The sequence below is a fragment of the Vitis riparia genome, chromosome 8 (genome assembly GCF_004353265.1).
Source record: "Vitis riparia cultivar Riparia Gloire de Montpellier isolate 1030 chromosome 8, EGFV_Vit.rip_1.0, whole genome shotgun sequence".
Classification (NCBI taxonomy): domain Eukaryota; kingdom Viridiplantae; phylum Streptophyta; class Magnoliopsida; order Vitales; family Vitaceae; genus Vitis; species Vitis riparia.
This window is the reverse complement of record NC_048438.1, coordinates 18313952-18382659: the sequence shown is the minus strand read 5'-3', so window position 1 is coordinate 18382659 and position 68708 is coordinate 18313952. Positions and strand designations below refer to the sequence as shown.

At 37.1% G+C, this 68708-nt stretch overlaps 11 protein-coding genes and 1 non-coding gene across 22 annotated transcripts in view; 5 read left to right on the top strand and 7 right to left on the bottom strand.

The window, feature by feature from the left end:
* Positions 1 to 1360, bottom strand: part of LOC117920120 (SRSF protein kinase 2) — a 7500-nt gene extending 6140 nt beyond the window's left edge. Inside the window, exons 1-2 of one of the 2 annotated variants that reach the window (XM_034837480.1) lie at positions 867 to 958; positions 566 to 653 (exon numbers count right to left, since the gene is read on the bottom strand). Coding sequence is in view for 1 of the 2 variants with exons in the window: in XM_034837479.1 (XP_034693370.1) it covers positions 867 to 1067 (201 nt within the window). In the remaining variant the exon portion in view is untranslated. Of the gene's footprint in view, positions 1 to 565; positions 654 to 866 lie in introns of both variants that reach the window. The other variant, XM_034837479.1, reaches the window with a different exon arrangement.
* A 312-nt stretch (positions 1361 to 1672) lies between these two features.
* On the top strand, positions 1673 to 5244 carry LOC117921251 (60S ribosomal protein L24). Its single transcript, XM_034839093.1, has 5 exons — positions 1673 to 1774; positions 2746 to 2821; positions 2982 to 3083; positions 4539 to 4687; positions 4896 to 5244. Exons 1-5 carry the CDS (start codon positions 1764 to 1766, stop codon positions 5053 to 5055), a joined length of 498 nt encoding a protein of 165 aa, XP_034694984.1. The 5' UTR covers positions 1673 to 1763; the 3' UTR covers positions 5056 to 5244.
* A 4433-nt stretch (positions 5245 to 9677) lies between these two features.
* Positions 9678 to 10389, top strand: LOC117920672 (uncharacterized mitochondrial protein AtMg00860-like). Its single transcript, XM_034838267.1, has one exon. The coding sequence runs from the start codon at positions 9709 to 9711 to the stop codon at positions 10387 to 10389; it is 681 nt and encodes a 226-aa protein (XP_034694158.1). The 5' UTR covers positions 9678 to 9708.
* Positions 10390 to 15427: 5038 nt separating this feature from the next.
* On the bottom strand, positions 15428 to 19823 carry LOC117920371 (putative homeobox-leucine zipper protein ATHB-51). 3 transcript variants are annotated; one of them, XM_034837849.1, is made up of 3 exons: positions 16680 to 19823; positions 15963 to 16300; positions 15428 to 15790 (listed from the first exon to the last, which is right to left on the bottom strand). In XM_034837849.1, exons 1-3 carry the CDS (start codon positions 16768 to 16770, stop codon positions 15551 to 15553), a joined length of 669 nt encoding a protein of 222 aa, XP_034693740.1. In that variant the 5' UTR covers positions 16771 to 19823; the 3' UTR covers positions 15428 to 15550. The 3 variants fall into 3 exon arrangements, with proteins under 3 accessions (XP_034693740.1, XP_034693741.1, XP_034693742.1); XM_034837850.1 differs by having other exon boundaries at positions 15963 to 16294; XM_034837851.1 differs by lacking the exon at positions 16680 to 19823 and adding an exon at positions 16439 to 16670 and having other exon boundaries at positions 15963 to 16294.
* A 1318-nt stretch (positions 19824 to 21141) lies between these two features.
* On the bottom strand, positions 21142 to 25928 carry LOC117920370 (F-box protein PP2-A15). Of its 2 annotated transcripts, XM_034837846.1 has the most exons (4): positions 25337 to 25928; positions 24698 to 24816; positions 22136 to 22210; positions 21142 to 21847 (listed from the first exon to the last, which is right to left on the bottom strand). In XM_034837846.1, the coding sequence occupies exons 1-4, from the start codon at positions 25646 to 25648 to the stop codon at positions 21379 to 21381; spliced, it is 975 nt and encodes a 324-aa protein (XP_034693737.1). In that variant the 5' UTR covers positions 25649 to 25928; the 3' UTR covers positions 21142 to 21378. The 2 variants fall into 2 exon arrangements, with proteins under 2 accessions (XP_034693737.1, XP_034693738.1); XM_034837847.1 differs by lacking the exon at positions 22136 to 22210 and having other exon boundaries at positions 25337 to 25924.
* Positions 25929 to 28986: 3058 nt separating this feature from the next.
* Positions 28987 to 31113, top strand: LOC117921276 (stress response protein NST1). The gene is made up of 2 exons (XM_034839129.1): positions 28987 to 29207; positions 29323 to 31113. The coding sequence occupies exon 2, from the start codon at positions 29435 to 29437 to the stop codon at positions 30914 to 30916; it is 1482 nt and encodes a 493-aa protein (XP_034695020.1). The 5' UTR covers positions 28987 to 29207; positions 29323 to 29434; the 3' UTR covers positions 30917 to 31113.
* An 82-nt stretch (positions 31114 to 31195) lies between these two features.
* Positions 31196 to 31268, bottom strand: TRNAR-UCU. Its single transcript has one exon. It is a non-coding gene; the product is annotated as a tRNA-Arg (tRNA).
* Positions 31269 to 32086: 818 nt separating this feature from the next.
* On the bottom strand, positions 32087 to 40266 carry LOC117920355 (pyruvate kinase 1, cytosolic). The gene is made up of 16 exons (XM_034837824.1): positions 40017 to 40266; positions 39703 to 39799; positions 39448 to 39545; positions 38791 to 38946; positions 37528 to 37605; positions 37065 to 37196; positions 36268 to 36348; positions 36024 to 36095; positions 35816 to 35905; positions 35271 to 35415; positions 34952 to 35040; positions 34165 to 34260; positions 33950 to 34017; positions 33646 to 33745; positions 32865 to 32924; positions 32087 to 32656 (listed from the first exon to the last, which is right to left on the bottom strand). Exons 1-16 carry the CDS (start codon positions 40083 to 40085, stop codon positions 32504 to 32506), a joined length of 1584 nt encoding a protein of 527 aa, XP_034693715.1. The 5' UTR covers positions 40086 to 40266; the 3' UTR covers positions 32087 to 32503.
* A 915-nt stretch (positions 40267 to 41181) lies between these two features.
* LOC117920902 lies at positions 41182 to 51108 on the top strand. 4 transcript variants are annotated; one of them, XR_004652272.1, is made up of 8 exons: positions 41184 to 42397; positions 42737 to 42881; positions 43038 to 43091; positions 43188 to 43279; positions 49284 to 49519; positions 49667 to 49870; positions 50192 to 50542; positions 50625 to 51108. XR_004652272.1 is itself a non-coding variant. In XM_034838594.1 (7 exons), exons 1-7 carry the CDS (start codon positions 41457 to 41459, stop codon positions 50211 to 50213), a joined length of 1698 nt encoding a protein of 565 aa, XP_034694485.1. In that variant the 5' UTR covers positions 41182 to 41456; the 3' UTR covers positions 50214 to 51108. The 4 variants fall into 4 exon arrangements, 3 of the variants coding, with proteins under 3 accessions (XP_034694485.1, XP_034694483.1, XP_034694484.1); XM_034838594.1 differs by having other exon boundaries at positions 41182 to 42397; positions 49667 to 49874; positions 50192 to 51108; XM_034838592.1 differs by having other exon boundaries at positions 50192 to 51108.
* A 274-nt stretch (positions 51109 to 51382) lies between these two features.
* LOC117920901 (leucine-rich repeat receptor-like protein kinase PXC1) lies at positions 51383 to 53999 on the bottom strand. Its single transcript, XM_034838591.1, has 2 exons — positions 52491 to 53999; positions 51383 to 52377 (listed from the first exon to the last, which is right to left on the bottom strand). The coding sequence occupies exons 1-2, from the start codon at positions 53860 to 53862 to the stop codon at positions 51698 to 51700; spliced, it is 2052 nt and encodes a 683-aa protein (XP_034694482.1). The 5' UTR covers positions 53863 to 53999; the 3' UTR covers positions 51383 to 51697.
* A 5186-nt stretch (positions 54000 to 59185) lies between these two features.
* Positions 59186 to 59596, top strand: LOC117920671 (auxin-responsive protein SAUR50-like). Its single transcript, XM_034838266.1, has one exon. It carries the CDS (start codon positions 59186 to 59188, stop codon positions 59594 to 59596), a length of 411 nt encoding a protein of 136 aa, XP_034694157.1.
* A 2202-nt stretch (positions 59597 to 61798) lies between these two features.
* The window catches only part of LOC117920949 (probable 3-deoxy-D-manno-octulosonic acid transferase, mitochondrial), an 11980-nt gene continuing 5070 nt past the window's right edge, over positions 61799 to 68708 (bottom strand). The window contains exons 7-13 of one of the 4 annotated variants that reach the window (XR_004652280.1): positions 68294 to 68410; positions 67164 to 67261; positions 66443 to 66533; positions 64632 to 64751; positions 64492 to 64562; positions 62585 to 62812; positions 62191 to 62280 (exon numbers count right to left, since the gene is read on the bottom strand). Coding sequence is in view for 3 of the 4 variants with exons in the window: in XM_034838663.1 (XP_034694554.1) it covers positions 62110 to 62280; positions 64492 to 64562; positions 64632 to 64751; positions 66443 to 66533; positions 67164 to 67261; positions 68294 to 68410 (668 nt within the window). In the remaining variant the exon portion in view is untranslated. The other 3 variants (XM_034838663.1, XM_034838664.1, XM_034838665.1) reach the window with 3 other exon arrangements.

Genomic DNA, 68708 nt, shown 5'->3' with positions numbered 1-68708 from the left:
GAGTTGTTATATTTCTCTTCTCATTAGTTTGCCTCCATTTCCTCTGGAATCAAATGGAGACTTAAGAAAAACAAAGACAGCAAAAGAAATTAGATTTAGATTTCCAGTTTCTTTTTCCTCATTCTTTTATTTATAAAAAAAAGTTTCTTTTTCCTGTTGTTACATGGAATAGAACATGAAACCTCCTCCTTTCTTTTCCCTTTTCCTTCATTATATCAGCAATCAAATAAAAGGTACAACAATTCAATTAACAGGCTTTCTCATTCAAATCTTCTCATACAAACAAGTCGAAAATTGAAGGTTAGTTCTAAAAAAAAAAAAACCAAAAATTACAAGCTGTTTGAACAATCATAAAGTATCCCAGGAACCTAATACATCTCTTTGCCACCTCGAGCGTGTTGCTTTGCATTTGTTCAGAATTAACCATTCATATCATAAAGGTTAAGTTCATTTCGTTTCACATTCCTCTGTTTCCTAAGTGACCATACTAAATAATCTAACACCCAGATAACAATAAATTTTCTAGAACAAACAAAACCAGCAAAAGGGTTTTTATGGGAAGTACATCGAATCACAATATGCACAGGAAACGAGAGGAAGGGATGGGGTGCTGGGTATCCCAAGCTGAGCCGGATACAATTGTTTGGCCATTTCTGAAAAACCAGAACAACACAACATCAAAATCACAATTCCATTGTATTCTCTGGTATTTTTCCTCCATTTCCTACCATTCAAACACACAGAATTATTCAAATACACTGGAAAGCTGTTAAAATTAATCACTCCCAATCACAACATTCATAGAAAATAATAATTATTTGTCATCCGTAAAATACACACAAAGAGAGAAATGGCGGGAGGCGTACGGAGTTTAAGGTGTCCCAAGCAAGCCAGACAGTTGAGAAATGGCCCCATCCGAGCTTGGTTTGAACGATGTACCGACCGTTCTTGAAGGTGTCGCCGATTCGAACAGCGTGGTAGCCTCCACGCCTATAGTCCTCGGTCCCTTCGTCTTCGGATGTGTAGTCACTACTCTCGCTCCGATCCTCCTCCTGCTTATCCCCCATTGACGAATCAACCGATTCCCCCTCCCTCCGTTGGATTCAGATTTCTAAGATTTTAGATTCAATTATTCCCCTCCAATTGAGAACAATGCTGGGGTTAGGGTTTTTAACCAAAATTGGGGATTTTTGGAATGCTCAGAGTTAAATAATGAAAATGAAATAAAAAATTATATAACTATATCTGTAAGAGGGAAGTATGGGAGTTGACACCACTAATCTTTCCTTCAAGGGTTTTCAAGGTGGCTTTCTAAAGGAACCAATCATGCCTTGTCAAGGAAGTCATTACCGTCACTGTATGTCTGTATCCAGTTAGTTTGTAGTTTGTACAATGAAAAAGTCATATATATATATATATTTTTTTTTAATTATATAATTTGCTTTTCAATTCTATCCACGCGTCTTTTAATGAATCAAATCTAATGTTATTAAGATTAGGATTTTTCTCTCATGAGACATGGATTGAAGAGACATGGATGGGCCACGTACACTAACCTATTTGATTTGGGCTTTTATGTTCCGCTCCAAGCCCAGTCCGGCCCATCTATTTCCACACAGTTCTGGTGGCAATATCGTAGTTATCTAGTAAAAACAGAGCGCTATTTAGTCCCGCGCTCATTTACTTGAGGGGTGTGTGGTTAGGGTTTGGGCTTCCTTTTCTAGGGTTTCCGAGGCGCAGCAGCAGCAACAGCAACAGCAGCCATGGTTCTCAAGTATCTTTCTCTCTCTAAACCTGTCTCATGCTTCGTTCTATGAAATCCGGATCTTTTAATTTTTTATTTTTCATGGTTTATTTTCTTTTTTATCTTCTCATTGGTTTATAGATTTCGTTAACTGTCAGATCTCATGGTTGATTTAGTCTTTGTTCTTCTACAGTCTTCTCATCGTCTTAACTAAATCCATGAGAGCTTGATTTGCACACATTTTAGGGTAGAAATTAACATTTATTGGGTAAAATATATATATACATTAGAACAAGTAGATTTACGAAATGAATTTTTGAAAAGAAAAAAAATAGTGCATTAATTTCTATATATATAGGGAATTAAACCCTAAAATGTGCAGATTTGTGAACCCTAAATTTAGGCAAATCACACATAATTGTCTAAATTTCTTTTGAGAAGGAATAGTTACAAAAACCGGTTTTGAAAACAGAGGGAAAGGAAGCGTGGTAGGGTTAACGCCAAGAAGTAGAGAATTGAAATCAACAAAACTAAATTTCCCACAAAAAGGGCCGACACCACCCTGCTGGTCTTCAATAAACCGCTCATTTAAATAACCCATACTTTGGATTATCACCAGTACCCAAATCAACAATTAATGAAAATTATTTTTGGCTTGATGATGAAAATGAACAATTACCAGGCTTAGGGGCTTGTGTGGGTTACACATGGATATACAATAATTTATGCAATATAATATTCAGCACAAGTGTATGGTATTTTTTTCTTCTAGTTTTTATTATCATTCTAATTTCATGTGCCATGCATGGAATTGTGTTGTATATTGTTCATACTAATCTGGAAAATGTTCTCCCAAGTTAATCATATGTTTTTCTTCCTGTGTTCTGTGCTGAAGGCCATATGTTTTCTTTTGTTTAAATAAAATTAATTTAGAATTAGTGTGTGTACCTTCATTCTGGATGTTAAATCAAGGAATTAATATCTAAATGTCGTTGTCTCAGAACTGAACTCTGCCGATTCAGTGGTGCCAAGATATACCCTGGGAAAGGAATCAGATTTGTTCGTTCAGATTCTCAGGTAATTTTATAGCTCATTAAAATTTATGTTCTGTATCAGATTATTGGCCAACTAAATTTCTACTGAATGTTAATCTTCTTTCTTCATTGCCTTGGTTGGGCTCAGGGGTTGACCTCTTGTACTTGTTTAATTGACATTAAATTACTCTCAATATATTTAGGTGTTTCTATTTGCCAATTCAAAATGCAAGAGGTACTTCCACAACCGGCTGAAGCCATCAAAGCTTACCTGGACAGCCATGTACAGGAAGCAACATAAGAAGGTAGCACTTGAAATACCATGTATTCAATTTTATGTGGTATATGTCAGTACTATGTGTGTGTGCATTTTCTGATTATAGGATTTTTGACCAACAAGCTACTGGATAGGCTACTAATGATGGTTACCAGACCACTATTTTAGCTTTTCTTGTTACTTTTGGGTGCTGTAGAAATTGTGCTTTTATTTTGGGGGCAATCATATTAAAGGGGTAGCCGAATCTGATAATGACCCCAAAGGTTATATATTTTGCATAATTGGGCTGAAAGTATAAAGCAAGTTTTAAAATTGTCCTCAAGGCTATATGGACAATTTACTATGTGGACAATTTATCACCCAAAGATACCCAACATATCCCTAATATGAATTTTAAAAAGGGATAACCTCCATTTCCTGCAAATGGGCTTAAGGTTCATGTAAAATGCATATTTGGACTTAAAAGGATAGAAGTTTGTGCAATCAGATAATAGATGTCATGTGAGCACTGCAATTATTTAATATATTAAAATTTATTGTTAAGTACTCATGATAATTTTTATATTAAGATTTCAAGAAAATTTTAAAAATAATAAATAAAATCTTTCTTAAAATCTATTTAATATTCATATAGGTTTTATTTTTTTTAAGTTGCAACTATATCTTAATTTATTTTTCATTAATTTAATGTTTGATTATTAGTATTTTTTATTTTCAAATTTTGATAATTTTCATTTTTGAAATTTAATTAAATAACAATTGTATAAGACATATGCAAATTTGTATATTATGAATTTATTTTTCTTCTTTTTCTTTGTTTGTTTTTCATACCAAAATTTATTCATACATGCACAAATGTCGATTTTTTTTTTCTTCACATTTTTACACATATATGACAATTATATTAAATGTACAAGATATTTTCACATTTTTATTAACATTCATAAAAATACTCAAATATATTCACAATTGGCAAACTTGTGTAGGCCTTGTATAGCTAATACAAATGTCTTATACATGTAGTATAATTGTATGTGTGTGAATATATAGAAAATTGTATTTGACATTTATGCATGTGTGTAAACAATGTTTCTAGTTATATAACAAACAAACAAAGAAAATGAAGAAAAACATGCAAATCTATTCATAATAGCCAGCCGTTTATAGTTGTACGCCTAGTACAAATGCCTTGTACTTGTGTGAAAATGTAAAAATAAAAAAATTACATTTGATGTTTATGCTTGTGTAAACAATGTTTTCAATGGGTTTAATGCCAAAAACAAACCAAAAAAATGAAGACATGCAAATAGATGTGTGAATGGTAAAACGTCCATAAATTTTCATGGACTTTGTAGCAATTATGCAAAATATATGGTATTTAAGACCATTATCAAATTGGTCACTTTCTGGAAAAGAATATCCACTATGGATTATGTTTGTTGGGAGTTATTTGTTTTGAGTCACTAATTGGGTTAATGCTCAGGATATTGCTCAAGAGGCTGTAAAGAAGAGGCGTCGTGCCACCAAAAAGCCCTACTCTAGGTCCATTGTGGGTGCTACATTGGAGGTTATCCAGAAGAGAAGAACTGAGAAAGCAGAAGTCAGAGATGCTGCCAGGGAGGCTGCTCTTCGGTGTGTTTTTGTTGCACTTGTGATTGCTAACCTGATAATTATGCTCCTTATACCTAATTGTTTGTCTCAATAGTAAACGGTTTATGCAATTAGAACACCCTGGATATTGTGTTGTATGATTCTTGAATGACGTGCTTTCCTTTTGCTTATGCTGTTATATGGAATATATTGCAATTTGTACCTGCTGATGAGATGATGTAAAATGCAGTGAAATTAAGGAAAGAATCAAGAAGACCAAGGATGAAAAGAAGGCAAAGAAGGCAGAAGTGATGGCTAAGGTGCAGAAGACGCAGGGCAAGGGTAACGTTCCCAAGGGTGCTGCTGCTCCAAAGGGCCCTAAAATTGGAGGTGGTGGTGGTAAGCGCTGATTTGGGGCTTGTTTGGTGCAGTGAGAGTGAGATCGGTAGGTTGGAAGAAGTTTTAATTTAAAGTTTTGTTGTAAGGATTGCTTGGCCTGGTTAGCCAGACTGTTATTCGCATCCCCTTTTCTATATTTAGCACTGTCGACTGAAGTTGAGCACGATTATATAGCTAAATGGATTTTTATTTCGTTTTCAGATGAAACTGTTTTAATTTATAAAAATGAGATATCAATGAAGTTTTGTAAAATGGATTCATGGGATTCAGTGATATGATCATGAGTTGTCATTGAGAAATAGAAATCATGGTTTCATGGAGTAAGTTGATAGGCCTCCTATACTTTATGTGTATAATAGAAAAGGGAAGAGGAATATACTGCCACCTGGCAGTTAGTTGTAACAGCTTTAGTGGAGGTTAGGTCACAGTTGAATACGGGTTGAGGGGAAGGTTTAAATAGGAAAGGAGGGGGAAATACAAAGGGGAAAAAGATTGTGGATCTGGTAGGGATTTGAGGACCAGTTGGGACTCTTGTTCTTGATATTCTTGAAATTCAATAATAATTCTCCATCTACTGCAACCATCATATGGGCTGGGCCACTTGATGGAAATGGCCCAACGAGTTGAAGACAAGAATTTAGCCATGAGAGCAGCCCGTGAACCAAATAGCCCAAATGGCCCAAAGAGCACCAAAATGTTGTCATTTGAAAATCGAGGTGAGCGGAAGATTGGGGAAAATTTTCAGAATAGGGCAGTGGCTGTCGGCGAGAAGACGATGAGCCAGCAACGTGAGATTCCGATAAAGAGATTGACGGAATCGGAGCTTCAAGCCCGTAGAGAGAAGGGGCTCTATTTTAAGTGTGAAGAAAAGTTCTCCCCTGGTCATCGCTGTAAGAAAGAATTACGGGTTTTATTGGTGCACGAAGATGAGGAGGAAGACAATAACCAGTTTTACGACAGAGCAACCGAAGAACCTGCACTCATCGAGCTGAAAGACACTGTGGAATTATCTCTAAATTCCGTGGTCGGTTTAACCAAGGATTAAAATATCGGTAATTACGGATATATCGGTATTTCGATTTTACGAATATATCGAAGATATATCAGTGGATATTTTGACATAAAATATCGGTAGACTTAAAATTGACCCAAACTTATAAAAATATAAAATAAAACTTTTAGAAATGAAATTAAAGTATAATAGATATTTTAAAGTTATTTTATTAAATAAATTAATGTATATATATAATATTGTAAGTGTCAATAAAAAATATAAATTTGATAAATGTATATTGATTATTAAATTATATTAAATATTATTTCATTATTATATTTTGATATTTGATTATAATATATTTCGATGGATATTTTAAAACAAAAAATCCGTAAACCTAAAATTGATCAAAACTTATAAAAATATAAAATAAAACTTTTAGAAATGAAGTTAAAAACATAATAGACATTTTAAAGTTATTTTTTTCAAATAAATTGATATATATATGTTAATAAAAAATATAAATTTGATAAGTGTATATTGATTATTTAATTATATAAAATATTATTTGATGATAATATTGTGATTATAATATGTTTAATTTTAAAATCTATTTAATATTAAAATTATGATATATTATAAAATAAATGATGATAAATATATAAATTTTTAATATATTAATAATATTAAAAACACCATGAATAAAATTATGATATTTTTTACTAATCAATTAAATGAAAATTTTCATTTAATTATTAAATAGTTATAATTAATTTATTATTTAAAGTGTTTTTTTAATATTTTATTTATATCCTAAGTTTTGATATATATTTATATAGTGCATAATATTTATCAAAGGGCATGTTTGCCCTAGTGGAAGTGGAGCTGCATTGGAAACCTTTTGTTGGGGGTTCGAATCCCCCCAACAGTAGGATAAAAAATGCTCAATTTTGAGCTTTGACAGTTGACCGCCTGCGTTGACCAAGGGTTGACCGGCGATATATCCTTACTATATGCACCCACCGACACACCTATTTCGGCGATATTTTCTTCCTTGGGTTTAACTACGCCAAAGAGTTGGATAACTTCTTATGGCATATGGAGCGATACTTCGAGGCTATCGCATTGATGGATGAGGCGGCTAAGGTAAGAATTGCAACCCTCTACCTTACTGACACAGCTACTCTATGGTGGCATCGAAGGTTTGTCGATATGGAGAAAGACATTTGCACCATAGAGACGTGGGAGGACTTCAAGAGGGAGATCAAGAGGCAGTTCTACCCCGAGGATGTGGCTTACCTGGCTAGGAAAAACATGAGGCGTCTCAAGCACACAGGCTCGATACGCGACTATGTCAAGGAATTCTCTTCGCTCATGCTTGAGATTCCTAATATGACTGAGGAGGAGTTATTATTTAACTTTATGGATAACCTACAAGGGTGGGCCGAGCAGGAATTAAGACGCCGAGGTGTTCAAGGCTTAGCCACTGCTATGGCAGCAGCAGAGTCTTTAACGGATTATAAGAGGGGAAACTCCACCAATAATGAGTCTTTGGAGGATAGCCACACCATGGGTGGGGGAGACGAGGTTCCAAAGGACCACAATGCTCCTAAAAATGGATCAGGCAAGACGTCTAACGTCCGAGAAGGAAGGGGTAAGGCGGAAAGGAAAGAATTCACGCCTAAAATCAAATGCTTCCTATGTGACGGTCCACATTGGGCACGAGATTGTCCAAAGAGGAAGGCGCTTAGTGCCATGATCGAGGAGAGGGAGCAGGAGGATGAAGCACATATGGGCTCAATGCAGCTACTAGGTGCCCTCCAATTCAACCCGAAGCCTAGTATGCCTAAGACCTCCTTACTAGCAGGGGTGCAAGTAAAGGAGGAAAAAGGGGAGCGAGCTAAGGTAGCCCGCACACACATGGAAGAGGTCACCAAGGGAAAGGTAAACTCAATGGGTAAGAGGAAGCAACACTCTAAGCATTGAAAGCGCACGGGTCTGCATTCATATGGAGCCTCACGGGAGAAGGAGGTGAAGAATATCCTGGCTGAACGGGTCACCAGGAGACAAGGGGTCCCTCCTGTGATAGAGTATCTAGTCCGATGGAAAGGACTACCTAAGAGGCAGGTAAGCTGGGAACATGCAGATGCCTTGAGAAAGTTTTGGAAACACATCGAGAGGTTTCAGAATGAGGCAACGACGAGGACGTCGACGGCATCGGTGGGGGAGAGTGTCACAGGATGCTTCAAATGACCCTCCCCATGGGCTTATATAAGATAAGAGAAGCTTCTGAAGACTCCTGGAGCCATCTACACTAAGCCATTGGTGGGAAGAGTGTGAAAAGTTCTAGAAATGCCTAGAGATGTCCACACATCTCTACACTATGGAGGAAGGCATGGGAGGAGTCCAAGGCTTTCTAGAGACTTCTAGGAATCTCTTGTATATTCTTGTACATAGGGTTGTACATAGAATAGGGTAGGATGTTCTAGAATATTCTTGATTTGTAAGGAACCCTCCAAGGTTCCAGAGAGTTCCCTTGGTGCCTATAAATAGGTGAGGGCCTCATTTGGCCAAGGCACCACCCAAATCACTTCCTAACCAAGCAAGTGAGCATCCAAGCACTTGTAAAGGTTTTCTTGAGTTAATAAGAGCTTCCATTCTTTAAGGAGTTGCCTACCAAGCTTCTTAAACTTTTGAGTTGCGAGTGTCTTAGCCTAGCAAGCTAAGCATTGAGGAGCAAGGCTGACTTTGGGGCTACCCACAATTTTTTATCCCTTGAATTGGTTCAACAATTAGCACTTCCATTAACTACAACAATGAGTTACGGGGTGATGATGGGAACCGGGATATCCATGAAAAGGAAAGGCATTTGTAGAGGAGTTTGTATTTCAATGCAGGGGCTCACCGTAGTGGAAGATTTTCTTCCACTTGAATTAGGCAACACTGATGTGATTCTAGGAATGCCTTGGTTGGGAACCTTAGGAGACGTGAAGGTAAACTGGAAGATGCTAACAATGAAGATCAAAATGGGGAAGGCAGTGATAGTGTTAAAGTGAGACCCGATCCTTAGTCGGACTGAGGTATCTCTTAAAGCAATGGCTAGAGCACTGCAGCACCATAGCCAAGGGGTTTGGGTGGAACTCTATCAGATTTCCACCACTTCGGATTTGAGTGAAGGAGTACAAGAGGTCCTGAAAATAGTTAAAGAAGTATTAGCTCAACATCAGCAAATTTTTGGGCCAATAACAGGGTTACCACCAAGTCGTGATATTGATCATGCCATTCAATTAATTTCGGGAGCATCTCCGATTAATGTCCGACCCTACCGGTATCCACATATTCTAAAGAATGAAATAGAGAGATTGGTGCAAGAGATGCTTGAGACAGGAATTGTTCGGCCTAGCTTAAGCCCATTTTCTAGTCCAATGTTGTTGGTGAAAAAAAAAATGGAGGATGGAGGTTTTGTATAGATAACCACGCCCTCAACAAAGTTACAGTCCTGGATCGGTTCCCCATTCCGGTGATTGATGAGTTACTTGATGAACTTCATGGCGCAACCATTTTTTCGAAACTAGATTTCAAATCGAGCTACCACCAGATTCGAGTCCGGTAACAAGACATCCCCAAAACGGCATTTCGCACCCATGAAGGTCACTACGAGTTCTTGGTGATGCCTTTTGGGCTAACCAATGCACCAGCGACTTTCCAATCGCTAATGAATCGTATATTTCGGCCACACCTTCGGAAATTTGTGCTCATATTTTTTTATGACATATTGGTCTACAACAAAGACTTGAAGGAGCATTGTGACCATTTGCAAAGTGTGCTGTCTATTCTGGCGAACCACCAACTGCACGTCAATGGAAAGAAATGTCTCTTTGCTAAACCACAATTGGAATACCTGGGCCATTTGGTTTCTGCCAAGGGGGTTGCTGATGATCCCAACAAGATTTCAGCCATGGTAGAGTGGCCCACACCCAAATCCCTTAAAGAATTACGAGGATTTCTCGGATTGACTGGATACTACCGTCGATTTATAGAGGGATATGGAGCTATTTCTTGGCCTCTCACTCAGCAACTCAAAAAATATGCTTTTAATTGGAACCTAGAGGCTGAGGTAGCCTTCCAAAAATTGAAAACAGCTATGACAACAATACCTGTTTTGGCTTTGCCCAACTTCAGTCAACTCTTCATTGTAGAGACGGATGCCTCGGGGTATGGTTTGGGTGCCGTTTTGATGCAAAGTCATAGACCAGTAGCTTATTTTAGCCAAGTCCTCACAGCAAGGGAACGGCAAAAGTCCATATATGAAAGAGAGTTAATGGCTATTGTTTTAGCAGTTCAGAAGTAGCGTCATTACCTGCTTGGTCGCCATTTTATTGTGCGAACGGATCAAAGTAGCTTGAAGTTTCTACTAGAGCAAAGAATAGTGAATGAGTCGTACCAAAAGTGGGTCGCAAAGCTGTTTGGGTATGATTTTGAAATTCAGTTTCTGCCAGGAATGGAGAATAAAGCAGTTGATGCCTTATCTCGCATCCCCATTTCTATGGAGTTAGCTGCCCTCATGGTTCCCAGTCGCATAGACACTTCGTTGATCAGTTCACAAGTTGAAGCTAACCCGCACCTTGCTAAGATTAAACAGAGGCTGCTGGATGATCCGGATGCTTATCCTAGGTATTCCTTGGACCATGGCATTCTCCTTTACAAGGGGCGCCTAGTCCTTTCCAAGGCCTCACCCTTTGTTCCAGCACTTCTTCAAGAGGGCCATGCTAGCGTGGTTGGAGGGCATTCCGGGTTCCTGCGGACTTACAAACGACTCACAAGAGATTTCTTTTGGGTTGGCATGAAAAATGATATCAAAGAATTTGTGGAGAAGTGTTTAGTATGTCAACAAAATAAGACCCTAACTTTGTCGCTTGCTAGGTTACTACAACCACTGCCTATTCCAGACAAAATATGGGACAATGTGACGATGGACTTTATTGAGGGGCTTCCTAAGTCTAAGGGTTATAACTCCATTTTAGTTGTTGTGGATCGATTGAGCAACTATGCTCACTTCTCACTGCTCAAGCATCCTTTCACAGCTCAAACGGTGGCTGCTATCTTTGTTCAGGATGTTGTCAAATTACATGGATTTCCCCATTCCATTATTAGTGATCGTGACAAAGTATTTCTTAGCCGATTTTGGACGGAGCTATTTCGGTTGCAGGGTACTTCTCTCTGCCATAATACCGCATATCATCCGCAAACGGATGGACAAACGGAAGTGGTCAACCGTTGTGTGGAGACATACCTTCGATGTTTTTCATATAACAAGCCTAAACGTTGGTCTACATGGCTTTCATGGGCAGAATACTGGTATAATGCCACATTCCACTCCTCCACTAATACAACACCGTTTCGAGCAGTTACGGGCGAGACCCACCACCGTTGATATGTTTTGGATCAGATTCCACCTCTGTTCTAGCAGTGGATCAGTTATTGCAAGAGCGTGATCTAATTTTAAATGAATTAAAGGATCATCTCTGTTGTGCCCAATCCAAAATGAAGTCATCTGCAGATGCTCATCGTCGTGCAATCTAATTTGAAGTTGGGGATTTTGTCTATATAAAGCTTCGTCCGTATCGTCTTCGTTCCCTTGCCAAGCGACCAAATGAGAAGCTCTCCCCACGATATTTTGGCCCTTACAAAGTAGTGCAGCAAATTGGTCCAGTGGCATACAGGTTAGAGTTTCCTTCTTCGACAACTATTCATCTAGTGTTTCATGTTTCCCAGCTCAAGCGGGCTCTTGGTTCAGCTGATTTGTGTCAACCACTTTCCTCTATTCTTGTTGAGGATTTGGAATGGCTTGTGGAGCCTAATCAGGTCTTAGATATTTGTCAATCTCCCAATAACAATCAGCTTGGTATTGAAGTACTTATTCAGTGGAAAGGACTTCCTCAATTTGAAACTTCATGGGAATCAGTTGACACAATTAAAGAGCACTTTCCTGACTTCCACCTTGAGGACAAGGTGTCTTTCATTGAGGGGAGTAATGATAGGCCTCCTATACGTTATGTGTATAATAGAAAAGAGAAGAGGAATATACTGCCACTTGGCAGTTAGTTGCAACAGCTTTAGTGGAGGTTAGGTCACAGTTGAATATGGGCTGAGGGGAAGGTTTAAATAGGAAAGGAGGGGGAAATACAGAGGGGAAAAAGATTGTGGATCTGGTAGGGATTTGAGGACGAGTTGGGACTCTTGTTCTTGATATTCTTGAAATTCAATAATAATTCTCCATTAGATACCTATCATAAGTCAAATCAGTCACTTGGATATCTTGCTGAAAGGGATGATGTCGTATTGAACAAATACGATGATATTGGTGGGTAGATTGATTTTAATTTACTTGGCTGAAACGGCTAAGAGAACTCGTGGAAGTGCTTTGGTGCCATTGAAGGTGTGCGCTTGACGCATGTTACAAATCTGGTAAGAGACAAGAGGTGGTAGCAACAAAGAAATCTGTATGATACAGGTACCATTTTGAAATTTTCTACCACCCGTGAAGACCCATGCGCAGTTGTTTCTATAGACTTTATTTTGGGCTTACTGTTATCGAAAAGCTTCTGATAAAGAAGGGGCTCAGAGACCAAGACACATGAAAGGCCCTTTTTGACTAGTCGTTTCCTTCAATCGGACAATATCCAATACTCGTACTACCGGTCCTGTCTCATCTATCAAGGGCAATTTTTCTGAGTTCACCAATTGTCTATGAAAATCATGATACTTCATATAAATAGTCGAATAAAACCAATCACGATCAAACCGTATGACTGTATTTTCATGAACACAAAAGTGACGTAAAAAGTAAAATCAGAATCTTCTTAATTCACTCACGTTGGAGCTGGATTTCAAATGTTAGAAGAAATCATGGTAATTGAGAAACAAAAATGAGAACAATCGAGTCGGGGTATGTAAGTCTCGTTCTCTCTTCAGGAAGATTTAAGCATTTGTGATTTGAAACTGGTGCAATATATTTGACATAACAACCCAACTAATTCATTATATAACTCACTCCGATTTATACAAATAATAGAGTTTTGAGCTCCACAAAATAGCATTCTTCTTTTTATCAAAATGTGTGTACCTAAAGATAAGTATCCATGTAAATGATTTGTGATTACTTGAACTCTCACCCTATCCCTTTAGGCTATGTTTGATTGAATGAATATAACATAAGATAGAATAAGAAAGAGATCATATCATGTCTTATATTTGGTTAGCGATGAAATAAAATAAGTTGTCTCATCATTTATCTTATTATATGTTCAATAAAATATAAAATAAGATAAATGGTAAAATATATTATCCACCTTTTTTTTTATCCATTCTCGATAAGATATATTAATTTCACGTTAAGATATGGGATATGCATATCTCATGTGTCATAAATTTATTTTTTATTATTTTTATATACTCATTTTACAAAATAATTTTTTATTATAAATTAAATTTATGATTGCAAAAAAAAAACTAAAAAACATTTATAAAATAATATTAATATATGACATATAAACTACCTTTATATATTAAATAACATAATATAAAAAAAAAATTATTTGCAAAGTTTAAATATTTTAATCATGAATATCATTAAATATAAGAGAAATTTCATTTTTCTAAATAGAAAATATTAGAATGTAATATAATTTTTATTTTAAACATTGAAAATAATATATATTTCATTTTTTATTCATTTCACAAATTAAATGTAAATATAATATAACATAATATATCCTATTAGATATACTACCTTAAAATATCATGCTCATACATATATATATATATATCTAAAAATATCATATCCTATTAAAAATGATATCCTCAAATATGTATTTCCTATTTAAATGAAATATGATAAACGTAGTTTTAATGTATTACTGACTCTTTCTCCTATGAAGACATTTGTTAATAATCTCGAAAATATTATAACATTCAACATAATTCACTTTGACAATGCTATTACTCATATAAGATCTCCTTCTACTATGTTATCATTTTATAGGTTTAGATATGTCATTATAATAATGTTTATTTAATCTGTCAATAAGATTAGTCCTATCACAATTAATTAACAAAAGTGGTACTAGTTTCTCCCACATTAGATTTCATATGGTAAAGCTCTCAACCAATTTGCTTCTTCACTTGTAGAAGGGTAAACGATAAATTCATTTTTCATGGTTAAGTTAGCAATTATTGTTTATTTTTTAGATTTTCATCCAACAGTAGAACCACCTATAATAAAACTATAGCTCAGATAAACAAAGAATTACCTAATAAGTATTTCGATGGATATTACTAGAGCTTTCAATCACAATAAGATACTTTTGATCAAATAAGCCATAAGTTTTATTTCAAGCATTTTACTTGGTCAATTTAATGAAGGTAGTTTTTACCTCTTTGTGTGGTACTCTATTTAACACATGACAAACAATTAAAATTGCTTCACCCTAAAAATTAAAGGAAACTCTTAAATCAATTAGTATGACATTAGATAAATCAATTGAAGTCAAAAGTAATTGGTTTTAACTCATTTGGCTTGGATTTATTTTGTTATTTCTATAAGGTTTACCATTCCTCCTACTAGGCTTCAATTGGGAATTTTTAGAAAAGTGAAGATAGAGCGAGCTATTATTTTAGAGACTAAATTTGCCTTAGTGTCATCTCTATTGCTCTCTTGTATGAGTGTATCTTAGCCCTTGCCTCATATTCTACTTTGAATCTTATATCACCTTTTTGGATTTATTATAAAAGATAATAGAGATGATTATTCAAACATTCTAACATTCTGAATTCTTCCTTCTCCATCTGAAAAGGAAGTAAAATTAAAACCAGCCAAAGGGGAGAAAAAAAAAAAAAAAAATTATGAGTCATGAATTATTGTCTTATGTCGACATTGTTGTCTGACCTCCTTTTTACTTCCCCTGGTCTTTAGAACCTTCAACTTAAATCATGTTGCGTGTACAGATCTACAGTACCACAGGCTTTCATCACTCTTTCTTGCTTTGTCGCGAGTTCTGCTTTTAGTCTACATCTATAAGACTCCAAGGCATTTTTCTTTCAAACACGTGGCCGACCCTCCATTCAGATTTCAGTTTACCTTTTGATTGGGACCAGGATCAGGGGTAAACAAGATCAATCCAAGATGTGGTTTTTAAGCTAGTTTATGTACCCTCCTTCCCTGTGTCCATCTCTAGAAAACACTAGGAGATGAAAAGTATTTTTGATGGTGAGAATCTATTGGAACATGTTAATTAGCTGGGTTAAAGAAAATCCCGGAAATTAGAGTAGCTTTTCTTCTCTCTCTAGATGTGTGTATGGAGTCTATGGACATATAGTTGCCATCATTCTGAAAGCAAAAGGCAGCCAAATTAAACCCCAACTGACAAATTCGGTTACAAAATAAGGTGCTCTCATGTAACAAACCTAAACTTTAAGTTACGATAAAATTATGAACAATTAGGCTAGCAGCTCTAGGTTGAAGGATAAGGCGGCAGAACACCCCAATAAGGGGGCGACACTGGGTTATATTCCTCCGCGGTGTACACATAGTTGCGGTCAGCAATTTGATGACTTAATCCTCGTGGCTTGTTGGAGCTACGAATCGTGATGGATGTGCTCTCCACAGTCTCTTCCCCGGAAACCTCTGTGTAGCCCATGGATACTTGCTTCCTAGTCGCCTGCTCCCTAAGGATACCTTTCAATCTTGAAACCTGCTCAACCATGCCCAATTTGGATTTGAAAGAAAATGATTAAATGCTTGTAAAACTCTACTCCAATTAATTTTTGGTGGGGGTTAGATATTCAGTTCATATAATAATATAATTTCTAGGGTTATATTATGCATGCATGGGATCGATGCATGTGTTTTGCGCTATTTCTAACCTCTTCTTGGAGCTTTTGCTTCTCCTTGGACATGAGATCGTACTCTTGTTTAAGGACATCATATAAGCGTTCCAGCTCCTTCGTCTTCCACCTAGCGCGCCTGTTCTGGAACCAAACTGCGATTTGTCGCGGCTGGAGCCCAAGCTCTCGTGCTAGCTTCATTTTTCTATCTGGTTCGAGCTTTATCTCCTCCTGGAAACTCCTCTCCAGTGACTCTAGCTGTTCATTTGTTAGTCGCTTCTTCTTTTCCTGGTTTCCAAAACTACTCTTGTCCATAGGCCGAACCATTGCATGGGCTGTCTCCGCTGATACTGGGTGCTTCACCTCCATCCCTGAAACTGAGCAAATGGTGTGTGTTCACAAGCTGTTTCTAGAAAGTATGCCTAGCTGATTATGATAAACTACAGTGATTATGCAAGGATTCCACAGTGGTGCTTAATAGTTAAACACTGTAGATTTAGCTGAATAGATTGCACCTTCTCCACCTCAAAGTACAACTTGACTCTTTCAAGAAAGCAGCTGCTCTGTTGAATTATTTATAAGATAAAATTGTTGGGAACAAGAAGTCATTTATAGGCGAAGGATGTAGCAACAGAGCCTGATTAAAATAAAGGCGTAGGAAAAGTTCACAAGGATTTTAATCAGAAATTATTCTTCTTTAAAAGTAGGGCATGAAAGACGTCAAAATCAAAGAACAGTGAGTATAAGGAGCTTTACCTGGATATGGGTCGTAGTTATAGTTGTAGAGGAAGGTGAAGGAACTCTCTGGGCGTGAAACAAAGGGTCTTAAGTTGCCATTCCAATCCATATCTGCTTCTTTTCTTTGTCTGTCTCCTCCCTATCTACGCCAATATATGGGCTTGGTCTGTGTTGAGAGCTGGTGATGGACCACAGAGAGGGACAGAGGGCTGAAACTGGGCTAACGAGGCGTGGCATCAGAGTTGTAAGGTTCTATACTCTTCTGGGGTGCCACAAAGTGAAATAAGCAACAGAGTGTAGTGACCTGTGAGACAAAGTGTGTGTGCGTGAGCGCGTAACAATGTGCTTGTGTGTGTGTGTCCGTATGTGTGAGAGAGAGAGAAAGAAAGGGAAAAGGAAAGGAATCAAAGGTCGCCATCTGGTCCCAAAAACCTGCTCCTCTACAACTGACAATATGCCTTCCCTTTCTCACGCGTCGTCCTGGCTATTCTCCAGCTCCTATAGTACCACAGCTCTCTGTCTTCTGCTGCTCCTGCCTCTCCCCTCTCAATATAGAGGAGGCCAAAACCCAACATAGGAAGCCATGTGGGCCTTCTTAAGGTGACATACAATGTACACACAACCTGCCACCTCCTTCTGCTGCACCCAGTAATGGACAAATTAAAGAAGAAGAAGCCCCTCATCCTACTGTTTCCCCCCTCCTCAATAACTTTGCACTGGCAGAGAAGAAAGCTGAACACCTCTCTCTCTCTCTCCCTCTCTCCCCTCCCTAGGTGGATAGTTGAATTGCATTCAATGACGCGGGTCAGGTCTAAGAGAGTGTGTCCATGATATATATATAAGGAGTTATCATTCCCAAAAAATAATTAATTACAGAAAAAAAAAAAAAAGGGCAAAAGGAAGGGGAGGGGGAATGGAAAACGGTAACAGGCCATATGGGAGGCCCCCGAGAGAAAGGGAGAGAAGGGAGAGAGGACCGTCGACTCCCCATGGAGTGATGATGGCGCTAATGAGACAAAGATGAGACAGAGCTCTTAGCTGCGCGCTTCCGTATTTCAGTCTTGCCTCACCTCTCTCCCCTAATCAATTTTGCTCTTTTCTTGCATTTAATTAACAGCTCATTTCTGCATTGACGCTAACTACACTTCCTAGTTGATTCTTGGAAATAGAAACTAGTTTAATTTCTGAATTTTGTGATTAAATTATTTACGCTTTCAGACTTCCTCTTAGTCTTAGTTGCCTTTGAATTTTCAATCTCTAGGGCTAAAACTTTTACCTAAGGGAAAAAGTACGGGATATTAGTAAATGACTGAAAAGGCTGTGACATGAACTTCTCAAATTATTTTTAACGCATTTTACATGGTGAATGAAATCAACTTCTAACTTATCCACCTTTTGTCTTCTCAAAACGATTTTTTTTTTTTTTTTTTTTTTACAAAGAAATAATGTTGCTTCTACCATTATCCAAGTAACCTAATGCCTACAAAATTCGTATGATGGATGGAAATATGATAGAAAGAGAAAGGGATGTGTAGTAATGAAGCCCCTGAGTAGTAGCTGGCCAGTAATTGGCGACGTTATTGGTTGCACTCTGCTAACACAGATTTCAAATTTAAAGTGTACGTAAGGCTTGGCCACGACAGATGACTTTTTTTATTTGGATTTGATGTGGGTTTGGGTGGCTGGCATCAGCAACAAAGCATCGACTGAAGAACCAATCCAATTCCAACCTAAACGCCCGGACTTTGATCATTTATTGCGAGATTCTTAAAACTCCCTCACGAACCCACTGATGTTTGATAAACAGGGAGATTAGGAGTTCTAATGTTTGATATGGGTGTGGGTTGGCTGTACTGACCGTACTGTACCACACGATGTAGCAATTAGGAAGGGTAACTTTTTAACCAACTGCTCAAACAGAGGTGAGAAAGCTGTAAAAGATAGGAGAATTGAAGCTTCAATGAATTTCAACCTCTGCATACACTATATCATACCCACATTTATCAGTTAAACTCTGCCTCCTTTCAGTTGAAATTTCTTTAGCAGTACCTCAAAACTACATACCACTCACACTATCTATCTCACTTAATTTAAGTGACTTGCATACACATTTTTTAGGCATAATCCTGAATATTTTTGTTCAATGAATTGCATACTCTTTTTTCAGTTTAATCATGAATCATGAAGTGGGGTCCTGATTGGAAATTTTAAGTTTGGAGGAAATACTGAGAAGAAATAAATGTAGCGTGAATAAATGGTATGAGCCAGTCCCCTAACGTAACATCTTGGGTGGTGCCGACTATGGGAAAAGATGGGAATCGCCTTATAGACTTATAGTTCACGGAAATTCATTATGTTTGGACCATTTATTACTTCCCACAAGCTAAGTTTTGGACCATTCTATTCCTGCCATACGGCGCCTGTTCTACATATTTTGAAAGCCATGCACTTATTTATTTATTTTTGAAGAAGGAAACAGGGCTGGTTGGGACCAGAAAGTTGAATAGTAAAGGGTTGTTGATGGGATAAAGAGTGGAATATGGCACGATATAGTAAGTAGCTAAAACCAAAACTCAAGCGAAAAGTTTGTTCAGAACTAGCCATTAGCACCACCAGCACACAGGACTCACAGATTCATTCACCAACCCACCAGGCACCAACTGTTAAATAAGGTTGCGCGCCCACACACATCCACCCACGCACTCATAAATACTTTTCCGTAAGTGCGCTCTAGTTCTATAAAGTTGCCCGGAAAGAAAATAAAGTAGAAAAGTGAGAGGAAATACAAAGTGAAAACAATGATTTTAAAATCATGTAATAAGACAGTTCATTTAAATAACCATCACTTACGTACGTATTAGAACATTGACTCATCCTTCTCAATATAATAATATATTGACAGGTGAGTGCGACCCTGATGCATTACGGTTGCGTGATACGTGGTCACGGATAGAGGCTAGGGAAGGTGTGCCTAGAGAGTCATATTGGCCGCTAGAAAAGCGAGACAATGTCAAGTGAACCGAGATCCCACTTACCTGTAAAGCAGCCAGAGATCCGTACATGTAAACCCAGCTTTGCGCGTAAAGAGAGCTTGTACCCTGAGGTAGAAAATTTGCGATGATTGATGGTAGCAGTGAATTGAGTCATATTCACAAGGTGTTTTATCTCCCAGAAATAAAGTGCAGTGGAGGGAGATGAGGGATCCAGTGCTGAGAAACCTGTAACGGTTTAAGATACAGAATTACAAATAATTAGCCAGTTCCAATCACTAAAAGTCAACTAGGGTCACATTGTAAGATATAATTCTCAAAGCAGGGGGTTGAGGTTTGAGAGGATGCCCTCTAGCGAAACCTCCTATTAGTTAATTACAGCTTGAGCAAGAGCATCCAGAGCACAGTTTGGATTCGGTTACTACCCACACATTTATAGAGCAGGGGCACATGCGGAGAGCCAGCAAAACCATCTTGAAGAAGTTAGAAAAACAGCACAATGAGAAGAAGGAAATAACAAATTTGAACCACATAAACCCCAGTGCTAGTGCCTCTCAAGGCAAAATATAAATAACAAATAAATAAAAACTCCATTCCCTGTGGAACCGTCCATGCGTGATTAGAGGGATGACCCGTCCGCATTCGCTGGCCCAAATACCACATGAGTAAAAGGCTGTGTTCATCCACTATCAAGACAGAGCACCTCATAAGCAGGAACACAAACAAGTACCACGTGAACATGTGTTCAATTGAGGTAGTGCCAACACGCGAATCTGCACGAACACCTATTAACCATATTCACCTTGCGAGGATAAAAATCCACGTGATGAGAACCAAATGAATAACCCTTAAAAAATATATATATATATATAGCTTAGATTGACACCACCACAAAAGACAGATCTTACATTATATTCTCCTTCTCACTAATTTGTATCTCTCGAAATCCCCATATCCCACACATCCCTTTGAATGCAAATGGTCCACAAAAGAAAACAAAGTCAGTCCATGGGTAGACTAGTGATGTGTGTAGCAGTTATAGAGAGACAAGCTCAAGGAAGGGGCACTGTTGGCAAATCTTGCTCCAGCAATAAACCTACAATAGTTCCTAATGTAATGAATCCTATGACACAGGCTTCTTTAATTATTGTTTCCGCACAGAGTTCTACAAGCACACAGTAGGTTTGCTCATGACTGAATTATTCAACAGGGCAAAAGATGGGAGGCAACCAAAAGAGAGTGAGCACAAACCCCTCATAGCCAATAACAAATCTCAAACACAGCACCTGGGTTAATAAGTAGCTAAAACACCCTATGGTCCATCACTTCTTTTCACTTCACCTAGAACAAAGAACCTCCGGCATCCTTGGCAACCCGGAGTTCACAAAAATGATACAACTGAAACCACAAATAAGGATGACTTCTACCTTATTTGCACCTCAGCTAATTTACAAAATGCCTAGGAGAAAGTACCTGAAAAAGCACCATTATGAAACCAAAACATACTCTCTTAATCTTTTCTGCATAGGTGTAAAATGAAAACGAACTTTAAATACATATAAGGGAAAATTACAGACCCATATAGGACACGTACCAACTCCCCAAAACCAATTACCAAGATATCCTCTAAAAACATGAAAAGCCTTCAGAAGTAAAAGCTTTTATGATAAACCCCAATAGGATCTCCTGGGATCACTGACAATACATGAACAACATGCCCTTTGAGTTCATGGCTTCTTCAAAACTCCTCTTCTTTTTCGCCCTCTCAAATCACTGGGGATAATAAATACAGAATCTACACAAATCCCACCTTTGGAATGTGTACAATCAATCTGTTTCATGGAAAACCTTACTTCAGTGGCAGGTTCTGAGTCAGTGACAATGAATTCTCCTACCTTATAATCTATCCAGCACCCACGCTTGTGGTTTCCATTTGCATCTTCACGTTCAGTCTCATCTAAACAGCACTCAAATGATGCTTGCTGACCATCTGAAGTAGACAACTGGAATCGAACTGGCTTTATATCCCAACCATGAGTGTGTTCGAAATTGGGCACACGTCGCCCCAGCCTTTTGGAAAATCTTCCTAGCTGAAGCCTGAAAGATAGAGTATAGACATCAGCTGGAAAATGGAACTTGACTACCCCATCTACTTCAAACCACCAGATTTGCTGCAAATAGGCCACAACATGGAACCTGCAAACAAAGAGAAACAAAAATCTTGATTCTTCAAAGATATCAATGAGTAAAAGGTAAAAGGTATATTGGTTCAATTAGCAGTCCTAACCTTCATTAATTAAATGTTCAAACAAAAGCTGGATCAACAACTATTTAATACTTAATCATCTCAAGAAACAATGAAACTAAGCATGTACAAGAAAACACAAATTGTATTTCAGCCATCCAAAGATGACTAACAAATCTAACATAACAAAAAAGAGTTCTTAACTGGTCTATGAATAGGAGAATGCTTATTTGTTTCACCTAGATAATCTGGTTAATCGAGGCACAAACATGTACAAGATTGCCATGTGAAGATGAGTCCGCTGATCCACTTGTCTATACCATAATTGAGCTTAGCATTAGTATTAGTATTTAACTAATTTTCATTTCATAATAGCGAGGAGCTTGAAAGAAAAGGAAATCAGAATATTATTTTGAGGTTTAATGACCAATTTAAGCAATTAGTTGCAATAAGATGACTCATTATAGAAGGAAGAGCAAAAGAAGAGTTAAAGGGACACAATATACAGCTCTAGATTCATCAAATCATAAGAATGGAGCACCCTCTCCACTGAATTATCATTAGATGTAGTGCACAGTACATACATAACATCGAACCAAGCAGAGTACATAGATAACAATAAATCAAGAAGAATCCAGCACTGTGTTTCATGGAGTGTGAGGGAAAAAAATGTATCCTCATTAAGACCCCTGCACTTTAAGGAAAGTGAGTCCATTCACATGAAATCACACCACCAACTTAAGTAACTCCTTGAAGAGTCCAGACCAAAACCCTTAAATATCCCTTTATTCATCACATTCCATGAATTTTCAAAAATAAATAAATAAAGAACCAAACATATATACATGTATTAAACACATATACACATATTACTCTCAAATCTGATTGATGGTGTCTCGTTTGTAAATCCTACGCCCCAACACAATCATTTCCAAATCAAAATTTGAATTCCTAATAACACCACTCCCATGACTATTGCAACATTTACCAGCCCCCAACTCCAAGTACCAAGAAAATAAAATAAAATCATTCCCACAAATTATCTTCTCCATTGGAGGGATTATATATATAAGCCTCAGACAGGATCACCATTCTAAGCAACACACCTCAAATGGACTAAATAGCTCTTTCCTAAGGATAGCCTGTCAATGAATAGGATATGATTAATGCTTTCTTATATCATATTGGAGTAAGTGGTTGACCATTAGGGTAACATGCAGCAAGCACTATGCAGAATAACAAACACAAACATGAGACTTGAACTCTACAAGGGTACCTCAACATGGCAGGTCCTTAGAAGCTAGAGGACACACAGTAGATAACATATACTCCAATATTATAATTTATAAGAAACATTCATGTCGATTATTTATCTAAATGTTTACACTAAGAATTGCATAACTTGGAAGATTAATCTCAGTAAGTATAACAAGGAGAGTTGCTACCAATACTGATTCTTTTATTACATCTGGTTTTCCTTTACAACCATATTCTCTATAAAATAGGTTCTGACATATTAACTAGTATAGATGTTTTAAAAGGCTAAAGGCAGACTTAAAAGCGTTTTGTCCAAATGAGGCAAGGTGCAAGCCTCAATTTAAACAAATAAATAATTAAAAAATATATATCAAAAATCACAAAAATACTCATAAAGTCACAAGAAAATTGAATAATAAAAAAAGGCATGAACCTCATAATGATAAAATGAATTATTTGACATTGTTAATAGTCTCTTATAAAGTTCCTTTTTCTCTATTCTAAATTTTAGCGCTCTCATGGTTTTATCAAATAATTTTCAATGGCAAGTCACTATCACTACTAGGACGCTCCAAGGAATATAATGATATCCAATTGCTATATTATCCTCCCTATCAATGTTAATGTCCACCCATTTTACCCCTTCATCCACCATCTGCAATGGTATTTTTTCTTATTCATCATTATTAATATAATGATTCCCCCAATTCCTTCTTCTCATGACTCAATCTTTCTTTCCCTTTCATTCAAACAGTTAATTGGAAGTCAACTAAACCCTTATTTCATAAAAGGTTTAACCAAGTTGGGACACAATACAAAACTCATGAAATTTATATCAAAAACCCACAAAGCATAGATGATAATAGAATCCATTAAAACTTATCGAAATTTGAAGCTTAAGTCTTATAAAACATATATCAAAAGCTCACAAAGGCCGAAAATCCTTTGGATATTTGAGACTATAGCCTGAAAGCTTTAAGTGTCGACAAGGGAGACTTAAGCCTCAATTACCCTAATTGAGGTTATAGCCACAAGGCAAATTTGCAAAGCCTTCCCTTTCGGTGAGCCTCAATAGCCTTTTAAAACACTAACTCTCTCCCTCATACTTTAAAGCTAGATTTGCATTCAAAAACCTTATAACTCCAAAGGAGAGCAAGTGGATTTCAATTTTGAATACCATCAATAACTCCAATCCTCTAAAGTTTCTGGTCTCCATCTTCCACCGTTTCATCAACTAAAGGAGACAAACAAAATAAACTTCCAAAAAGTGAGTAAAACACATTTATTAACCAATATAATTTCTCCTCTGCTTCAATAACAAACCATTAATACCAATTTTAGCTTCTTAAGTAATCAACACTACATCCTAACTGCCACATAAACCACCTGTTGACAAGTATTACACTACCCGAACAAGGAAAAATGTGGTAAAATCATTTAAGGAACAAATAGATTAACGTATTAAAACTTTCCAGTATATCCCATCAAGTCAGACTAATTCAAATAAAGCTTGTAACATCATATTAAGATTGCATGAAGCTGACCTAGATTCTTCTGTAGGTATCCAGTTCCAGTATCTTCTATCTTCTATCCCAGTTATCACCATCCCCTTTGCCGAGATAGCCATGCAAATCCTACCTGTATCCCTGTCCAGCCATACTTCCTGAAAAATCCCCCACGAGAAAACAAATACAAATTAAAGAACGCCAAATCCCAAAACCATAAACCCCATCAGTCCAAGGTCTTAAGCATAATTTCTGGAAAACCCTAGCTCCCAATTTTGCCTCAAATCAACAAACAAGTTAACCAAGAAAAGACCAACCTACCACCGCCAATCCAAAACCTTTTTTCAATCTTAGCCTAAACCGCACAAACAAAATGATCCCCCGCTTCATACCCACCGCCTCAAACCATACACCCACTAAGGGGGGAAAAAGTACTCATATACCAACCCTTCCTACACATTCCAAAACCCTAATTTCGATCTTGCTCCAAGAAAAGACCTAGCGTTCCCAGCCCCTGAGATATGCTGACCCAAAACCCTAATTATCAATCATACCCAAAATCCCACAAAATAACTCTAACTCAAACAAACACAAACCCAAGAACAAGCTATACCAAAACCCTAATTTCCAATATTTCTCAGAAATTGCAAACAGAAGTGAAATACTGAGATTAGATACCTTGTTGCCATTATCAAAAGGCACGGGACGAGATAGGAGGGCAAAGATGTCCTTCTTAGACAAATTCTGGTAGCGTTCAGGAGGCAATAGGTCAAGAAGATCCTGGTAATTAGAAGGCAACTTGGACTCCCACACGGAATCGGAGGATGCAGCGCCACGAAAGGCCCGGTTCAGGCGAGCGAGATTGCAAATTTCAGGAGGAGTGAGATAAAGAAAGACGCAAGCGACGCAACTCTCAGGTATGTCACCGAGACCAGGACCGATGGTGGAGCCGTTAGCGCCTTCGGTCAGGTTGGAGAGCGCTGCACCCATATTGTTTGGCCGTCAATTGACCACTGCAGCATGTGAAGACTCAAGCCATCTTCCCACCCACCACCACCAAGGAAACAGACAAGTCTGCGGTTGTGTTTGGCAATTAATGAGAAGAAGAAGAAGAGTGGAGAGCAGGGCTGATTGGAGGGGGGTATTGCGAAGTTTCTTTCATTTTCTGTGGAAAATATCTCTGCTTCGGAATTCGGATTATAGAAAATGAGGGAAAATGGTGGGCTGGGTTGAGGTGGAGGCGCGGGGGTTGTTCTTTATGAATGTGGGTCCAATTTCCGAACCCCAAACTTTTGCTCGGGCAAACGGCCCACGAGTGGCCACCGTCTCCTCAAGAGAACCAGTTTAACAAGTTTCATCATTCATGCCGTGTCCAGGTGTCCTCACTCACGTGACAACACGTGGACCGAAGCGCCCCTAATTCTCAAATTCCCCATTCCAAAAATAATAAAAACATTGTGAAGGAAAAAGGGAAAGCATCCATTTAGTGTAGAGTGACGGTAAAGTGACGCAAAGCTTCGTAATAAGATTATCGTTTGAGGGCGTAAATCCCCTTTTTATTTTAGTCTAATAAATCCACATTAAAATACTTTCCAACAAAATTTGTGTACGATCTTTTACAATTGTCACGTGCTTAAATTATTTATCAATTTTCTTATGGTTTTTCAAATATTTTTATAAAAAACATAAAATTCTAGCCTTCTGGGTGGCTCCAGATTATCATCCTTTTTCAAATTTTGCCAAGATTCAAAAGAATTAACAAATAAAATAAAAGGCCTTGAAAAAAGATTTAAAACTTTGGAAAGTCTTTTCAACTTCTCTTCTCTAAACATTTTAAAAATTAATTAAAATTATTTAAATACAAAGCTTCTTTAAGAGATGATTAATACTATTTCAAAGAGTTTTAAAATGCTTTAAAATTTTCAAAACATTTTTAGAGCTATCAAAATCTTAAAAGTTTCGATATTCAAATATCAATAGACTTCTTTAATTTAGTAACGAGTTAGTCGAACTCTTGATCAATTAACTGTGTATAAATTAAAGGGTTATATCATAAAAACATAATTCAAATACTCGATTAATGTAATTAAAGTTAACTTATTGATCCTTTGTACTTTTTAATGCTTAATAAAAATAAAATATTAAAAAACAAATAATTTAATGTTTAACCTTATTTAACAGTATTTATGATTAGGTAAACAAACAACACTTAATAAGTTAATATCCATGTCATGATGTATAAAATATTAGTATCTTACAATGGCATATGTCAAATGGCTCGAGTTAAAGCCGAAACAAATCAACATTAAAGTTAAAATGAAGTACACGACGATAAATCCATAACCATATTTTTTTTTAAATTTAAAATCAATCTCCACACATTTTAAAGAAGAAAGAGGAATTATTTTCCTAATTCCATAAATAAAATTATAATTTTTTGCATAAGTTTTCATAAAATTAAAATATAATATATACTCTAGTTTTACCTTTAAGATGCATTTGATTAATGGAATATGATAAAATACGATATCTTATAAACATGATATGTATATCCTATTATAATATAATATATTTAATGAGATATATTATAATATTTTTATATTTAAGTTGTGAAATGAATTAAAAATAATATGAAATATATATTATTTATAATATTTAAAATAAAAATTACATCCTATTCCAATATTTTTTATTTTAAAATGATTTTTCTCTTATATTTAACAATATTCATTATTAAAATATTTAAAATTTATAGATATTTTTTTATATTATATTATTCAATGTTTTAATCATAATTTTATTTTATAATAAAAAAATTATTTTTCAAAATAAGGACATAAAAAATTTGATAAAAATAAATAAATTTATGATATATAAATATATATATATCTCATATCATAACATGGAATTAATATAGATAATAAATAACATTTTTCACTATTTATCTTATCATTGGTTTAATTAAATATAAAATAAAAAAAAATTTATTTTATATCCTCACTAACCAAATTAAAATATAATATAATATTAATTTTTTAATCATATTTTATATTATATTTCACTAATCAAACATACTCTTATTAACAGGGTGCGGTCATTTCAATCTATTCGGTTTTAGGTATTAACTTAAAACTGAGTTGACCTAATTGGTTACCATGCATTTTTAAATTTTATCTTGCGCGTGTTTCTGCATTTGATATGCATATTGGAGGGCAAACGATCGGCGGGGTAGCTAGAGTTAGAATTTTTGGCTTGTAGGGTAGCAAGAGTTAGAAATTGTCAAAATAAAGGGTATGAATGTAATTTTAGTTTCATGGGTTTGTTTTGATTCATGTTTGTTGCGTTCTTCTTCCTTCTTTTTCTCTTGTTCGTTTCTATATGTATGCATGCAAGCTTAAAAACTCGTACAAATATTTTAATTATGATTGTTTAATTTGAGAATCATGAATATGAAGTTGTTTTTTTAAATGTATGATCGTCGTTTCAATTTATTAATTTCATCGATGTCTAAAATTATCGAAAATAATATATTTGTTTTTCTTTTTATTATAATTTCAATGATACTACACATTAACTATTTTTGTATATTAAAATTAATTTATACTTAATATTGAGATTGCGCCCTAACATGATTCACAAATAGAAACAAAACTAACCATGAGTATATTAGATGGCTAGATCGATGATAGAATGGCTCGTAAATTCGAAATAGTAAAAGTGAGAGTGTACGAGGGAGTTTCAACCGTCCCCAGAAGATGATAATTTACAAATCTAGACTTGACCCTGATCCCGTTGACACCATTAAAAGCATGGAGTATGGAGCTCAAGTGTAGGGAAGCTCAACCCTACACCTGTCAAGGCACGGCGCTTGGATAGGGTGATTCATATGGCAATGAGTGAGTGAGTGGAAAGTGGGATTTGCTTTTTAGGAAGCCTTTAGGCCTTTTCTTCTTTTGGGGTAGCAGCCCATACTTTGTAACCTTTGGGCAGTACTCTCAAGTCTCAACCACTGTGGGGCCCGTTAGGCCAAAACCCAACAAATATCGAGGGGATATGATGGTGGGTTAAAAAGCAGCCGAAGGGAGTCAACTCTGTTCCCAACTCTCACTAAAATATACCCCTGATTGGACGGCTTAGATTGATTATGATTAGTGATTTACAGTGCACCCTAGAACAGAGAGGGGGGAGGTGGTGGGGCCGGTGGTGGTGGTCAAAATTACAAACCAAAACAAATGGACAGTTTTGAGAATCCTGTGGGTTCACCATCCCAATCTGGTTCAGCCAAAACCATGGGCAGTTTTCTGTCAGCAGAAAACAAAACCAGCTGCTCAGCTCTCTGTATATACGCCGTCCGTGTCTGGCCATCCTATATCACTCAATGTGGTGCACCCATCGTATGCGCATCTCTGACATCTCTCTCATTCTGCCAAAGCTGGTGAACGCACTAATTCTCTGTGGGTTTTGAAGGAGATGCTTCAGGGCCTGGTGATGTGACAATTCGATTTGAATGTTTCAGCATTGGATGCTTTTTGGCAATTTTGGATTCTGGGTATGTAAGATTTGTTCCGGGAAACGAACACAAACGGTTCGTTTATTGGGTATGTTTTTTATAATCTGCTGTTATATTGATGTTTCTCTCTCATTTGTTTGCTTTGATCCCGTAGAGCGTGAAGAACAGGAGTAGATGATGACACTTTCCTCAACAGGGTCTTCAAGTTTCCGGTCTTTGATCATTGCAACAGGGGGTTTAAAGCAATATATAGAGATTTTTATTTGATGGAATCCAGTAGTTTGCCTGGTGGAATGTTTTCTAGTATGGGTACTGGTATGCTAGGCCTAGAAATGCCTCTACAGCAACCGCAACAACAGCAAAACCCTCAAAATCCTCACCACATACACCACCACCAACAGCACCCCCAAATGGTTGCTTTTGCCCACCCCGATCCTGATCACCACTCACAATCTCAGCAGCCTGTGAAACATGGATACCCATATGTCACTAAAGCCAAACAACAGCTAACACTGAGCGATGAGGATGAGCCTGGACTCACGGGTGACGACAGCACTGCCGACGGGAAAAGAAAGGTGTCTCCTTGGCATAGAATGAAATGGACTGATAATATGGTGAGGTTGTTGATAATGGCAGTTTTTTATATTGGCGATGAAGGTGGGTCCGAGGGGAGTGACCCCTCCGCCAAGAAGAAGACCGGTGGATTGTTGCAGAAGAAAGGGAAATGGAAATCGGTGTCAAGAGCTATGATGGAGAAGGGGTTTTACGTGTCTCCGCAGCAGTGTGAAGACAAGTTCAATGATCTGAACAAGAGGTATAAGAGGGTTAATGATATACTGGGTAAGGGGACGGCGTGCCGGGTTGTGGAGAATCAGAGTTTACTCGACACGATGGACCAGCTATCGCCCAAAATGAAGGACGAAGTTCGAAAATTACTCAATTCGAAGCACCTATTTTTCAGGGAAATGTGTGCTTATCACAATAGCTGCGGTGGTGGTGGGACTTCTGGTGCCCATCCCTCACCACCGGATACAGCGGTGGAGCCCCCTCAGAACCAGCAGCAACAGCAACAGCATCAGCATCAGCATCAGCATCAGCATCAGCAGCGGTGTTTGCATTCCTCAACCGAAATTGCCACAATAGGGCCTAATGCGAGTAGAGCAGAGACGGAGGCATCGAAGATGGTGAAAATGGGGAGCGGGGAAGAAGATGAAGATGACGACGACGACTATGAAGATGGAGACGATGATGATGATGAAGATGAGGTTGTAGAAGGGGGTGTAAGGAGTCAAAATGAGCATGGGCATGAAGATGACGATGACAATGAGGGAGGATATTCAAGAAAAAGGGCGAGAAAGGGGCTGTTCCCATCGCCATCGCCATCACCATTGATGAGGCAATTGAGCAGTGAGGTGATGAGCGTGCTGCAAGATGGAACAAAGAGCACATTGGAGAAGAAGCAATGGATGAGGAGCCGGATGATGCAATTGGAGGAGCAGAGGGTGAGCTACCAATGCAAAGCGTTTGAGCTGGAAAAGCAGCGGTTGAAGTGGGTGAAATTCAGCAGCAAGAAGGAGAGGGAAATGGAAAGGGAGAAGCTGGTGAACCAGCGAAAGAGGCTGGAAAACGAGAGAATGGCACTTCTACTTAGGCAGAAAGAGGTGGAGTTGCTTGAGATTCATCATCAACAACAGCAACAACAGCACTCTTCCAACAAGAGGGGTGAAATATCCTCTTTTGCTGGATGAATTGTATATAGGAGCGGGTGAAATACATAGCATGGTGGGTGGTTTTGTAGTTTTCTCTTACTCCAAAATTTTGTTTATGATTTTGGTGCTAGAGTATGTATCCATCCAATCTAGTTCATTCTCCTCTTCTGGGTTGTTTTGGTGAAGCATTAAACATAACCATTTGCAGGAAGCATTCATGCCAAATCTTGGGCGAAGGCTGGAACTGATAGCCTCTTCTTCAAGAAACCAATTTGAGGAACAAAGTAAAGGATAAATTAAAATCGATAACCGGCGCCACACGCCCGGTGGGACTCGAACCCACAGTCGCCTGATTAGAAGTCAGACGCCTTCTCCATTAGGCCACGAGCGCTGGCGATACGTTTTCTGCAATTTTTTTTATAATATTAGGAAATAGGGTTGGAGCTTCCTCGTTAAGTTGTCGGTCGCTACACTCATTACAGCAACGTTTCCATTTATTGGTAATATTTCCTTGCAGCGGGGGTGGATAAAGTTAATTGGATTAGGAACGATAAAGCCATTTCTCTTTGTTAATTGGATTAAAAAAAATTATAAGATTTTTCACCAGCCCACTCATGAGGGAAAATGTTTAGGCCTACCTAGATTGCTATTTTGCTTTTTGTTTCATTAAAAATCAAAGTAGAAGATAAAATTATAATTTTTAAAATATGATATCATTAATTATAAAATAAAATTCTGTACAGAATATAAGCAATAAGCTCTTTTAAACACTTAATTAACTTTTTATCCAAATAAGGTCTTAAGAGTGTTTCCTAATACTTTTAAAAAGCATTTTTAATTTTAAAAAATATATTGGAAGAAAAATGAAGTGTTTATTTTATAGGTAATTTTACGGTAAAAAAATACTTTAGAAAAAATATTTCCACTAAAAGAGTTACTTTTAGAGAACATTTTTAAAGAAAAATAAGAAGCTTGTAAAATTTAAAAACCAAGCTTAAAAAATTACTTAACAGGAGATTTAGAGCAAGAAAGGCTATAAACCGGTCAAGTGAGTACCCTGTTTTGCTGTGTTTACATACAAAGCAAACCAAACCATCAAATGTTCTTTTCCTCCACCAAATATGCTCCTGTGGAAATTCAGGGAAAAAAGAAAAAGAAAAATCAAATGCAGGTAATCATCAAATTGAATGGCATCCTGACCCACGAGTATGTAAGTAATTTCTAGATAAAATTCCAAACAGGAGCATTACAATTTTGAAGCACTGGAAACCAGTAACTCAGAAAACAGTACCATGACGGATGAAGCCCATTTCATGAGCAAGTCCAAAGATTCAACAAAAGTTGTAAGGTTTTATTGGCTCAATACCAAGAAGAGCCCATTTCAAGGGCATGAACCTGCAGATGACTTCAATGCTTTGACCAGACATGTCATGTACAAGTTTCCATGACTTTAGTTTTGGCTAAACAACACAAATTGCCCCAGCATATATTCTTACTAAATAAAATCATAAGCTCATCTCCAAAATCTCTTATAACTTAGGGTGATATTAACAAAGTTCATCACCATTTCCAAAAAATTTGGAGCCAAAAAAGAAAGAAAAACCAAAAATGTTTTACTATGCAATTCTAATCTTCAAGCTCTATAATCTTCACCACAGATGCATCCCCGACCTTCTGGCAAACAACAACTCGGTCATGTGACTTTATAACTCCTGAGGCCTTCCCATGATCAAGTGCAACCTTCAGAACTGACTCATTTGTTGCACTAGTAGACTCGGCCTGCCAAAATCAAAGCTGGTGAGCATCACATATGGGAATATAACAACACTAGAGAAATTTCAGTTGGTCAAAAATATTAACATTTATCATTATTGATATCACAATTTCCCCCCAAAAAACTGTTGTAATAGAGCTAACCTATCAACAAACCAATATACTATCTTAAAGAAGGGGATCAACAAAAATGTCACATAGAATATAAACTTACAGGATGCCTGGGATCAGCAAGCATGGGGAAAAGTCCTCTGACTATGAGCGATTGCCTTGCCTAACCATTCATTTCAGAAAAGAAAAAAAGATACAACAGATCAATCAGCTTGAATATCAAATCAAGGTAAGCCTATAATTTAATAAGAAAAAAAAAATGTGAACAGCCAAGCACAATGCTTTTTTCAATAGGCTGCAACTTTGTGGAAATTAATTAGAGAAAGTGACTTCGGCACAAATTTATTTTAAATGCAAAAACAGACTAAATACTGTTAGTTTGTGAGATGCTAGTGGTTTGAGGCGAAATAAAGGAATCCATCTGTAAAATTAGTTTGTGAACACTAATGCTGGTTGTTTGAAACCTAGGATTAGTTTGTAAATACTGTTAGAATGGATAGCATCTCATTGATTAGTTGTACATCATATTAACAAATACCAAGTACAATATTTTGATTTTCATTGTACATGAGAACCTTTTACAAAAGAATGCTCATGATAGGGCATAATAAAGAAAAGATAAAGGTTTAACTTTGTCCATGACCAAGTAACTGTTGAAAGCTTAGCATATCCAATGGTAATCCATTGTTTGTAAGAAATGAGACCTCATTAGATCTCAACTGGTTGAAAATTGAAAGAGCATTTCTCTCAAAAAGGAAAAAGGACTAATAGGATAAGCGAAAATTTATTCAATTTCCACACCTGGTAAATTCCTGAAAAAAAGAAAAGAAAAAAAAAGAAATGCAGTAAACAAGCTTATAAACAAACTAAAGTCAGGTGCATACCTCAAAGGCACCACTGAAACTCCACTTTAGTTGGTTTGTCTTGAGTCGAGGGATGACAACTGAAAGAACTGGCATTGTTGGCCTATATTTAGCAATCAATCTGCATATGCATGTAATCTAGTTAGAAGCCATTACAGAAGAGTGAATATGAGGAAGTTGCATTTTTTATTAAGAGAATATTAATTAATAAATGGATCCTCCAAGACTAAGCTTGCACACTGAAAGAAAATGGACTAGAAACAAATCATCGAGCTTTCTTGGATATCCAGTACATGCACATCCGTATTCAAACATCCATCTATACCTTGCAGCCCTTCCAGATGAAGTGAAGCAAATAATAACAGATGCCTTGACCTTAATTGCTGCCCGTACCTAGATAATAAGTGAATGATAGGCAATGAGAAACTCAGATTTAAATATACAATATCAATATGAAGAAAATGCAATTAGGACAAATCAATCTAACAACATAATCAATAAAGAAAATAATATTTCAGTGGAAACACTAAAAGAAAATACCGCAGAGGAAGCAATGGATTCCAAGTGGGTCATTGGCTCTCCAACATATTTGACAGTTTTCTTGAAGTAGAGATCTTGATTGAAAACCTTCTCTGCCTGCAAGTCATTTTGAAAAGAAGATCCCCACCCTTAGTAAGAGCTCAGTTATAATATTCCTTAAGAAAAAGTGAAATTATATGGAAAATATAGAACTGCAGCAGGGCATATTTTGTCATTGCTATATTTCAAGTTCCTGGGTATTTAAGATATCCATTCAAGTGGTAGGCCCGGAAAAGGCTGCTTATGATTCAATGCTGAAAACATTATCCTGTTAAAAAAAAAAAAAAATCCTATTTTGAGTATGTGCAATAACAAGTTAAAACAATCCTGAAATTTTAATTCTCACTTAAAATGGGGCTGATAATTAAGTGAAGCATTCTAACATATTGTGGAACACTGAATGCACTTTGTGCTAGTGGATTTAAAGATGGCCCATATGGGCATTCTAACTGAACCATTAAAAAAAAGACATCCATGCCCAAGCAGGAGAAAGCTACAGTAGATATATCAGATGTTCGCAGTTCCTACAAAATACTTAAAGATTTAACATGTTAAGATGACAAAAAGTTCACAATTCTTGAAATTCTACAACGTATAAGTTTTGTATCTTGCATTGAAAACAAGGCTTTTTTTCCCTTTCTTTTTTTCTTTTTTTTTTTTTATTTATTTAAAAAAACATCATTACAATTGAAAACAAAGTTGCTTAGTAAAAAATGCTCATCCATACGATAGCAAGGAAAAGACATACCTCGGCACATATTTTACCAACGATGGAAATAGTCTCAACAGGATACAATCCTCGCAAAGTCTCAGCCCCAAGAAGAATGGCATCACTTCCTGCACCCATTTCATTATTAGGGAAGAAAGGTCAGGGAGCTTCCATATCAAAGATGTATTGAAATCAAAACAGAGAAAAGGAGATTTAAAAAACAACATATATTCTCTACAATCAAGCCAAGAGAATCCCATAATTAGTAACAATATATTCTGTACAATCAGGAAACTTGAAAGGGGAACCAGTGAAATCAAAAGAATCCCAACCAGTAGTTTGCAGATAAGTGACATACCATCCAACACAGCATTTGCAACATCAGTGGCTTCAGCACGAGTGGGTCTAAGGTTGTCAGTCATACTGTCCACAACACGAGTAATAACTGCAGGCTTCCCAGCCATATTACACTTGTAAACAGCAGCCTTTTGAAATAAGAAAACCTGCAAAATTCACAGTGGACGATTACCAGAAGGTATTGCTGTATCACATAATAAAAGCCAGTAAATGAAATTCATCATTACCAGTCAACTTCCAACTATCTACACTCCACCACATGAATTTATTTGGTCATGAAGCACAATTTGAACATGTAAGTAATTATAGTAAAAATCAAGTTTAACCCTTTGTAGTAAATTATTCAGTGGCTCCATTTGTGTTCTTTAACTTAAAAAGTAATCAACAATTTCACTTCCCACACAGAAAATTAAAGGAATAAAAATGATTTTCTATTTCTAAAAACTTTTTGCATGTACAAGTGTCATCTTCTGTAAGCACCCAATTGGTCCTGCAAAACCCAACACATTTTAGAAGCTTGCTTTATTATAGGTTAAAAAAACTGACCTTCTCAGGTGGAAGATCTATTCCCAAGTTTCCACGTGAAAGGATTATACCATCAGCCTCTTGCAGGATCTCATCAAAATGGTTTAAACCCTAAAAAAGATGAGGAAAAATGTATTACATTAAAATCCTCATAGCACTGCTAGAAGAACTGGATTGCATTTGATAAGCTTAGTCAATCTCATTTGAGCTAATGACATATGTGGATCACCTCCACATTTTCAATCTTCGCAAAAATTTGAGTCTGATGGAGGTCACCCAACTTAGATAGATGGTCACGGGCCTGTGTTACATAAAAAGGAAGCCTTTCAGTCAAGTTATTTGATCAACCTATTTCGAAGCAAATAATGGAAGAGTGCGAAAAATAAGAAAAGAGATAATTATAGCCTGATAGAAAGCGATGAATTATGAAAAATGCTTCCTATTAAAAAAACAAAATAGAAAACAATTCTTACATGGCGAACATCCTCTGCATGCCTGGTATATGACAGTGAAAGGAAGTCAATTTTGTTTTTAACACCCCATGTACTTATAACCTGAAATCATAATTGATAAAGATAGCTGATAAGAAAGCCACAGCAGAAAGAAAAATATTATTGTGTGACGTGCGTGAGTGGGGGAGGGGGGTGGGCCCCATATGGGAGTGGGGATGGAGGTGTATGCAGTTAACAACATCCATTGTTCAGCTGAAATAGATTCAAATATATTTGATAGAATAAGGAATTTCATTTCATTATCATAACCATGAATTAATTCTTTCTTCACCAACATACATATAACTTTTAAAAGGGTCCCAATTTTGGGTTCATGAGTGATGTAAAGTTGATAGATGTGCTGCCATCATTAAGAGTCTGGGTGGATCTAACCTGTGGTTTTTTCTTTTATATTTTATAAACAATTTGAGTGACTGACAACATAAAGGCATCATTTACACTCCATTACTTAGTTCTTGTGCTCCATCTCTACCCTTCAAATGAGAGTGCCCATAAAGTTACTGTATCAAAGTACAGCACCAAAACAAGAAAAACAAATGAAGCTTCAATAGGACTACCAACCTGTATGATAACCAGTGGCAGTGAGCAAAAGCCATACAGCTAAGTCAACATCAGATAAATTACATACAAAGTGTTGTTTTTAAGTTGCTTTTCTTCTTTTATTTATATGATAATATTTTTTTTCTCTGCATAAAGCAGGGAACGGAAATGATACAAAGGAGGAAAAAAATAGCATCATAAAATGAGATGGTACTAACCTCCTTATCTTTATCAGATAGAGTAGGCAGATCAATATGAATTTGAGAAACATGCAAAGTGAACAACGACCCAGCCAAAGTTGCAGAATTTTTAATCATACAAACTACATCATCTCCTTTCACTTCAGATACCTGTCCAACACCGGTTAAAAATAATGGTCATGCCATCAATCATTATTCAATTCCCAGATTTCTTATAAAGTATTGTTCACAAGGTAAAAGATTAATAAAAAACTCCTAGTAGGGTAGAATATTAATACAAAACTTTTAGTAACCAGGTCTATTTATAATTTCTATTTAATCAAGCCATCTCAGCTGCAAGCACAACATTTTAAGCCCTCTCATTCCAAAGAAGAAAATTACAAATTTACAAAGAGAGGAAAAGGGGAAAAGAAAAAATAAAAAAGAAAAGAAAAACCAGGAAAACAAATGAAAAAAACTAGACCTATGGTCTTTTTCTTACCTCCAACCAAACAGAAGTAGTTTCACTTCCTGTAAATAGGTATTGACCAACAAAAATGGTGTCTCCCTTCTTTACTGCCTGCAAAACCAAATTGAAGGACTGGTTAAGTGAGGAAATCATTAAAAAAGAGCGTAAGTGCATAACCATGAAGCAAGACCTATTAGATTATGAGCCTGAAATGTTTCCAAAAAATTTTATCCAATCTATGATCAGTTCGGGGTTTCAGGAACAAAAGATAAGAGGACAATTTCAGGGCAGCAAAGAATGTCATGAAACCTCACTAGCATCTTTCTTCCAGTGTTGTTTTGTAAATTTTAGAGCATTTCATATGGGATTGTCCAGTAAAAACTTGTATTTTGATGCAGTTACAAGACAGAATGGATAATCAATCCTTTTTACCCATGTTTACACCTCTGCACATGCTGTGGAATCTAAAATACAATTCCAGAGCCATGACTCCAAACAAGGCAATTACACAACTTCTAGCAAACAAGGGCGCTTATTTATAAGTAGAATCTAGAACCTGAGGATTGATTTCCAACCCCCACAATAAGAGCATGACAGATTAGCAAAATGCATGGTGATAAAATATGTTTTCAATAATTATAGGGAGTTCCACAGAAGACACCTGACGTTAGGAACTACAAAACAAAAAATACTACATACAGACATTTTCCAACTCCAAACCAAGCTCTAGATTTTATGAGTTAACAATTTTAACCCTTCATGCCAAGTTGTTGATTACTTTAGAAGTTCAAATTTTCAAGTGGAATGAACAATTTTACATCCACCCACGTACAACTTTCCTAATCATTGCATACCATCAAATTTATTAAGGACCAAATTGGATTGACTTCTGAGAAACCATAAACAAATCAATAAAATCTTTTGTGCCCATTTGACTAATTTTATTGAAAAAGTTTGTGACTTACCATTTAATAAAATCAAAAAAATAAAAAACAGAGGAAAGGACTTAAAATGGAAGCCAAGAAAATGGTACTTTCATAGAAGTTCTAATTCAACATATATAAGAAGTTATTTCATGTTTAAAGAAATTTTTATGACATCAATATCCCTTTTTAAAAATTATGACTTAGGCTTCAACTGGATGCTAAATACAAAAACAAGAGCTTATCACAAATAGGCCCAAGTATCAATAAATAGGATAAATATTATTTTGTACAATAGCCAAATAATTTACAAACAAACAATGCAATGAATGAAAACAATATAATGTGATGCGAGTGATGAGTATCGTTAAACCTTCGCCAAGCCATTAAAATTGATTGGCAATAGCTCCGAGGAGGCTTCTTGATCTTGATAGGGTGTCAGAACAACAAAACCATCAGCCAGAAGTGAAATAGACTTCTCACATTTATTAACAACCTGCAATTCAGCTCCTACCGTGTCTAGCATAACCTGAAAACAGAAGAATAAAATTATACATTTGGTTATCCATTCCTTGTTTAAAATTAAAGTGAAAATAAACATACAATAGTCCAAAACCCCATGTTTCACTAGACCTCTATCTGGTTACCAAGAAAACCAAGATGAAAAAAGAAAGTAAATCTTAACCCTATCATATTCCATCGTTTGATTTTCAGCAAACTCAACTGATATCTTTTAGAAAATCAAGTTGAGTTAAAATCTTTTGTTTCTTCAGAAACCAAAAGAACCACAAAAAATGGTTTTGAAATTTCTTTTTTCTTTTCCCTCCTCCATTTTTCTGTCCTGAAAGCCAAAGCCATGGTTAGAATCATTAATCATAAAAAATATTTATGTTGGATAGACAAGGTGCGAAAAGTGAAACACATTCCAAAAATCTAGACCACACAAAAAATTGCATGCCAATGAACAAAATCTCTTATTAAAGCACATTTAATGAAAGAAAAAAAAAAAAGATAAAACCCAATCACATACAGCACACAGCTTCTTAGTACTCTTCACAGCCGCCTTCAAATTCTCTAAAGTCTCTTGGTGATAATCGGGGTCTCCCCATGAAAAATCAAAGCGAGCAACTACAAAACAATTCGTAGCAAAGCCTCAATACCTCCATAGTTGGAAGCAAAACCAAACCAAACCCTAGTCTGAACATTATTAAAAAAAAGGAAAGAAAAAACTCAACAATTTAATGCAAAAACAAGTTTAGGATCAGATATAAACAAAGAACCGTACCAGACATCCCAACTTTGAGGCAACCGGAGATAACCTCCACGGATCGAGACTTGGGCCCAAGGGTACCCACGATCTTTGTCATTGCGGGAAAGAAACTCTGCATAATCACAAAAGCGAATCTAATTAAGACAACTTTGGCGTCATAAGTCCGAAGCGATTTAACAGAAAATTTCTTTCCAAAATCATCCACAACACAGATTTCAAATGCTATTCAAAAAGCAGGACGAATAATATTCAACGTAGATCGGTTCATCGCCGTTGCAGATGATGAAAAATTGCCAATACGAAACAATATAAAACCACAAACAACTTACGGCCTTCGATGGCTCGAGGATGGAAGCCATACGGATGGGCTCCTCGAGAAGGAGGTGATTGGCATGCATCTTCAACGGCTAAGAATGGAAGGGAACAGCGGAGACGCAGATAGAGGTTTAGAGAGATAAAGTGCTTCGATCGGAAGCAGCGTGAATTGAGCGAAGGGTTTCAATTTTGAATATTTATCCTCTGCATATGCGCTTCTTCCCTACTTTTCTTCCAGTCCTGCACGCTGTTTTTTTGTCCTATAAACCTTGTTCTATAGTTTGTCAAATTCTCTTATTCACTTTTAAAATATCCCAAACTCAATCTCCTTTCTTTTTACAAAATTTCTTTTTCTCCTCCAATTCCTCAAATTTATCGCGACAAATTGAAAGCTATGGTCTACCTCGTATAAAAGAGGTACCTGCCTCTTTTATTAAAATAATTTAAAAAAGAAAACTACACGTGTTCGGTGATAGTGCTTTTTGCGCACCAAGAAAGGCCACCATCTACTCTTTGCCCCCACATCTCAAGTCAATTTCTATGGGCTATTTCTTTACCGTTTTACTACGTCCCTGGGTTTGCAGTCGGCCCACTGGTTTTGGTGCATGGGGTTGGGAACTTTGTAGCCCAAAAAAATCTAGCTTGATTTGTTTGCCAGTACAAACACAGCCCCCTCCACCCAATTCATATTACTGTTGGTATGTCACGTGCCATTCTACCCAAGATATCCAACAACCCCACATGGCATGCACACCCATCATTATTCACGAGAATCATGCCCCGTCTACATGTCTCTTTGGTAAACAAGTACTTGCTGATTGGGATATTAAAAATGAAACAAGGTCGTCTTTATTATTATTATTTATTTCCCACATGCAATGGTTGCTGAGCCACTCTTACATAATTTTTTTTTTAAATTAATTATATTAGAATAAGATGTCGCATGTTCATTTAAAAGATGTTGACGTATTATCATTATTTTAAATAAGTTTATTTATTTTATGATTTTGAAACAGAAAGAGAAAGTAGTGAGTTTACGAAAGGAACCCTGAAGCAAAAGTACGGGCTTGGAGAGTGTTACGGGTGTAGGGGAGGGCAGCCTGGTCAATGTATGTGCGGGGTGAGCTATAGGCGGCTACAGCCTTAAGGGTAGTAAATAAAAGGGAGAAGCCCACAAGCGCCCGATGAGCAATGCCCAAGACCCAAAACCAACCACTAACGCAACAGCGTCAATTACTATCCAAAGCAAACGAAGATGTGTTGGTATGGGTCCCACCCATGTGACACCCCACCACCAAGCCTACTTAACGGTGCCGTGAGAAGCCGTCACGGTACAACCCAGACCAACTCACGGCACACACCCACCGTTAAAACACCTGATCCTAATTCCATCAACGTCGCATCCTCCTTCACTAACGTCGTCGTTCCCAAAACCCTAACCCTAACGTCCTCCTATGGCGTCGTGCGACGACGACTTCTCTCTCCTCGGTGACGACACCACCCAGACAAACCCTAGCCACCACCACCACCACCACCTACCTCATCACCACCACCTCCACCACCCCCACCCCCACCCCCACCACCACCATCAGCCATTTGCTTCTCCCCGGTTTTCTCCTAAGCCTATTCAAATCCACGCGCCACCGCCCCCTCCTCCACAACCCATCCTCAATCATTCTGCCGTCGCCGCTGGTGGTAGTCCTGAGAAGATCGCCTCCGGCGTCGGAGAGGAAGAAGACGATACCGATGGATATACTGACGCCGCGTTCTGTACCCAGGGCGATACCAAGTGTCCGGCGGCGTTTCCCGACGTCAACCCTTTTTCTGAGGAGGATCCGACTCCGTTTGAAGAGGATTCGGATCCGAACAAAGCAAGGGGCAGTGTAAGGAATGAAAAGCGAAAGGATCGGGAGGAGCTCAGTGATGGAGGAACCGCGTGTTGTTACAGAAAACAGAAAATTCCCGGCGGTGGAGCTGTGTCCACCACCTCCACGGCGGCCGGCGGTGGAGAATACAGAAACGAGTATAGGAAGGATCGGGAGGAGTGGAGCGATACGGCTATCGGATGTCTCCTTGAGGCGTACATGGAGAAGTTCACTCAGCTGAATCGGGGAAATCTTCGGGGTAGAGACTGGGAGGAGGTGGCGGCGATAGTGAGTGAGCGATGCGATAAGCAATCGAAGAGCGTGGAGCAGTGCAAGAACAAGGTGGATAATTTGAAGAAAAGGTATAAGTTGGAGAGGCATCGGATGAGTAATGGGGGCGTTTCCGCTAGTCACTGGCCTTGGTTTAAGAAGATGGAGGAGATTGTTGGGAATTCTTTGCCAGTGAAAGCGGTTTCTGATGAAGATAAGAGTATTGTCGCTTCAGGTAATATGCTTCGGCAATCTAAGAGGTATGTATACAGGTGCATGTTCAATTCTCCTTGAAGATTTAATTTTATACATGCTGTTATGTGAACATTTTGTGATCTCTGGGTAGCTTTAGGATTCTTAATGAGGAATCGTCTGAGATATGGAAATATCTCATATCTGACGCCTCTATTTACACTGGGTTGATGCTATATGTTTTTTCCCCTTGATATTTCAACTTCAATTTTGTTATTTTGTTTGAAGTTCATATGGTGTCAATTTAGTCAGTATAACTTGTCATGCATATCTGTTCAGTTGATTTTCATGAACGCTGGCAGCGGTGTTGAAATCTTCTGATCAAATATATGATATTTGTTTGGTAGATTTGCAATGGCTACTCCCAGTCCTGTTGGTCAGATGAATAATGTGAAGTCCAAATCGATTTCAAATCCTAGATGGCGGAGAGTAGTCTTCAAAATTAGTGGTGCTGCTCTTGCTGGCACTGGCCCTCACAATATTGACCCAAAGGTATATGGACTCCATTAACCTTGTAGAGAATTGAATGTGATAACCATGTGTACTGGCCACTAGAAAATGAACTGCTTAATCTTGATATGTGTTCATGATGGAAGCCTGTAGGCTGATTTGGTTTTCTTTTTTTTTTTTTTTTTTTTTACTTCTTAGGTGGCCATGTTGATTGCAAGAGAAGTAGCGATGGCCTGCCGCCTTGGTGTAGAGGTATCTATTTCCATATGATTGACATCTGCAACATGGAGGGTATTCTCTCTCCTCGATTTGAAGTGTAATATGCTTAACTCTTTTGTCATCTCCTAGGTTGCAATTGTTGTCGGAGGCCGAAATTTCTTTTGCGGAGACACGTGGGTAACTGCAACTGGTCTAGATAGACCTACTGCCTATCAGATAGGGTAATGTGTTATTACTAAATTTGTAATGTCTCATTCTCTTCGCATTCTTAATTTCATAACTTTTTTTACTTCTGGTACTTGTTATTTCTGGAGTGAAGCACTTGATTGGTATTTTTTTAATATGCTCTTCAGATTCTTTATTTTAAACTAGGTTTTATCCTTCTATGTTTAGAACAGAAATTTCTGTGTTTTTGTTTCCTTCCTTAAGTCGTAAGACCCTTGATTTACGTCTCCATGGAATTTCTTCCCTAATGGCTAAATGACTATATTCATCTTTTACTATAAAATGATGAGACTTGTCCTCTTCATACCAAGGGCCGTCCCTTTCTTTGCTGTCCCAAAATTTTATTTTCTCCAATGCTCTTTGTGAATTGACATGTTGCTAAATACCTCTCTATTGCATTTTTTCAAGTCGCCTTTCAAAGCTTGCAACTTCTTCTCAAGCACAAAGCTAGGGTTGCCCCTAAATTCCTTGCTTTGCCACCAAGCCTTGACAAGCTCACCAAACCCCTCCGCTTTCAACCACATGTTTTCAAATCTGAACGATGTCATGCCCTTACTAAGCCCCCCTACAATTGAGCAAGATAGGTGAGTGATTAGACATAGGCCTAGGAAGTAAAAGTTGAGACACTAAGGAAAAATAGGCCTCCCAATCACCAAGAATCAAAAGGCAATTCAAGCACAATTTGGAACATCCATCCTAACCTTCTCTCCATGTAAAGGCCTTTCTAAATAACGGTGGATCCACCAATTCAAGCTCATCAATGAACTAAAAAAAACAAAAAACTTCATGGATGAAGAAATTTGCTTGCAATTTCTCTTCTCAAAAAGGAAGCGAATGACATCGAGATCACTTCTTAGGATTAGGACTCTTCCCATATACCTCTAATGAAGCCAACTCTTCCCACATCTTTTTTCTCTCCCTTCCTCACAAAGGCCCATAAATCCATGAAAAAATTCCAAACAAAACCATCCTCACAATTTTTAAACTAACAAAATATGTAGTAAGCCCTTGACTCCACGTCTACATGATCCACAATTTTGGAATTCCAGGACAATGACATCCCTTAGCATTGAGAGAGGACCATGTCAAGCCCCAACCCACACCCACGCTTCTATCAATTTTAATGCTCATAGAACTGAATTTGGTTTCCTACAAACAAAGCAAATATGGTTTATTTAGTTATTAAAAAAAAAAAAAATTCAAATCTTGTTTATTTGAACTCATAGTGGATTTGATCACCTTCTTTTTATTTGGGTCATGCAACCCGCTCACATTCTAAGAGAGAATTCTCAACTTCATAAGTTAACCTCTCTAATGTACCAACAATCCACAACTTCCTCATCTTGTTTTTCGTTTTGAGTTCCCTTTCCTTCCTTCAATTGATTCTCATTGGCTTCTTCCTTGAACTAACTAGTTATTGGAACCTTTCCTCACCTCCATAGCTCTAAAAGGTGCACTTAAAGTGTGCCTAGGCCCAAGGCGTTATAACTAGGGACCACTCCCTAGTTATAATGCCTTACTTGCTAAGACACGCATCTTGTTACAAAGGTGCACCTTGGCACTCCTTTACTTTTTCTTTTTAAACACTTTTATTCTTGAAATTTTTATCTGTAAATTGAAATTTATATAATTTCATTATTTTTTTGTTGAATGTTTCTTTTAAATGTTTGGAATCATAATTTTTTTTTTTATTAATTTGATTAGATTGTAGATCATATTTTATAAAATTGATATGCATCATAGGTCAAGTTTTACTCACTCAAGTGCTCACCTTGTGTTGCCCGTACGCCTAAGCTATAAGGGACTTTTGTGCCTTAGGTGCATCTTGCACCTTTTAAAACTATGCTCTCCTTTGCTTTTTAAAGAATCCTTAGAATGTCATTTTCTTAACCTTCTACTAACACGCCCACTTTTATACAAAACCACAAATTTTTTTTGTTAACCCAAAGAGAGAACTCTAAGGCAAATCCCCTATTCTCATTCCCTCCAAAATATCATTGGAGCCATCCCTTGAGGATAGAAGGATTGTTGAATCCCATGTATGGGTGTCCCTTGACCCTGCATTGGCAGCCTTGGAACTCGGAGGCAGTCCAATTGTGTTTTGTGGAAAAACTATGGTTTGTCCGTCCTTTAACATCATTCGCAGAGGAGCATCAATGGGAAAATCCAACTCAGGCTGGCCCATCCCCTCAGATTTTGGTGAGGGTTGCTCTTGCCCTTTGCCTAAATTTTCCAGCTCTTGTCCTAGACAAAGAAGAAGAAGAAGAATCCCAAGGAGACCCCTGACACCCAAGGAAGCCTAAATATTTGACATAGTTTATGTTGGTTGTCTTGCTTAAAAATGTGAGTGTGAAATTGGAAAAATCTAAAGAGATTCCCAGTAGGGAGTCACCTAGAAGGAAAGAAATACTTTGATCAAAATTTGCTAGTGAGAAGGATAGATTGTGGAAAAGGGGAAAAGAAAGGGGGGATGGGAGGGGAGGCGGTATGGTGGGTTGGGAGGAGTTCCTTGAACGAAGCATTCTTTAGTTTTCATAGTTTTGCTATCGCCTAATTTGCAAGAATGGTGGATATTTGGGCTGATTAAGAGAGATCAAGGCCATTGAAATCTCTGTTTTAGAAGGCCTTTTTAGGAGTGGAGGCTGTGAATTCCATTGGGAATGAGAGAATGCTCTCTTGTGGAGGGGTAGAAGAAGGTAGGATTCCAAGTTACATATTTGTACCATTCAATGTGCTTGAGGGATCTTTCTTTTTTCCTTGAAAGAGATGTGTGGGGTTTTTAACAATAAACCAAATAATGAGGAGGGGGTGGTCTCATGAATAAGGGTAATCTTTGTAGAGCTAATGTAGAATCAGCAAACAAAAAGCTTGATTGTTGCAGGACATGTTATTTTTATTTCTAGAATTCAGTGGGTTCTTCTAGAATCAATACAATGTCTCTTGTTTGGTTGGAAGGCTTGGGAAGATGTGGTGAATTAACTCCTTGTTGCCTTTTTTGGTAAATTTTGAAAAAGCTTCACTATCATATTTTCAATGAGGTTCTGATAAAAAAAACAAATATTTTCAATGAGGTGGAAGTATTGATTGGAGATTAAAAGACACTTTCATCAAATCCCTTAGGGAGTGGTATAGAGTCCCCATTGGGGATGGTTAATTGCTCTTTGCTTGATTTTATTGATGTCCTACGTAGAATATGGTTATCGTATAGTTTCCTATTTTCATTTTTATTATTGTTCCCTTTGTATACTTCTAGTGCACATGGTCTATTTTGCTAGGTGGTAGATGATATATCTCTATTTGCCTATGAAAAAAGAGAGGAAAAAAAAAAAAAACACCGAGGTTGGCTTTTATGAGCTATCTCTAAAAAAATGTTAAAGAAATCAACAATGTTTAAGCACATAAATTAAGTGAAGGGAAGAAACTCTTCTTTGAAGCTATTTGGGAATCTATTTGTGATAAAGTTGAGTAAAGAGACTAGAAAGAGAGAATATTGTCAGAAGTTCTCTTTTAGTTCTTTTTTTATGCTTGTTTAACCTCAAAGGTTAGGTCTCTATATTAGTAGACTTTTTTACATGACTTCTTTTTTTGATAGGTTGGACTTTTTTACATGACTTATAGCTTATTATGTTGCATACATAGTTGTTAACTCATAAATTGTATAGTGTATCGTATTGTCTCTTGTATTTTATCATCTCATGCATTATAATTTTTTTCCATAAAAATAAATAAATGGAAAAAATATGCATACATTTTACACACAAAAAGAAACCATATGCATATTTTATTTATTTATTTATTTTATGAAAAAATTTATAATACAAGATAAAATTCAAGAGACAATACATATATGAAATCTATATATGTCAAAGACATGAAATTTAGAGTGATGTAACCAATTCCATTAAAGGCAATATGATATAAAAAATTAAACTATGTCATGATATAAAAAATTAAACTATGTCATACCGTATGAAAACATTGTGAATTAGAGTGTTGAAATCTTCAATTTAAAAATATGAATTTAATGCATAGGCTCATCATGAAATCCACAAAACTAAACTTTTTGAATTTTTAACCCAATATCTAACTAAGCATATATTTATATGTATTGTTGTTATATATATATATACACGTCTTTATGTGTCGTTTGTCATCATTCCTTTGACATTGAAAAAATTCCCACACCTCCTCACAAAAAAGGGGGAAAAACTAATATATTAGGTAAAAGATTTTATTCTTGATGATTTTCAATGTTAACATTCAAAATATTTAAATGATATGTATATACATATTTTTTTACTAGAAACCCAATTGATCTTTTTTATTAATTAAAAAGATCAAGAAGGATGAGACATTCATTTAAATGATAATTCACCAGCATTCATTTCAAATATATTTGGTAAATGTTTTTATTTACCCTAACTTTCAATGTCAACATTCAAATTCAAATGATAATTCACCAACATTCATTATGAGAATAAATTTATTTAACTATCAATATTTCATGTGTGTTCAATAGCAAGTACATACCTTTTTCATGTTAGATTGCTTTACCATTTTCTTCTTATTTTATGATCAATTCTAAGATTAAAGTACATTTTAAACATTTAATATGATAATTCTTTTTAAGAATTTTTTTTGGAATTCAATTTTTATTTTAAATTATGAAAAATAACTAAAGGTTTATGTATTGTTGTATTACGTTTCATATCATGCATCATTGTATTTGCATCGGAAAATACACTTAAGATGAGATGTGGATCAATGATATGCATTGATTTACATAAAAATAAAAATAAAAATAAAAATTATTGTATCATTTGGTTATATTGTTTTGTTGTTTTGTATTTCGTTTGGTAAGTTTTTAACAACTATGCTTGCATATGTATTGAAGCATGAATGCTTCAACTTGCAATGTGGCACTTGTCAAGATTACATGATAAGAGTGTGAGTTGTGATACCGAGACTTTTCAACTTTTACTCAATATACTAGCATCAACATGATATAACAAGATTGTGGGTGTGGGATCATGGTTTTAAAAGGCAAACTTAAGTGAACCTAGGCTCAAGGCACAACCTCTCCCTAGTTGTAGTGCCTCGCATGTCAATATATGCACCTTCTTAATGAGGCACGCCTTGTCTCCTTTACATTTTCTTTTTAAATAAAATTTCTAATTGTATATTAAAATTCACATAATTTAATTACTTTTTTGTTGAATGTTTCTTTTCAATGTTTGAAATCTTAAAATTAATATGCATCTTAGACCATATTTTACTTCACTCAAGTGCGCATCTTGAGTTGCAGCTCTAGGAGACTTTTGTGCCTTCGGTGCACCTTGCCCCTTTTAAAACTATGTGTTGGATCCTTTTCCGATCCCTTTATTTTGGTTTTAATAGATTTCTAATTAATGTTTTTCTTTATCATTTCATATCTAAGTACTATTTAGTATACTTTTTCAAATGAGTCTCCCTATCCTCAAATTTGAGATGTAAAGGATCAAACACCTAGCACACACTCACACCCAACACTTGTATTTGAACCCATGCATAGGGTATGGTTGTGTGATCTTTGTCAGATACTCTTATTTTACTTTAGTGTTGACTATTTTGATTTTATCTGTTTAAATGGGGATGAAAGAGAAGAAAGCATTTGTTTTCTTTAAGGGTATGTATTTTTCACTTCTAATTGAATTTTGTTTCCTTCTATTATGTTATATTCAAGAACCCTTTTTCACCTGAATCCCCTATTCTAAAATTTGAGATTTGAAGGATCAGCCACTTGTAAACACTCCTGCACCCGACACTTATATGGGCCCATAATCAACCCACCTAACATAAGATTCACCATTGTTTTCATGTTTTTTACATTAGCTTGTTGCAGAGGTTATTTCTTCCACTGTTTGCAGTATGTGATATTGCCAGATAAATTTTGATTTTATTTTTTAAAGTTTGTGGTTGGTCATGAACTAAACGAGTGGTAAATTTTGCAATTCTGACCAGTATGATGGCAACTGTCATGAATTCTATATTGCTCCAGTCAGCCTTAGAGAAGATGGGTGTTCAGACACGTGTGCAAACCGCATTTGCAATGCAGGAGGTTGCTGAGCCGTACAGTCGGCAACGGGCAATCCGACACCTTGAAAAAGGAAGAGTTGTAATATTTGGTGGTATTGGTGCTGGCACTGGAAATCCACTCTTTTCCACTGATACAGCAGCTGCTCTTCGAGCTTCAGAAAGTAGGGTCTTTCCCCATTCACAGGGCTCACATTAACCTTTTTGATTGATTGAAAATGCCAAGTTTTATTTAATTTACCTAGTCTGAGTGCATATGTGGGTGTCCCACTTTTGAGATATGTGCTCTTTTTTGTTTCTATTTCTCTCAGTTTTGCATTATCTGGAACACTCTTTTGCTGCAGTTAATGCTGATGCAGTTCTCAAAGGTACCAATGTAGATGGTGTTTATGACTGCAACTCCAGAAACAATAATGTTACATTTGAGCACATTTCCTTCAGGGAGTTGGTTTCCAGTGGTGCTACCTCCATGGACATGATGGCCATGACATTCTGTGAAGAGAACAGAATTCCTGGTTGGTATATTTGCTCTATCCTATTGGTACACATATTCCATTTCATTCTGCTAATTTATGTGTCACATCAAGATGAATAGAGTTGTTACTAATTATGCGCTTCACATCAGGGTCAATAGAAGTGTGAATGTTTCAACTATTCACCCTGTTGTTGAGAAAGGAGGGAAGTATATAGGATATACTTTGATGTGATTAGCCATCAGTCTAAACTGGAGGCCAGAGAGTGGCCAAACCCTTTGAGGGAAAGGATGGAATTATGTCATTAAATTTTCTTTTGTTCCTTTGGGACCTGTAACAATTTAATTATATTTCTATGTGCAGTTGTGGTTTTCAACCTTCTTGAGCCCGGAAACATTTCAAGAGCATTGTGTGGGGACCAAGTTGGTACACTGATCGATCAAACGGGAAGGATTAGTTAAATATTCATGAAGCATCTACTTTCTCATGCATCAACTTCAGAACCTCCTACCATATTACTGTCCAGCAGTCCCTTAAAGTAAATGGTGGAGGGCCGCCTACATTCCACAGCTGAGTGCTTCACCATTGGGGTTTGGACTAATTTCAGTAAATGATTCCCCTGATTATCAGCCTCTAAAATGCATGAGAAAGGTGGATTTGAGTTTCTATGACAGTCTTAACATGCATGATGCCAGTAACTGATTGTTTACAAAGGTAACTGCCTGATTGATGGTCTACTTCACTGTTATGGAGTTTCCTCTTGTATTTTCATATTGTAAATTGCATTAATTTTCAGAGAATCATTAGTTGGAGAACAGAGTTAGATGCAGATATGTTGATGACTGAGTGTACTGAAAGTGGTGTACTGACAGTAGTTTTGAAAATGAGATACAATAGAAAGTTGTGGCAACTGGACAATGATACACAGAAGTATGTGGAAATTCATGTTTTTTTCTCCAATGCGTCTCTTTGTCGGATGGTGTTTTGAAACATAAAAAGAATTGGTAAAAGATGCTAGAGCTGGAAAAAAAGCTGGTATTGATATACTCCGCACGTGATAATTGGTTCTCTATGTCAAGCACATTCCTGTAAATGACTATTTGGTGTTTTGCGTTGGATACGCAACACTGTGATGTCTAGGGCTTTTGATATCATAGATTTGGGGGGATTGTATCTCACTATTTTTTACTCTTAAACGATTTTCTGTTTGATTATATGGGAAATGAGAAATGAGGAACTATTGTTATTCGAGGGTAATGTAATTTTGAAGTATTTATGACTTCCATATCTTATTGTGTGGTGAAAATAATCAGATCAAATCTCTTATTTATTAGGAACATAAAGATTAGATTAATAGCATAATGGCTGTCTTCAGTGGTGGTGAATGTTATTTATGCTTTTTGCTCTTATGGATGCACCCTTGGATGAGGAAGAGCCGTTTGCTGCGTGGCCAAGTGCAAGTTCGGCTGAAACTGTGGAGAGTGATACATGTGAACCGGCTTGTCGTTGATTGCAGTTCCTGAGACAATCAGTTGATCAAGTTGCTACCATCCATCCTTGAAGATTTAGACCTTTTTTTCTTGGGAAACAACTAATAACTAATTCAAATGTCAAAAATTACATTACATGGGAGAAGACTAAATAAAACTATATTGTTGCCTAGTTGGTGAAATCATCGGATCTCGCCACCTGCAACAACCAGGAAACATAAAGCTTATAAACATTACAAGCAAAATGGAACACAGGAGAAAGCATAGCCTGAGGAAGAGGGCCAGGAACAGCAACAATTTGCAGTGAGGGGATGCAAGTGAGAGGGGTAGGTGATGGAGCAATCATGTAGTACATTTAGCAGCATCAGCCAATCAAGGATCAGTAGCCGGCTAGCCCATCTTCGGTGGTCGCCAGTGAAGGTGAAAGTGAATTGCGTGATTCGTCGTACTCTTCTCCCAATGGAGATTGCTCCACCCTGATATCCTCGATCATCTTGGCCACTTCCGACATGGTAGGCCTCTTTTCTGGTTGTGGCACAACACAGGCCATCCCCACCTGAAGCATTGCCACCAGCTCTTCCTCGATGTTCTTGTACCTCAAAAGTTCTTGATCGAACACCTCTGCTGTCCATTCATCCTTCACAACCGATCTAACCCACTTTGGCAAATCCACCCCTTGTTCCTCTTCTTCCACACGAGGACGACTTGGGGAAGGATACTGTGATGGAGCTCTCCCAGTAAGTACTTCTAACAACAGCACCCCAAAGCTGTACACATCCGCCTTCTGAGAGAGCCTCTTGATTTCCAACTGCTCCGGAGCACGGTATCCTCCCAGTCTTGCAGTGGCGTGAACTGGGTTCAAAAGCAGTGCCAACCCAAAATCAGAAATGCAAGCCACACCATTTTTATCAAGCAGTATATTGGAAGATTTGACATTCCCATGAGGTATTTTGGATGCTGTGTACTCTTCATGAATTCGGGCAAGGCCTCGAGCAGCCCCTAACACCAAGCTGATCCTTGTAGTCCAGTCCAAGGGAATTCTTCCTGGACCTCGGTTTCCTAATTGCATTAACAAGATCAAGTGTCAAAAAATGCTTATCCAACCCACCACATTAGAGAATAATAAATAAATAAAAAAGCGTAATATTGATTATGTGGTTCTAGATACCAACCATGAAGAAGAGAATGCAAGCTCCCATTGGGGAGATAATCATACACTAGGAGCTTTTCTTCCTTGGCATAATAGTAGGCTCTGAAGCGCACAATGTTGGGGTGCTTAAGCTTCCCAATCACATCCATATACTGCTCGAACTCCTTCCTCGCGCATGGGTTTGCATCCTTTAGCCTCTTCACAGCTACTGTGCACCCATCATCCAGCACCGCCTTATACACTGTCCCCAGGCTCCCTTTCCCGAGCATTTCAGCTGACGCCCTCAGCAAATCCTCCAGCTCAAACTGCTTCCTTCTATCAAAAAACACAAGCTTGCTTCGATCAGTGGCGTTGGTCCCATCGCTATCTGCTCCACCTCCATAGCTTGCATACACCTTCTTCTTCTCGCTAGCAGAGCTGCTCCCACTTCTCCTTCTCCTCCCACCCTCACTACCCGCCTTTGAATTCGAACTGCCCTCCCTTGAATACCTCCCACAATAGTATGCAACAACGAATGAAGCAACTACCAGCAATAGCACTGAATTGGCTATCACAATTGCCACAATCGCTCCCGGGCTTAGCCCCTTTCGAGATCGTTTCTTCTCCGCATCAATTATTGGTGCAGAGGGCAACGAGCTAGGGTTTGACGGAACTGTTTGGGCAGAAGCGGCCGTCGGGGAAGCCTCCGTGAACGAACAAGCGGGCAAAGGGCTCGACCCGCATAGCCCTTCATTCCCCTGAAAGCTCCGGTCACCGAATTTCTTCGCCATACCTTCGGGTAAGTGCCCGAAAAACCCATTATTAGACAAATTCAACTCTTTGAGATTCGGGAGAGACGCCGAGAGATCCGGGACTTGACCGGAGAGGACATTGTTTTCCAGTCGAAGAGTGAGTAGACGAGGCAAGCTGGAGAGAGACGCCGGAATGGGTCCACGTAGATTGTTGTCGGAGAGGTCCAGCCGGAGCAATCGCCTGAGTGAGGAAAAATCTGGCGGAATTTCACCGGAAAAGTCGTTTCCAGCGAGGTACACAAGTTTGAGATTGGTGCAATTAGCGATGGGCAAAACAGTGCCGTTTAGACGGTTGCCCTGAAGATCAAGAATTCGTAGCTGGTTGAGACCGGAGAGGGCGTCTATGGGGCCACGGAGAGATAAAGAAGGTAGAGAAAGAACGGCGACTCGACCATCGAAACAACGGACGCCACGCCACACGCCAGAGCAGGCGTCAGCGCCGGTCCAGTTGGAGATGAGAGTGCCATGGACGTCGGTCTGCGAGCGGAACTGAGAGAGTGCAAAGGTATCGTTAGAGAGAGACAGAGAGGGTGAGAGGAGGAGAAGGAGAGAGAAAGAAAGAGAGAGGAAGGAGAGGGAGAAAGGCAACGCATAAAACTCCATGTGTTAAGTGGGAGGAGTTGGGCGGGAAGAGGGTGGTGGAGAGTGTTTTAAAAATATGGGGTTTAAGAAAAGTTGAATCGTAGGGAGAGAGACCCCGTCCCCATCTCTCCTCTCTCTCTCCCCCCTTCTCTCTCTCTATACTTATGTTTATGGTTTTCTCTGTCTTACTTAACAGTGGGTGTGGTTATGATTAAAGGAAGGTGACAATAAGGTGGAGGATGGTTGCTTGAATGATTGCTGTTCTCCACTCCTACGGAATGGAATGAGTAAAAGCTAAAAAGGTATCCTCATCCCTTCTGGGTTTCCTTCTTTTTCCTCTTTTTCTTTTTTACCTATTACAACTGGGGTCCCTGCATTTTTGAGTCTCAATCATGGCCTTTGATTACCCCACTCAATCTCTCTCTTTCTTCATCCATATAATTAACTACATATATACCCTGATACCCACCCCTACTTGCAGTTTGGGTGTACATGAGGAAGCCCATTCCTTCTTCCTCCCAACACCCAAATCCCAGCCCGACCAAGAATTGGTATCACCAACCTAGTTTTTATGGATCTACCCAAGTGGCTATGCAGGTTTTTAAGTCTACGTCTCTGACTCTGTATAGGTACTAAATATTGGATCAACCACATTTTCACAACTCAATTGACTTTTCCGACATGTAGGTGTTGCACCCACCAAGACATTATCACGAATCTCCTTTTGTTTTTTCACTTTCTCTTTTTTACCCATGGATGTTGCACTTTATTTTTCAAAAAGAAATGCTTGATTTCTTCAAGGAATAATTTTTAAGCGGACAGAATGTTTAGGTTTTAAGTGAACTTGTTAATTTGGTGGTGCCTCAGGCTATGGTATGGAGTATGGACCGCCTAAATGGACACGTCGCACATGGTCCGTGCTAGCATGTAAGAATCAAAGCTTTCTCCAGTATGTACTAATATTCAATTAGACATGGACATGATGTTTTAAAAGCTTTTTCATAAAGAGAAGTAAATAATTCGATACCCTATCATTCATTTCTCAACTTTGAGTGATAGGAAAGCAAAGTTGCTCCACCAACCCAAGAATAATGAACAAAGATAGAACCCCTAAGCTAACATCAATAAACCGCTGTCATATCATTCTTTTTTTTTTCTCTCCTTTTTCATAGACAGTAATAGTATGACAGACGTAACTATGCCAAATGATAGAAAAATTTTCTCCTTGTTTGTTTGTTTGTTTAATTTTTTTCTCCTTGTGGGCTTTTGGTATATGGTCGTCAATTGGTCATGACATCTGTGCAGTTGCTCACTTCGAAAATAAAAAACAAGATAAAAGCTGGCTCTTTCGTTGTCAAGGATCCATGTAGTCTGGAGCCTTGTCTTTAGTTTGAAGATCAAACTCCCTGTAGCTAGTTTGGCGCTTTCCCTTTTAAGTCCCACTGTTAAGTGTCAATTTCCATCTCCTTCCTCTTCTGATATGATCATCTCTCCCCTCATTCCTTATAGATTTCTACAAGCTAAGGTCAGCAGGTTAGAATACCCAAACTCTACTCATACACAGAAAATTCATCTGTATTCTATACAGGGTTATACCCTCAGGAGTCAGGAACTCTCTAAACCGTCCTTACACTGGATTATCAACCACAGTTGAAAAAACTCTAAATCTTTATATACACTCCTCTAAACCAAGAAGCAGTATTAGTTGCAGAAAGCATTACGTATCTATGAATGCAAATACTAGTAACATGCCAACATGGAGTGAGTGAGAGTGGTATAGAAAGAAGAAAGAATCTGTAAAGAAAGAGTCAACTTTTTCAAATAAGCTCTGGAATATAGATGAATTCAAATAAAAGAAGTCGTGGGAGTATTTTTCCCCTCAATTCTTTGAGGCCACATGGTGGGGGCCCATCAAAGGGGCAAGCTCATTTCTCGGCATTCGTCCTCACGGGTACAGTGATGCTGTCGGAGAAAGCGAAGGAAACAACCTCAGCTTTTGTTTATCCATCTTTTCTCAGAAACCCAACAAAACAGAAGGTGAGAGATTGAAGGCGGGATTGGCGTTCTAATCAAAGTCTTCATGGTTCTCTCTAGCTGGCCTCAACCAATAACCATCCAATTTCTACATATCTACCATGTTTACCATCAATTTTTAAACCACTTTTCTTGGAGGTTGTTGAGTGATCGATTAGAGAGGAAAAGTCCATGGTCTGCACTATTTCTTTAGATTAAGAAGTTTCTGGAGATGGCCCTTTTCCCCTGGCTTGACCATTGGTGTTTGGGGTAACGGAACATAATATTTAAAGGCCAAATAAAGCTAACCCTGAGATCTGAGTGGAGTGCAGGTGTCTCCATTTTCCTTTGTTGGATATCAATCATTTGACCAAGCTTGGAATTCCAAATTTAATTTTTTATTCAAATCCAATTACAGTACTTAATATAAAAGCATTGCAGTTGGCTAGACGTGAACTTGTGCGTATGAATGAATTCTACATAAGCCCTGACATCGGTTTGAAGAATGTATCATGTGGAAATTAATTTAATAGGAATTAGGCAAAAGGGATCTACCAACTATCAAACTATTGGATTGTTTTGCTGGTATATGTTCACTTTCTACTTCCACTCTTCTACCATTGCGTAGATGCTCTCATCTCTTTTTTTTTTTTTTTTTAAGCATGAAAAATGCCCACGATCATGGGTTGTTTGTAGCCTTTTTATATTAAATTTCAAAGTGACGATGCAGTTTGTTGGGGTGGCACCACTGAGTAGGTCATATGCTTAGTTTGACCTAGAGGTAGTGAATCACTTTGGTACCCCTTATCGACATGTTTGGTGGCAGATTAACTCTTTTTTGGGATGCCTTATGACAGACTAATCCCTTTTAGGTATATTTCATTAGTATTTTCCATTGCATGGAATTTCAAAAGTCACATCCTGAGAATGAAACATTAGTTTTAGATTTAGCTAAGTAGGTCCCAAGGTCTATTCCAACAACCCATTTAGAATTTCCATTCCAAAATCTTCCGTTCAAAGGGATTATTACAAGGCTACTTCAGCTTAATTCACTTAGACTTGTAGTTACGAATAATAAATTTTGATACGATTTGTCAATATGATTTGAACATAACATGTTTTTTTGTGAATTTAAATTAAGATATAATCAAACTTAAATCAAATTCGTGTCAATTTATATAACCTATTTTATAAATAAATAGTTTTTAAATCTATATGCATAATGCAAATTTAAGATAAATTAATATATTTAATAATACTGTTAATTAATCTAAGTATAAATTTAAACTATTTAACCAATATTTAACTCATTTTAAATAAAATAGGTTAATTAAGTTATAAACACATTTAATTGAAACAATAATCATTACCTCAACTTAATTGTTAAATAAGAAGATCTAGTTATTAAACGAGTTATATTATGTATTACCTATTTAATAATTAAGCAATATTTGAGTTTACGTTTAGGTATAATTATTTTTTGTGTCGGGTTTAAATTGGCATATGTAATAAAATATCTAGACTTTTGACGTGACAAAAACACGACGTGTGGAATTGACACCCCACCTAGAGGTGAGCTCGACAAATGAGAACGATGGGAGTTAGCAATCATCCGCTTCAATCGGGGGCTGCCTTAAGTCAATAACTTCATATGGATGTGCGGTTAACAGGTTGTAAAGGAAAATTATTTATCATGTGGATCCGACGATTCTACTGTTGGTTCTGATAATTTTTCTGCATGTCCATTGATATATCATATTATTTTTATGAAAAATGAAAACTGCCTGTTAAATTTTGTAAAATATTTTAGCATTGATGGAATTATCATGCATTATTCAACAAGGCAATTTAATTCTGAATAGCAAGAGAAAAAGGGAAAGAAAGAGCTTTCTTGTCAAAACCAACCCAACTCTTGCATGTCGGAATGAATAAAGAAGATAATCACATCGTTCACTCCCCTAGAATCACATGAAGTACCAGGGGGTCGTGGGGCTCCGTGGTTCTACTTCAATGAAAACCTACCTAAAACTCGAGATTGTTAACCGGAGGGGAATGGTAGCCATTCTTCATTTGCACTTGCTCTCATGGAAACTACTGTTAGGTCTTGATTCTTGAATGGGATCGAAGTTCGTTGTTTCTGGTTCTCTAGCGTTGCAAGATTAATGGAATTAATTTGAATCACTCCCATGTTGTCTGCCACAAATATCTCAGTCATCGTCACAAATTTTAGTGAGCACATCAACCCTAAAAACCTTCAGTAAAATCATAATATTCGACCCTAAATATTTCAAATGACTGGGCAAAAGGCATACATGGACCAATGGTTTCATTTGTATGTGGAGTGCAGACTGCAGACAAGCTCTAATGGATCCTATAAGCTGAAAGGAAGAAGAAAGGAAAGAATGTACTGTTTTTTCTTTTCTTTTTTTCACTTTGATGATGACTCTTACGAGATTGTGAAACTTGTTTTGTCCGGATGATGATCTTCCAAAGACCATAATAGGAAGGAAGGAAGAGGCAAACCCATGTGTCCTCCCATGCACCATGTGTCTGACCTGACCCATCAATCCATCACACCCCATCTGGTTGGTACAGCTATATTTTACTTGGCTGCTCACTAGCCACAAAAACCCACTTACAGAATTGTACCATAGTCTCCATTGCATCTGCTTGTGTGGAGCAAACCATAAACAGTCCCCTCGTCAATTGAATAACATATGTTGGCAAGGAAAACAGATGGGCCCCTCTCCACCCAAGTACATATTTGACAGCTCATCAGTTTGTCACACGTGTGATCACGTATGAATGTCAGTCCCAGCTGGCAAAGCACCACACGTGGGCACACATGAAAGCAGGCCACATACCCCCAAGAGACACATGCTTCTTGGGTCTCTTCTCATCATGCACCCCTCACCAATCTATTTATCAAGTATAATTTATTCTCTACAGTTCTACAATCCCATGAGTCATATGTAACACAGTTGGGCATGTTGGGAACTGTACGTAAATGAAGCGTTATTGTTGTGCCATTCAGTGTTATTTTCAAGACCCAAATCAGTTAAAAGGGCACATGGCAAATGGTCAATTCTGGACACTTTCTCTACAGTTATTATTTTTCACGTCTTTGGAAGCACCCTCCCATATTTGGGTCACTTCCCCCGAAAGGCTAAAAGATATGAACCACTATGGCGTGGCTGGGTGGTTGTGATTCATAACTGCACGAAAAGTAGAGGATACGAATGTACAACATCTTGATCATCTTGATTTAAGCAGATTAAAAATAAGTTCACTCCCAACTCAGAAGACGAGAACACCTCTAGTCTCTTCATTCATGGCCTCTCATACAGAGTGTGTGAGATGTAACATCTCTAACATTGTGAAGCTCAGAAGGACTTGCATGTGGCGGAAACCGGGCAGTGGTGGTGGAAAGAAACCGCCCCGAGATGTTCCGCCAGGCCACGTAGCAGTGACAGTAGGCGAAGCTAGGAGGAGGTTTGTTATAAGGGCTGACTACTTGAACCACCCACTTCTCCAGCAGCTGCTAGACCAGGCTTATGAAGAGTACGGTCAGAGTAAGGAGGGTCCTCTGGCTATACCCTGTGATGAGTTTCTATTCCAGAACATCATCCATTCCCTTGCAAACCAGTTCTCTTGCAATGTGAACGAGAAGAAGTTGGTGCTGAGCTTGTGGAAGGACTCCGGACCACTACTCAACGGCTTTTCAAGAGGATCAACGTGCTAGGACTACAGCTCCGATGGTATTGTCTACCAATATGGCATTCTCTCCCAGGGAATAATCAAATTCACATATTTTCCACTAGTAGACATTTGGAGGTCTAAACTTTAGATTTAATCTCATCGAAGTCATAGAATTGCCACATTTGGATGTCCAAAGTTACGGGATTTCTTCTCATTGAAATACCAGAAAATCTCATCGAGTCCTTGGCTTATTTAACAAAGCGTAAAATTTATCTCATCACTCATCCATAAGTGAGTACATCCAAGTGAGAACTTGTGATATCTACTAGTTTTCTAATCCAAGAGCCTAATTTTGTTCCTTTTATTTTGTATATACATATATATATATGTGTGTGTGTGAATTATGATTTAGATCTCACCAAATATATTTAATGATTTAGATCTTTTGTTTGATAAATACTACCATGATACCTAAGCATTTTCCCTGATCTAAAGAGCAGCTTGAAGCACCAATGAGTACATCCAAGTGAGAACTTGTGATATCTTGTACTTTTTTGTACTTTATATATATATATGTGTGTGTATAGAGTCTAGATCTCATCGAATATATTTAATTATTCAGATCTTTTGTTTGATAGGTACCGTTATAGTACGTTAGCATTTTCCCTATCTAAAGAGCATCTATGAGACCTTTGATGCTTGAAGCACAACATCCAAGTTCTTGTCATACTCTTGCCTACATAATTTTGTTGAATAATCCTTGGTTGGTTTTTGTCAAGCTCCTATTTACATAATTTTGTTGAACAACCCTAGCCTAGGTTAGGTTTTTGTCAAGTATATATATATATATAGTCTAATTCTCATTGAATATATTTAATGGTTCAAATATTTTGTTTGATAAGTACCGTCATGGTACCTTAGCATTTTACCTAATCTAAAGAGCATCTACGAGACCTTTGATGCTTGAAGCACAACATTCAAGTTTATATACATATATACAGTCTAGTCCTCATTGAATATATTTAATAGTTCAAATCTTTTGTTTGATAAGCACCATCATGGTACCTTAGCATTTTACCTAATCTAAAGAGCATCTATGAGACCTTTGATGTTTGAAGCACAACACCCAAGTTTATATACATATATACAGTCTAGTTCTCATTGAATACATTTATTGGTTCAGATCTTTTGTTTGATAAGTACCATCATAGTACCTTAGCATTTTACCTAATCTAAAGAGCATCTACGAGACCTTTGATGCGTAAAGCACAACATCCAAGTTTATAGACATATATACAATCTAGTCCTCATTAAATATATTTAATGGTTTAGATCTTTTGTTTGACAAGTACCGTCATGGTACCTTAGTATTTTACCTAATCTAAAGAGCATCTACGAGACCTTTGATGCTTGAAACACAACACCCAAGTTCTTGTCATGCTTGTTTACATAATTTTGTTGAATAATCCTTGGTTGGGTTTTTGTCAAGCTCCTATTTACATAATTTTGTTGAATATCCCTAGGTTAGCCTTTTGTCAAGCTCTTGTTTACATAATTTTGGTAAATAACCCTGGGTTGGAACAGAGATAACTCAAGTAACATACTTCAGGGTATATGAACATCAACCCATTGAAATCAAATTAAATTGACTTTAAAACATACAATAAGTTAAATTCGTAAGTGTATTATACCGACAGAGGGACAGTCGAATTTTCATCAACTCGGATCATTGAAATTGAATTAAAATTGACTTTCAAACTTTCAATAGGTGAAATTCTTAGGGTATAAAATACCTAAAGGACAGTAGAATTTTCCAATTTTGTTACTGGAACTACTGTTATCAGCGGGTAGGGAGCTCCACAAAGCTCAATATCTATGCATAAACCCAACTTTGTAAGACACATGATGAGAGCTTAGGCATTAGATAAGTGATACCATGAATGCAGACGCTTCAAATTAGGAAACTCAAATACTTCTTCATTAGAATGATCCTCTCATCACTTGCCCATTAAGAATGGTTCTTAGCATTTTTTTTTACTTCCATTGATATTTAACCTGAACCAAGCTAAAATATTGTCCACCTGTAAAAAATCAGAAATTGATGAATTTCAGCAAACTAGTTCTACATCCAGAATACCAGGAATCCAGAGTTAAAAATTGTCACCAGAGAAAAAGAACCCAAAATTGAAACTAAATATTGCCTCTTAAGTGAGGCAGAGAGACAGACAGCGATAACAAGAACAGGTTCAGGGGGAAAATCCTTTTATTCTACTCCATTGCCATGGAGCCGGCATGACACAAGGACAAATTTGTCTATGTGCCACTTTCTTATTGTATTAGAGTTGTTTCTAAAGTTAATTATAAACAATGATTAACAATAGAAGATTTCATGACTAATAAAACAACAGGTTAACAAAAATCATGCACAATTTGCAGCACCAGGGCAAACTGGTCTTGGGCATGCTAAATGCCATTAACCATGCCGTACCTTGATGCAGAAGAAGCAGGCAGACAAACTCAACTGTCACTTTCAATTTTATTGTTCACCAGCCTTCATTAACACAAAGCCTGTCTGAGAACATTGAAATTTAGTTGATTCCAAACATTTGCAACAATCCCGCTTGACAGAGCTTGAAATGCTTGTTTTGCAGCCAGACAACGTGCTTCCAGAATTTCACTATTGCTGAAAAGCTCACTGAGAGCTTCCTCAAGTTCTTCTGCAGAAACCTGCAAGAGCACTGGCATCTTACACAAGGAAAAAATGTCTAAGACCTGGATTTTGTAAAGGAAAAAACTACAAAAATTGCAGCTTTCCTAAGGTTACATGATTGTTAATTGTACCGAGGCCAAAAGTTACATATGTGATTCTTAGGTGAAGCAGTATATCGTAAGGAGTATCAGACTGTTATCACTACTTCCAAAATCTGCACTGCCATGCCTCAAGAATCAAACTGTAGATGGTCTGGGGCTTAGACCAAGTAAACAGAAACAGTATGAGCCCCAAAATTCAAGAATTAATATTGAGCCTCACCTCATTCAGGTTGGGTGCACCTTAAGATTGGATTTCCAACACAAAGTTACTTCATGTTAAGCTTCTGTCGATCCTTGGAAGCATACAAGGTTCATCACTCATGCATCATTACTACAGTTGATAGCATAGCTATAACAATTCCTGACCCAAGAATTTAGGTTGAGACTGAGTGTGGTGAAGCTTGAAAGAGGACTAATAGTTCAGGCTGAGCTTGGGCCAACTTCCATCCTTAACAAGAATATAGAGATGAATGGCTAAGAATCCCCGCTAAATTTGAAATTGTCATCAAAAAAATAAACACAACCTTATTGAGAAATCAACTTTCCTAAAAGCTTTAACTTGTAAGATTTTGAGTCCACAATGGACATCATTCTAACACTCTCCCTCACATGTAGGTAGCCTCCTTTGGTCTTACATGAGGGCTTAATAAATTAGCCTCTTTTGGGCTTAATAAACTGAAGAAATAAATGTGGTAAGGTTTGAACATATGACCACACCCACCAAACAAGGCTCTAATACCATGTTGAACAACCAACTCCCCTAAAAGTTAAAGCTTGTAAGATTTGGGTTCATAATGTATGTCTTGCACCTTAATACTTAACCCAGCATAGCTGTCTCTTTCTAGCACCACCATCTAAAGGTTTGGTCCAAAATGGAAGATTATTCAACTCCAAAACAGAAGGTTATTCAACTAGTGGTATCAATCGTTGATTTAGGTCCCTTTCAACCCATTAAATCAATGAATATCCATTGATCCATCTGTTTCAAATCACAAATCACTTAGACTCTGACAATCTGCCAAGATATGTTAAATTTTCAAGTCTACTGACAAAAAGCAGAGTCAACTCATATAATTTATTATTATATGCAGCATACAAACTGATACTGGAACAAGTTAGGCTCATATGGACCAAGAACACAAAATTGTTAACCAGCTTCAAATTTACATGAACTAGAACCTCAAAAGACAAATCCCCCGCTTTGGGATAGCAAAAAATAGATAGATGGTATGAGATATTAATTGGAAAATTAGTAATTCTGCAAAAAATAATTCCATTCTTTTACTCCAAGGGAAACAAGATATGTATGAACAAGGATTACACATTAAATTTGGGGGCACAAAGGAGCAATCAACCTAGTGTGGAATTGGGTGAGGCAACTGGTGTCCTAGTTATTCATGTTATGTGTTTTTCTTCACTTTATTTTGATTGGTTTGTCAGTTTCTATGCTATCTTTATTTTGATTAGTCAGTCTGTGTGGTGATTGATCAAATATTTGGGTCAGGTTAAAGAAGGGTTTATATATAGGTTGTGACTCTTTCTTTTTGATCAATGGAAAAATCATTACATATTTCTGCAATAGATATGAGTGGTTCAGAACTTTACAGGATCAAAGGCTTCTCTAGGGACGATGTCTAGACACACTTAGTACGAATCTTGTAGGTTATACCCTTTCTTCTATTTCCATGCTAGTTTCCTTTTATCTTGTACAATTCACAGGAAGTAGTCACTTTCATTTGCTCTTTACTTTCAGCTGGCCATGATCCTTCCTAGACCTAGCTACTGTCACCCTTGGTAACTCTAATTTGCACAGAACCAAACCTAATTTAAAATTTCCAGCATAAGCTGCAAGCCAAATTGATTCTACCCTAACATTAAATCTACTCTCAACCCCAGAAGCTGCCATCCAAACATGACAACATGTTGTTACTTACTCATACACCCACAACTGTTACCACTACCTAAATTCCTTATATAAGCAGCACACCTCATGAGGCCTCAACCTAACCCTCATCCTTCACCTTTCAGTCCTGCAAGCACTAATATCCTTTATCCATTTAACACTTACTTCAACTATTTGAACTTTACACAGAAAACAGGAAAATACAAACAAGAGGTTCTTCATACCTGCAGAACTGACAAAGGATTCGATCGTTGCATTTTCAGTACCATATCCGAAAAATGCCCAACATGATGACCTGAAATTAACAGCATCATTAGAATCGCATGTGAAGCAAATAAGATAGGCTTTTACAGAAAATATTCACCAGTCAGAACAGCACAGCCAGCTGCAGCAGCTTCCGAAATGTTATGGCCAGTTAAACCAGGCAAGAAAGAACCTCCAATTACTGCTATGGGAGTTAGCGTATAAAAGTGTCTCAGTTCACCTGCAAAAGAACTTCAGAAGATATATATGGATTTCTTGGAATGAACTTCCTAAAGAACAAGCACCCCAGGTTTCACACATATAAGGTCTGATATTCATATTGAAATAATCTAGTAAGTTACGTCTAAAATGTTCCTGAAATGCCTAGAGGGGTGAACTTGAGGTTTAAGAAACCTGAAGCTCATAGACCTGGGAGTGAGGCTCTCATTATACATCTTTCTCACACTTAAAGGCTAGTTAGATATGCGTCTCTCACTCAAGCCAAATATAATATGAACAAATTGAACATTGAGTATGTGTTTCTTTGTAGCCTTTTGGTTTTGAAAATTTCGAAACTTCAGATCAGAAATATACAAATATGTGTCAAAAATAAGCTAGATACTAAAGACTTAATCATGTGGCATCAAAGGACACTGAATTAAATAATTTTATATATTCTGTTTTTTTTTTATTATATTTTCTCATTCTAATTTTGAAAATGTTCATAAACTTTAATGCTCACATTGAAGTTTACCCCTTATATCACACCAAAGAGACTTGTTTGTAAGTTACTTAAAGCACTAAAGCTAGCAAAAACATCAAATAACTAATCCCAATCAATATGAAAAATGTTGGAACTAACATTAGATTCCTATAACCGTAAAAGATTCACCAAACAATAAGAAGTTACAATAATACTTAAGGTTAAAAAGAGAACTAATATAAAACGACAAAGAAAATAAATCGTCATGCCATATTCTCATGGGACCCAAATCAAGTTGGATATCATAAATTCAACATACAATTAGAAAAGTTAAAGATATCTATAAAAAAAAACAGAAAAGAAAAGTTAAGCTAAGTTCTTGGCTATAGGATGTGACTTCCTTTAAAGCTCTTGGCTATATGTGATGGTAAGAGTTCATTTGGGAGTGCTTCTAGCAGCACCAAACACACTTCCTAATACTTAAAAGTATTTTCCTAACAAAAATTAGGTGTTTGGAAACAATTGAAAGAGCACTTTTACTTAGAAAAACACTTGTGTTCCCTAGATAAACACTTAATAGGTGTTTCTCCCTTAAAAGCACTGCAAATTAAAAACAACAAAAGAATTTGGACTTCAATTTAAACATTCATATACCAAGAATGCTCCTCATTCACATGCTAAAAATTAAATATCAATCGTGCAATAAAATCAATCACATGCACTCAAAATATCAAAATAACCCACATACAATCCAAAATCACCAAAATCAATCTAGTATTCCTCTAATCCTAAAATCATACAATAAGAAAAACAAAGTCAAACCTATATACACGAAAAATCAACAAAATTAACAAAATAAGGCATTACTAAAACAAAACAAAATCCTAGACCAAAAAACTAGAGGTCACTAATCATCACAATAAGAATATACATAATTCCTCCAAGATATATCTAAAAGACAATGATCGAAAGAATCATAGTGGACCACCAAAGGAGACTCAAAAACAGCTTAAAAGAGGACCCTAAGTGTACAATAAGGTGACATATCATGGAGGAAGGCAAACTCTAACTATCAAGTGCCAAGAAGACAAAATGAAGGATCTACATAGGCATTATCAAAAAATGATGATAAGAGAAGTTCTTGGTTCCTAAATTATTGTAGTAGGCTGAATTCAGAAAATACATGCAGCAAAAAAAGAAAAAGAAAGGAACAGAAAAGAAACACAGACCTAATGTGTCCACCACATATATACTTGTCCCTGACACAAGTTTCTCATCACGTGACCTCAGAGCTACACTCAGCCCTTCTTTCTGCAGTTCCTGCACTATTCAAGGCAAAGGCAGATCAGATATTTAACATGATATAAAGGCACACACTTTCAAGTAGTCAGTGAATATCTCAGCAAAGGAATCCTATACATTATTCATTGTTTTCTATCAGGAACATAACTTTATTTAAAATAACCATAAAGAACTATGTTATACTGTTTATCATTTTATGATGAAACACTCTACAGTAAATTTTTCCATTCAACCAATGACAATCTCTAATTGTAAATAGCACAAAGAAGTATCTCAACAGCTTTAGAGGTTTCTGCCTTAGGATTCAACCTTTGAGGTTCCTTCATCATAGTATATGGTAAGCACCTGTTTTTTTGATGCCCTAACTGATGTATGAGGCATGCACTTGGTTGTGATAATAGGGTGAATCAATCTCATAAAAAAAAAACAATAGGGTTAATCAATTCCGCTTTTCTCCTTGAAAAAAATTGATGCAGTGGCACCTTTTTGAGTTATTAAGACAACGATGTGATGTCATATTCTAGTACTATCCTATATAAATGGGAGAGAGATGAATGAAACATATTAAGTGTCACAAGACATGAAAAACTACACAAGTACTGTGATATTTCAAAAAAAAGAAAAAGAAAAAAAGCGTCGAAACCATACTATAGCAATCTCACGTCCATGCTGTGGATATCGAGGCACAATAATGGTGACCATATCAGGGTGCATTCGCATTAGAACTTTGTGAACTCCTAGCATAACTGCATATTATATATTAAGCATTTCTCCAAATTAGATTGACAAAGCATAAAAGCTGCCTGGTGGCATGAGAGCAGAATATTATCATGCAAGAGTTGGCCACACTTCACATAAGTCTAGTTTTTTAATAACCTATCAAATGATAATAACAATAAGTCTAGGTTTTTAATAATATTTTAGTAGTTTTATTTTGACCAAGTAAGCTAAGTGTTACAAAAGGCTTCATCAACTTATAAATTAACCTGAAAATGAAATTACATAGTCACCATTACACTTCCTATTCACAAGCTCAGTTTGTTTGTGCTTGGCTTGTTAATAATAAAAGCTTTGAAATGGGGCTCAAACTCAGCTCATTTGCTAAGTAAAAAAGCCTGAATGAGCTGACTGGCAGGCCAAGCAGAGCTGTGAATAAATAGGCTGGTACATTAGCAGCAGCCTTACTTATACCAAGTGGATATAGAAATCTAAGAACTTTCCTGAAGGGCTGTCAAATCAAATATTATACTAGACTAAATTCTGCAAAAGACAAGCTCATATCAAAAGCATAGTTGTTAAATTGTCCATCATATTGAACATTGATTTTTTTATTTTAGGAAAAAAATGTTAAAAGAAATTCAAAGAAACAAGAAAAAAAATACTTGGTGGAGATAATAACTCTCCATCAGAAAATGCCAGTCAAATATAAAAAGGAACTTAAGAAAATGACGCAAATTCAAGTAAAGCCCATTGCAGGAAACTCAAACTTAAAGTTGCCCAAAAAAAAGGAGCAAATACTTACAAACTAAGCAGATAAAATGTAATACTATTTTGGTAATGATAACATATCCAGCCTCAATGGCATCACACAACCAAAATATACCAATTCTAATAGTCACAGCATCAAATTTTCAAAACCCAACAACTAAATTCATGTGGCAATGTAATACCATATAATTGGGGCTACAAGATGTCTCTACAGTATTTTGAAGCACATCAGGCACCACAAATTGAAAAATTAGCAAAACAGTAACAGAGGCCAAGTACCAGTGACTGACCTTTTTCTTCACCCCTATGTATGGAAGAAACCATCCAAACCCGCCTATGGGCAAGCTGCACCTTAAGTTCTTCTATACTTTGTACCCCTCTTTTGGAAATGTCAAATTCTTCAACCGCTGAAAAGAAAGAATATAAAAAAGAGGAACAGCCACATCAATCTTCTTCTGTTATAATTAAAATATTACTATAGACAGGATAAAAAACTAAATAAAAGATTCAATTATAACCAAAATATAATTATTGACAGGATAATGAAACATAAATAACAGACTTAGATGGGGTAAGTGAGATTAGAAGGTATTGAAATAAACCATGATCTGTGGTCACATATTAGTGGAAGAATTTCATCATGGACCATCTGCTGTTTTAATGTTTCAATATACAATATTTACTGAAGAATTTCATATACTGAAT

What these genes read in the sequence shown, in the direction of transcription:
- LOC117921251 (XM_034839093.1), top strand. An exon ending in TTGTTCGTTCAGATTCTCAG is followed by an intron (nt 2,822 to 2,981) that starts GTAATTTTATAG and finishes CAATATATTTAG; the next exon opens with GTGTTTCTATTTGCCAATTC. An exon ending in ACAGGAAGCAACATAAGAAG is followed by an intron (nt 3,084 to 4,538) that starts GTAGCACTTGAA and finishes GTTAATGCTCAG; the next exon opens with GATATTGCTCAAGAGGCTGT.
- LOC117920672 (XM_034838267.1), top strand. Translation starts at nt 9,709, where the DNA reads ATGCCTTTTGGGCTAACCAATGCACCAGCGACTTTCCAATCGCTAATG.
- LOC117920371 (XM_034837849.1), bottom strand. Translation starts at nt 16,770, where the DNA reads ATGGATTGGAATGGCAACTTAAGACCCTTTGTTTCACGCCCAGAGAGT. An exon ending in TAACTACGACCCATATCCAG is followed by an intron (nt 16,301 to 16,679) that starts GTAAAGCTCCTT and finishes CCATTTGCTCAG; the next exon opens with TTTCAGGGATGGAGGTGAAG. An exon ending in AGCAAAAGCTCCAAGAAGAG is followed by an intron (nt 15,791 to 15,962) that starts GTTAGAAATAGC and finishes ATGGTTGAGCAG; the next exon opens with GTTTCAAGATTGAAAGGTAT.
- LOC117920370 (XM_034837846.1), bottom strand. Translation starts at nt 25,648, where the DNA reads ATGGGTGCAGCGCTCTCCAACCTGACCGAAGGCGCTAACGGCTCCACC. An exon ending in CTTTTGATAATGGCAACAAG is followed by an intron (nt 24,817 to 25,336) that starts GTATCTAATCTC and finishes GGGATTTTTCAG; the next exon opens with GAAGTATGGCTGGACAGGGA. An exon ending in CGATTAACCAGATTATCTAG is followed by an intron (nt 21,848 to 22,135) that starts GTGAAACAAATA and finishes CTTTGTTTGCAG; the next exon opens with GTTCCATGTTGTGGCCTATT.
- LOC117921276 (XM_034839129.1), top strand. Translation starts at nt 29,435, where the DNA reads ATGGAATCCAGTAGTTTGCCTGGTGGAATGTTTTCTAGTATGGGTACT.
- LOC117920355 (XM_034837824.1), bottom strand. Translation starts at nt 40,085, where the DNA reads ATGCATGCCAATCACCTCCTTCTCGAGGAGCCCATCCGTATGGCTTCC. An exon ending in TATCTGATAAAGATAAGGAG is followed by an intron (nt 36,349 to 37,064) that starts GTTAGTACCATC and finishes TTATGATTTCAG; the next exon opens with GTTATAAGTACATGGGGTGT. An exon ending in AATCCATTGCTTCCTCTGCG is followed by an intron (nt 34,018 to 34,164) that starts GTATTTTCTTTT and finishes CTTATTATCTAG; the next exon opens with GTACGGGCAGCAATTAAGGT.
- LOC117920902 (XM_034838592.1), top strand. Translation starts at nt 41,457, where the DNA reads ATGGCGTCGTGCGACGACGACTTCTCTCTCCTCGGTGACGACACCACC. An exon ending in TGCTCTTCGAGCTTCAGAAA is followed by an intron (nt 49,520 to 49,666) that starts GTAGGGTCTTTC and finishes TATTTCTCTCAG; the next exon opens with TTTTGCATTATCTGGAACAC. An exon ending in TGAAGAGAACAGAATTCCTG is followed by an intron (nt 49,871 to 50,191) that starts GTTGGTATATTT and finishes TTCTATGTGCAG; the next exon opens with TTGTGGTTTTCAACCTTCTT.
- LOC117920901 (XM_034838591.1), bottom strand. Translation starts at nt 53,862, where the DNA reads ATGGAGTTTTATGCGTTGCCTTTCTCCCTCTCCTTCCTCTCTCTTTCT. An exon ending in CTTGCATTCTCTTCTTCATG is followed by an intron (nt 52,378 to 52,490) that starts GTTGGTATCTAG and finishes TAATGCAATTAG; the next exon opens with GAAACCGAGGTCCAGGAAGA.
- LOC117920671 (XM_034838266.1), top strand. Translation starts at nt 59,186, where the DNA reads ATGGCCTCTCATACAGAGTGTGTGAGATGTAACATCTCTAACATTGTG.